The 65,885-nt window shown below is 53.2% G+C and overlaps 2 protein-coding genes and 2 long non-coding RNA genes across 12 annotated transcripts; 3 read left to right on the top strand and 1 right to left on the bottom strand.

Moving 5' to 3' along the window:
* The first annotated feature begins 9,543 nt into the window (after positions 1-9,543).
* On the top strand, positions 9,544-15,465 carry LOC110742568. The gene is made up of 2 exons (XR_002520376.2): positions 9,544-12,919; positions 15,222-15,465. It is a non-coding gene; the product is annotated as an uncharacterized LOC110742568 (long non-coding RNA).
* Positions 15,036-20,251, bottom strand: CISH (cytokine inducible SH2 containing protein). 4 transcript variants are annotated; one of them, XM_003894363.5, is made up of 3 exons: positions 19,965-20,251; positions 16,918-17,138; positions 15,036-16,687 (listed from the first exon to the last, which is right to left on the bottom strand). In XM_003894363.5, the coding sequence occupies exons 1-3, from the start codon at positions 19,982-19,984 to the stop codon at positions 16,152-16,154; spliced, it is 777 nt and encodes a 258-aa protein (XP_003894412.1). In that variant the 5' UTR covers positions 19,985-20,251; the 3' UTR covers positions 15,036-16,151. The 4 variants fall into 4 exon arrangements, with proteins under 4 accessions (XP_003894412.1, XP_009198963.1, XP_021790058.1 ...); XM_009200699.3 differs by lacking the exon at positions 19,965-20,251 and adding an exon at positions 18,925-19,957; XM_021934366.2 differs by lacking the exon at positions 19,965-20,251 and adding an exon at positions 19,353-19,954.
* A 230-nt stretch (positions 20,252-20,481) lies between these two features.
* LOC103882065 lies at positions 20,482-22,734 on the top strand. The gene is made up of 3 exons (XR_643738.4): positions 20,482-20,998; positions 21,142-21,236; positions 22,079-22,734. It is a non-coding gene; the product is annotated as an uncharacterized LOC103882065 (long non-coding RNA).
* Positions 22,735-25,395: 2,661 nt separating this feature from the next.
* Positions 25,396-58,740, top strand: MAPKAPK3 (MAPK activated protein kinase 3). 6 transcript variants are annotated; one of them, XM_003894362.5, is made up of 11 exons: positions 25,396-25,504; positions 25,806-26,076; positions 49,496-49,635; positions 50,888-50,952; positions 51,442-51,521; positions 53,852-53,975; positions 55,142-55,217; positions 55,571-55,695; positions 56,172-56,257; positions 56,555-56,635; positions 57,331-58,740. In XM_003894362.5, the coding sequence occupies exons 2-11, from the start codon at positions 25,858-25,860 to the stop codon at positions 57,481-57,483; spliced, it is 1,149 nt and encodes a 382-aa protein (XP_003894411.1). In that variant the 5' UTR covers positions 25,396-25,504; positions 25,806-25,857; the 3' UTR covers positions 57,484-58,740. The 6 variants fall into 6 exon arrangements, with proteins under 6 accessions (XP_003894411.1, XP_021790056.1, XP_021790057.1 ...); XM_009200693.4 differs by having other exon boundaries at positions 25,403-25,534; XM_009200694.4 differs by having other exon boundaries at positions 25,405-25,519; positions 57,331-58,690.
* Positions 58,741-65,885: the final 7,145 nt, after the last annotated feature.

Genomic DNA, 65,885 nt, shown 5'->3' with positions numbered 1-65,885 from the left:
CCAAGCCACATCGCATGTACATAGCACAGAGACTCACACGCCCCTGCACAGGCAGCCACATGTACATGTATGTTCATGGGCGTGGGCCTTGAGCACTGGGTCCCGTGAGCCACTGCACCTGGCCAACTGGGTCCATGTCCATAATCACAGGTGTCCACGCAGGGCCTCCCTTGGATCGGGGAGCTCCAGGCTCTGGAAACGAGGTCAGGGCTGCATGCACACACACGTGTGTGTGTGTGTGTGTGTGGTGTCGTGTCACTCTGCCTCAGAGGCCCAACCACTGCCTCCAAGTCATGGGAGTGCAGAGCCCATGTGAGCTCAAACACTGCCCCATGTCATAGAAAACAGGGCCAAAGCTCAGAGAGGGCCCATGACTTGCCCAGTGTCACACAGCAAGGTGGGGCAGGTCTGGGAGGGAAATGAACCAGACCTTATCCACATCCCTGACCTTTTTGCTTCATGCTTGGAGCTTGGCACCCCCTGCGAACCACACTCCATTGACCTCTGGGAAATGGAGACTGGTGATTCTCCCAGCAAACCCGCCTGGGAACTAACCACAGGCTCCTCCCAACCTTCACTAACCAACCCCAGGATTTCCAACACCAGTGCTTTGCTTAGCTGTGCTGGGCACCTGAAACTCATTCTCCCTGCCACCCTCCCTCCCTGATTCCTTGAATAAAATTCAGCCTTCTAAATTTTACTCAAATGCTTCTACTTTCTCTGACCCCCTGGAACTTTCCCCTGTCGCCAGCCTCCCTCCAGCATCTGTCCCCTCATTCTTACCTCCTGTTTACTTCCCCACAAAGGCCAAAAATTGACCCCTAGAGCCCGAGACTCTGGGTGGAGGATCTTCTTAGCTGGGACCACACCCAGAACAGCCCAGCCCTTCAGACTCTGCCAGTCACAGTGGGGTGGGCCCTGGAGCTGGAAGAGGAAACAGCCTCCACCAGAGTCACCACCTGCCCTCAACCCTGCTTCTCCTCCGAAGGCCCAACAAGGTCCTGTGTGCCCTCCAAGGGCAGAGGAGGCTGCTGGCTGTGGGAGGAGACCTGGAGCACTGGGCCCGAGGCAAAGCTGGCCCTGTGGAGTTTGCTATTCCAGCTTTTATTTACTCCTCTGTACCCTGAGCACCATTAACTGGGTGTCAGGCCTGTGCCTGTATTTGGCAGGGTGAGGGGCGGGGGCCAGACAAATTGTAGAGAAGCCTCAGGTCTTTGGGGTGTTGCCCCTCCACTACATGGCCCCAGACCAAGTTCTCTGCCAGTTTGCAGAGCTTTTCCCTTCCACTTGGTCTTGAGGAGAGGCCGGAGAGGCTGCCTTTACCCCATGAGCTCTGAACCCTCTCACTATCTGGCTGTCCCCTCATTCTCTCACTACCCACTCCCACTCCCGATGGGAGCCTCAGGCCCGGCTTAGGAACCCTGCCCATAGCTGTACTGATGTCCTTGGCTTTGCTATAGGGAAAGAACATAGCCACTCCACACTCTAGGACAGCCAGCTTGCGTCCAGTCCCTAGTGCAGGGGGGCTAGTTTAGGGAAGGACATTAGGAACCTGCTCGTGCACCTGACTCAGGGGCCCCAGAGAAGATTTGGTGGGCTAAGGGTGGGCAGGAGAATACAACTCACAGCCAAGCAGAAGGTGGCTTTCAGCTCCCCGCTTCTCATTTCTTTTTAACCTGGCTGCACCAGGGCCATGCCCCTCATGGAAGGTTCGCTTTCCTGCTTATCTAGTCTCAGGTGTTACAGTTTTTCTTGTTATGTATTGCACAAAGAGATGGCCTAACTGGTTCTTGCTGCTGCAAGGTCAAGTCATTAATTTACAGGGGTTTATCTTATAACTGGACACCTTTTTGGTTTCTCTTACAAGATGTGCTGGTTGTTGCTTCTCTTGGATTTTCTACATTGACATTTTACCACTGAAAATAATGACAAATTTGTCTTTTCCTTTCTTTTTTTTTTTTTTGAGACGGATTCCCACTCTGTTGCCCAGACTGGAGTGCAGTGGTGTGATCTCCACGCATTGCAACCTCCGACTCCCAGGTTCAAGCGATTCTCTTGGCTCAGCCTCCCGAGTAACTGGGGTTACAGGCGTCCATCACCATGCCAGGCTAATTTATTTTTTGTATTTTTAGTAGAGATGGGGTTTTGCCGTGTTGGCCAGGCTGGTCTCGAACTCCTGACCTCAAGTGATCTGCCCACCTCGGCCTCCCAAAGTGCTGGGATTACAGGCGTGAGCCACCATATCTGGCCTGTCTTTTCCTTTCTAATACTTATGGCTCTTATTTATTTTTCTTGTTTAATAGCTTGGCTGAGACCTTCAATACAATGTTGAAAAACAGTAACAACTAGAGCATTTGTATATTGTTTCTCACTTGGGGTGCCTCTGGTCCCTCCCTGTTGAGTGCATTTGCTATTGATTTTGGATAGACGGCCCTTTTCTACTTAATGGTTCAGTCTAGTTCTGGCTGACTCTGATTTTTGTTTATTTTAGAGGCTTTTTTTTTTTTTTTTTCATCTTTCATTCATGCAACAGACCTTCAGTGAGCTGATTGCCAGGACTACACTGTCATACTGTGGTACCAAAGAAAAATTGACATGGTCCCTACTCAAAAGGAGTTCGTGGCCTGGTGGAGGATAGATAGAGGCAGGCAAATAGATCCTTATCCTTAGGCCATGGGGCGTGCATTCAATCACCATCTGCTGGCACTGTGCCAGGCACCAGGAATGGGCACTATTCAGACAGGCCCCCATCACAGTCTGATGGGGTCTAAGCAGCTCACATCCCCTCTCACTCAAGTTCCCACAGAGTAGTTGTAATGGTGAGCTGAGGTTTTCTCTGCTGCAGAGGCCAGGTGGGTAAGTAAACAAAAGTGCCCAAGAGCTAATCCCCCAGAGCAGCCTGAAACCAAGGAAGAGAGAGAGTTGGTAGACACATGCCCAGCTCCCTCACCCCTTGCATGGGACAACCATGGCTTGTTTTCTGCCAGCTCTCAACTGAAGACTGAGCCTCAGTTGCCTACAGAAGGAACCCACTCATTAACCCACCTATCTCCTTTGACTGCCTTTCCTTCCCTGTCTCACCCCTCTCCCGTTTTACATCAGTAAGTGTGAAGGCTGAGATTTTATCCAACTTTCTTTTTTTTTGAGACAGAGTCTCACTCTGTTGCCAGGCTGGAGTGCAACCTCTGCCTCCCGGGTTCAAGCGATTCTCCTGCCTCAGTCTCCCCAGTACTGGAACTACAGGCACAGGCCACCACGCCCAGCTATTTTGTTTTGTTTTTTTTTTTTTTTTTTGAGACAGAGTCTCACTCTGTCGCCCAGGCTGGAGTGCAGTGGCGCTATCTTGACTCACTGCAAGCTCTGCCTCCCGCGTTCACGCCATTCTCCTGCCTCAGCCTCCCGTGTAACTGGGACTACAGGCACCCACCACCGCGCCCGGCTAATTTTTTGTATTATTAGTAGAGATGGGGTTTCACCGTGTTAGCCAGGATGGTCTCGATCTCCTGACCTTGTGATCCATCTGCCTCGGCCTCCCAAAGTGCTGGGATTACAGGCATGAGCCACCGCACCAGGCTTATCCGACTTTCAAGCAAACAAGTTAGTCTGTCGTATTCTCAAGGATCATGGTAGAAGGCACAGAACTCCTGGTTCAGAAACAGACAACAGATTATTGTTTACAGTAATGGCAGTAGACAGAGTAAAACCATTTTCTTGCACCACTTCCTTGAACCTCAGTTCCCACAGAGTGATGTGTTGATGGCCTGGTGATGCCTGCATATGCATTGGGTTGCATTACAGTGGAGAAACTGTGCTGAATTTAGGGGACCCACATCTTGTATAATAAGCTGCAAGCAAACCTGCCCAGGTGGGAGATGTTATCTTTAGTATATGGGATAATAAACAAATCTGCCTTTTGCCCTGGAGGGAGATACTACCTCTATCTTCTAACACTACTCACTATAATAAGCACCCTTGTAAAGATAGTTTAGAACAAGGGCAACCAGTGCCTCTACTGGCAAATGTGCAGAAATAGGAGAGAACCATGGGGAACTGTCTCTCAATACCTTACTGGTGCTTCTTGGCATTACTTCCCAAATAATCTATTTGCATTTGGATGCTTGTCTCAGAGTCGTTTCTGGGGGGAAAAACCCAAGATGGAGAGATAACACTATATAGGCATCGGTGTATTTCTGGGGTGACTCTCTTTCCTCCAGACCTGTCCTGCAAACATCACAGGGGAGCTATACAAAGGAAGAGGTTTCCACACCTAGGATTGATACTGCTGGGACTTCAGGGCAGGTGCTCTAAAGGACTCTTAGAATTTCATTTTTAACGTTTAATGTTTGGTCCATCTAGAATTTATGGTGGAAAGTGTGAGGTAGACATTGCACTTTTTTTCCCTCCAAGTTGCTCCAGTATCACTGACTGGAAATTGTGCTTAGTCTCTTGCCACTTTCTTCTAATCCGCCTGTGGCCTGTTCCTTAGAGTGTATCACAAACATACAAGTGATCAATTTCAAATAAATTGATTAAAGAATTCATGTGCATTCCCATCACTGGGATTTGACACTCAGTGCTGGTGCAGTGTGAGACAAACCCAAACACCCACACTCATGATAACATGCGTTCTAGGGCAACGCATGGAGGTTGTGCTTTGGCTAACTGCAGAGCAAACACTACTTCAGCCTTCACAGAGAATTTGACTGAATACTGAAGATTTCTTTTCTTCTCTCTCTTTCTTTTTGAGAAGAGTTTTGCTCTGTCACCCAGGCTGGAGTGTAGTGGTATAATCATGGCTCACTGCAGCCTCGAAATCCTGGGCTCAAGTGATCCTTTGGCCTCAGCCTCCCAAGTAGCTGAACTGCAGACATGCCCTGCCATGTTTGGCTAATTTTAAAAATATTTTTTGGAGAGAAAAGGTCTCACTATGTTGTCCAGGTTGGTCTTGGACTCATGGACTCAAGCGATCCTCCTGCTTTGGCCTCCCAAAGTGCTGGGATTACAAGTGTGAGCCACTGCACTCTGCTAAGGTTTCTTTTTATAAAAACATTTAGCAATATTCAATAACAATTTCAAAAAGTTAAGTAAAATTTTAGTTTGAAATCTTCTTAATTTAAATTTTAATACAATTATAACTTATAGTTTGTTTTGCCTCAATTTTACTAGGTGATTTTGATTATTTAAAAAATAACTTTTTAGGCTGGGTGTGGTGGCTAACGCCTGTAATCTCAGCACTTTGGGAGGCTGAAGTGGGTGGATCGCTTGAGCTCAGGAGTTCAAGACCAGCCTGAGCAATGTGGTGAAACCCTGTCTCTATACAAAAATTAGCCAGGCGGGTGCCTGTAGTCTCAGCTACTCAGGGAGGCCGAGGTGGGAGGACCCCTTGAGCCCAGGAGTTTGAGGTGTCAGTGAGCTATGATCACACTACTGTGCTCCAGCCTGGGTGACAGAGCAAGACCACCCCCTCAAAAAATAATTACAATTAAGGCCAGGCGTAGTGGCTTATGTCTGAAGTCCCAAAGCTTTGGGAGGCCGAGGCGGGAGAATCCCTTGAGCCCAGGAGTTTGAGAGTAGTCCTGGGAAACGTGGCAAAACTCCATCTGTACAAAAAATACAAAAAAATTAGCAGGATTTGGTGGCACACACCTGTAGTACCAGCTACTTGGGAGGCTAAGGTGGGTGGATCACTTAAGCCTAGGAGGTCAAGGCTGCAGTGAGCCAAGATTGCACCACTGCACTCCAGCCTGGGCAAAAGAGTGAGACCCTGTCTCAAAAAATAATGATAATAATTAAATTAATTTTAAAATAAAAATAACTTTTTGGACTATAACATATTTTGAAATTTTGCTATATCTCATTTAACTTTATGTTATTTGAATGTAATATTTTATTTCATTATTTTATTTATTTATTTATTTGAGATGGAGTTTCACTCTTGTCACCCAGGCTGGAGTGCAGTGGTGCAGTCTCGGCTCACTGCAGCCTCTGCCTCCTGGGTTCAAGAAATTCTCCTGCCTCAGCCTCCCAAGTAGCTGGGATTACAGGTGTGCACCACCACGCCTGGCTAATTTTTGTATTTTTTAGTAGAGATGAGGTTTTACCATGTTGGCCAGGCTGGTCTTGAACTCCTGACCTCAGGTGATCCACCCACCTTGGACTCCCAAAGTGCTGGGATTACAGGTGTGAGCCACTACATCTGGCCAATATTTTATTTTAGTCTTTTTAAAAATTATTATTATTTTTTTGTAGACAGAGTCTTGCTCTGTTGCCTAGTCTGGAGTGCAGTAGTATAGTCATAGCTCACTATAAACTTGGCTGGCCTCAAGCAATCCTGTCACTTGGTTTCTCAAAGCACTGGGATTACATGTGTGAGCCACCATGTCCAGCCTTATTCTAATCTTTTGAATCATTACCATGAAAAGAACAGTAATAGTGTAGAAGTCTTGACTGTAATAACATAATCAATCGTTTTACTAGAATAAAGATGAGGAGAATCGATGTTACAGAATAAATACAGAATGTCTTAGGCATTAGGCAAGTCTTCATTCTCTCACTTAAACCTCAGGTCACTGAACACCTGGACATGAGTGATAATTATTAAGTTCCATCATTTTGGATATCTGCTGACTTTCAGACATAAAAACCATAGATTTACAGATGTTTTTACTGCTATGAAAGCTTATTTGTTCAGTAGGAGGATAGAACACATTTTATTAGCAGCTTGATTCATGGTTGTTTAATATTTAGACTCTGGTATATGGGCCTCCATTTGTCCTTTTGCCTGGAGCACTGCAAACATCAAGGCCTGTGCTCCAGTGTGCCCACAGGTACTTCTCGCTGCAAGAGAGACCAGAGGAAGAGCTGTCCTGGGGCTCATGTCTCCATGGGCTCATGGTGAAGCGGGAGCTGGAGGGGTGAGGTGGGATCCAGGGGAAGACTCCGAGGAGAAACAAAAATCACCAAGTCAGGCCGGGCGCGGTGGCTCAAGCCTGTAATCCCAGCACTTTGGGAGGCCGAGACGGGCGGATCACGAGGTCAGGAGATCGAGACCATCCTGGCTAACACAGTGAAACCCCGTCTCTACTAAAAAATAGAAAAAACTAGCTGGGTGAGGTGGCGGGTGCCTGTAGTCCCAGCTATAGGGAGGCTGAGGCAGGAGAATGGCGTGAACCCGGGAGGCGGAGCTTTCAGTGAGCTGAGATCCGGCCACTGCACTCCAGCCTGGGCGACAGTGCGAGACTCCGTCTCAAAAAAAAAAAAAAATCACCAAGTCTATACATTTCCTTCTTACAAAGATTCCATAAGGAATATCACTTGATAACATTGTCCCCAAAACAGAGGTGGAGGCCCGGTGCAGTAGCTCACATCTGTAATCCTAGTGCTTTGGGAGGCTGAGGCAGGAGAATTGCTTGAACCCAGGAGTTCAGACCAGCCTGGGCAACACGGTGAAACTAGATCTGTACAAAAAATTAGTGGTGTGTGGTGGCACACACCTGTAGTCCCAGCTACTTGGGAGACTGAGGTAGGAGGATTGGTTGAGCTCAGGTAGTAGAGGCTGCAGTGAGCCAAGATTGTGCCACTGGACTCCAGCCTGGGCAAGAGGGTGAGACCCTGTCTCAAAACCAAACCAAACAAAACAAAACACCAAAAACAGAGTGAGAAACTGAGGCTCAGAGTGGGTTCATGACTTGCTCAAGTCACGACGCAGGATACCTAGTTCTAGAACCACGTGCAGCAGGGCACCGGAGTCCTCTGCAAACCCATAGCTCTTTTCACTCAGGTCAGATGGTCCCCAGGTCAATTTCATCCACAGCAGGTTCTTTCCAGCCACAGCCAGCCTGACCTGGGTGCAGGCACCAAGGCCTCTAAGTGACAGAGAATGCAGCATTCCCGCCCACTGCCAGCTGCCCCAGGTAGCCTCTGAGAACTGGCCACTGCAAAGTACAAGCACAGCAATGACCTGTGTCCTTGGGTTGCCCCACTGCCCTCCTACAGGGGTGGGAGGACCTCTCTGCCATAGCCCCACCTCACAGCTGCCACCCACCCACTGGGTCCTAGCCCTTCTTAACCCCAGCATCGTCCCTGCCTTCTCTGTGACATTGGGGTGGGTGGGTAGCAAGCTTGGCACTGTGTTCAGTGAGGGCCAAAGAGTGACCTGAGGGTGGGAGGGGAGAGGCAAGTTCTTGCTAGCACCCCTGTCCAGCCTTGGCCAGGGGAGGTTCTCCATTCTGAAGGTAAATGGGTCACGAGTGGTTAAAAGGTTGTCCTAGTGCCTCCCAGCTATGCAACCCTAACCTGCTCATTCAGCACCCTCAGCCAGACTTCCAGTCCGCTGCTCTGACAATTCTGCCCTTGGGATCCTGTGATGGGAACACTCATGGCCATTCCCTTGAAATGTGGCCAGACTTCAACCCAGTCCCAAACAGGTGTCAGTGCCCACCCACTGCAGCCTCTCCTCCGCATTCTCCAGGCCATTCTCCAACAGGCTGGATGCATATCCTGGGTGGCTTGATGCTGACGCTGGGGCCTAGCTGTGGGACAGGGAACTGTGGGTGAGACAAGGTTGGCCTGGAGTGACTAGAGCCAGAGGCTGCCTGCCCACCAGCAAAGAGGGCTCAGTGAGCAGGGCCTGGCACTGCTGACCCCACCTTGCTTTCCCTCCTACTCTCCCTTGGAACTTCACACCCCCGGCTGCCCACTGGCCTAGGCAGGACACTCCTGTCTAACCTCCTGCTTTCACTGTGGACCCACACCCACATGCTACCTCCACAGGTACACATGCCCTTTTTTTCTCTGCTAACACCTGTTTCTCGTCATCCACTCTGCCAGGCTGGACACTGGGCACTTCAGAGGTCATGCCAGATCCAGCACAGACATGGAGGAGTCTAAGGAGGCACCTGCAGTCAGGGAGGGCTTCCTGGAGGCAGAGACTCAAGCTAAGGGCTCAGCACCCTCTCCCCCTACTTACCCCAGGTCATTGGCTGTCCTCTGAGCCTCACTCCCTGGAAGGGCCAGCAGGTTCCAGGAAGTGTACCCTCGCCCTGCAGTGCTGGTTCCAAGAACTGCAGCTCTTGGCAGCATTTGCTTAGGATCCTTTCCTAGAACTCAAGGCTTGCTCTGCCCAGACTGCTGGGGTCTCAGAGGGCAGCCAGTGGGGGTAGTGGGGGAAGGGGGTGCCCTGGGACATGTCTCTGCAGGGAGAACATCCCATGGACCAGACACTGGGAGGTGGACCTAGGCTGTCAGCCAGGAGTGGTTGGCCACACTAGGGTGGGAGACAGGAGGTTGGTGAAATGCGGGTGCTTTGACTCCAGTCAACCATGGGATGTGGGCCCATGAGTTCTCCCTGCACAAAAAGGAGGCTCACTCCCTAGGTCCAGAACTTCCACCAGCTTGCCACATGTCACCCTCCACGCCCCCATCTCTCCTCCCCCCGCTAGCCTGGTACCAGGGTCCCATACAGAATCAGCACATGTCTTACCCTCAGAATAGGCTCTCATCAGATAACCTCCAGAGGACAGGCCAGGGTGCAGGACAGGCAGGTTCTGAGCAGGGAAGGGGGATGGGATCGTCAGTCTTGGGGCCCTTGGAAGGCCATGACAATTGTGTTATTAATCCTGTTATGGTTTTACCTTGCCTGGTTAGAACTGCGTAAATCACCCCAGCTCACACCCCCCAGCAAGCTGGGTCAGGTGAATGGGGGACAGGCCCTGATAAGTGGTCAAGGACAGGCCCCAACTTCCCTCAAGGTCACTGGGCCTTCCTCTGGGGTGTGTCCTCCACCCGCCACCTCTGAGCTGGCACCAGGCCTGCCCAGCTGCCTGGGACCTGCCAGATCACGTTGAGCAACCAGTTCCTGAGAAGCGTTGAAGGCAGTGTGGTTTAAAATTAACTCCCCCGCTTCCCCTCCCGCCTGCGGCCTCCTCTGAGTTCTTGGAAGAGGCGCTCTGCTCTTCCTGGGAAGAGGCCTCCAGCCGCAGCTGCTGCAATTCTGGCGAAAACACCTCACCCAGGCTGGGGGTGGGGGGTGCCCACGCCAGGCCTTCTCTGCCCTCCGCAAGGCCCAGGGATCCTCTGGAAGCTAGCTTCCACCCCAGTTACTCACTGAGACTCAGAAGAGAAAGGGAGTGATTGTCAAGGTGCTGGGAGGGGCTGCTCCTGCCCCCAAAGTCCACAGCTCCCAACCAGGCGCCTCTGGGCAGGGGAGAGAGTGAACTGATCCCACAACAGCAAACCCAGGACCCTGGCCTACTCTGAGCCATATATGTCCCGGCAAGATGCAGCAACTTGCCTAGGGCCACCCAGGTTTGGCTGCCCTTATAAGGTCAGCCTGCCCACTAGGTGCCAGGCTGATGGTGCTGATCTGGCAAGGATGCCCGGGAGCATGCCCCCGCAGGCACTCACACACCAGGGTTAACAGTGATCTCTGCCAGGGGTCTCTCCTTGTCTCTCACCCACACCCCTCGAACTGCCCTTGGAACACCTCTCCTTCTGGTTAAGCCTCATTTTCTCATGTCTCGTGGGCTCCGTGTCTCTGGGGCTTTGGGGGAAATGTTTCCTGAGAACCTACTCTCCTAGTAGCTTCTCCTCCCACAGCCATCCACTTGAAGGAGCTGAGAAAAACAAAGGCATGTTGGCCAAGTGGAAAGGTCAGCACACGCATGCACGCGCGCGTGCGCACATACACACACACACATGTGATGTCGCTGACATGAGGCTGGTAGGGGTGGGAGCAGTGAAGTGCTTCCTGGGAGGAGGCTGAGGGTTGGGAGGTACTTTGAAGAACAGAGCTTTGGCCCAGTCTGGACTATGAGTGCAACCCCCACCTCAGGTGGAGGAGCCCAGCTCTGGTGACAGGAAGGGCTCCATCTGGCTCATGGGTGCTGGGTGTGGGGAGAGTCCCTGTAGCAGGACTCTGCCCTGAGGAGCATTTGCCGGATACCACCCTCCCACCAAGCATGCCATCAGGGCATCATCGGTGCCAGCACAAGCATCTCACTAGTAGGGTCTGTGTGGGTGAGACAGTCCTGGAGGGCTGCCTGGAGGAGTCATGGCAGTCCTAGGTTCCTGTAGCCCTCAGAGGCCCTGCCTGCTTTAATGAGGCCCGGGTCATGGAAGCAACTGTCTTTCCACTGAGCAGGAAGCTTTGACCACATCACAAAAGCTCCCCTGCCCTGGGCCTGCTGTGTCTCCTCCTGCTCAGAGCATCAGTTTCCATTCACTCTCCATTCTCCAGCATCGAGGCCCAGCCACTCTCCAACCACTCTGAGGTCTGCATTCTGACCAAAATTAAACCTCCAGGGACCTCCTCTAGCTTGAGTCTCAGATGTGGGAACTCCAGCCTGCTGCCCCAGAGTGACTCTTGGAGTGACCCCTTGGGTGTTCCACGTGAGCCAGGGAGGGGTAGGGAGGACGCATCCACCATGAGAGGCTGTTGAATTTCTGGCAAAGCTCAAGCCTACTTTATATTAAAACTGGTCTAGCAGGTTGGTGTCAAAGGCTGCCCAGGCTTGCACAGGGCCTACTTCTCCTGGAGGAAGAGGGCCTTTATGAGAGCCCAGGAAGTCGGGGATGTCCTGTGCACAGACCTTGAGTCTTCCTGCCTTCATAGTCAGGCCTCTAGGCCTTTAGGCCCCCGGCCCCTCACCTTCCACTTCACTGTGGGCAACCGTGCAGGATGGAAGGGTCCCCATCTGAGAGTGAGGTGGGCCTAGTCATGGCCCCCAGCCCCACTCAGATGTGTGTTCAGACTTGGCCAGGAGAGATTTGCTCAGTCAGTAGATTAAAAGTCCAGCCTAGGTGTAGGTGCAGGGACCTAGTGAGATGTATACACTGGTACCAATGATACCCCAGTGGCGTGGCTTGAAGGGGGCTGGTATCCAGCAAATACTCCTTGGGGGCAACAAGAAATACCTGGATGGCTTAGTAGCATCTCTGTCCCAAGGTCATTCCAGAGGGAGGCTTGTGAATCCAGGGAGGGACACCACACAGAATCAATCTCCAAACCCATTTCCCACCTGGAGACAGAATCCTCTAGGGCCCAGCCCCTAGACCAACTCTTCTAGAAAGCCCTCCTGAATCTCCCCACCCTTCTGCATGCCTTCTGAACCTGTGGGTGCCTAGGCTTTAGCAAGCCAGCCCCTTGGAGGCAGAATAGAGCAGTGGTTACATAAACAAGGTCTGGAATCAGGATGTGAACTCTGGCTCTGCCTCTCACCATCCCTCTCTGAGCCTTCCCTCTCCAGCTGTAGATGAGGACAGCCTCTGCTAGTGGAGCAGGAACCCCATCCAGAGTCACAGAATTGCTGCCCTCACCTCTTCCTGCCCCTGCTCCCACACTCTACCCTCCAGATCCTTCTTTCTGACCTCCTGCCTCCAGGCCCTCATGAGTACAGATACCTCCCTTAGAAATGAGGTTCAGATCACAGCACTCTCCTGCTAGGCTCTGAAGAGGTGCTTCGCCATCCTCAAATAAAATCCACCTGCTTCCTTTGCCCTTCCCGCCCCTTCTGGGCAGCCATTCTGGGCTCTAGGTTTCTGCCTCAGGGCCACTGCACTTGTAGTTCCTTTCACCTGGGACATCTCTTCTGCACGTTGTCTGCATGACCAGCTCCTGCTCTTTGCTTGCGTCTCCAGGCTCAGTGCCACCCAAAGTTGCAGAGCTATCCCCAACGCCCTCCCAGCTGTAGGGTGTCCCTGTACCCAAAGTTACTCTCCCCGCACCCCCCTGCTTTTCTGTCTTTACACTCTCAAAGCTTGTCCTGTGCACCCATTTGTTCACTAGTTCACTCTCTGTCTCTCCCACTAGCCCATGAGGGTGGGGACCGTGTCTGTCTTGTTCCCTGCTGTCCCCAGGACCTAGATGGAGTCTGGCCCAGTTGGTGCCTTTGGAGCACGTGTGCTGGTGGAGGACTTAACGGTAAAGTGTGACCTTCGTTACTGTTTGTATGTTGTGCAGGGTCCTTGCACCCACCAGAAAGCTCATCCCTTTGTTCCTGGCTAGTGTCAACATGTGTGCCCCTTTTCCTAGGCCAGGACCACCCAGTGGTGATCATGTTGGCCAGCGGATCTTCAGTATCTGTTAGGCTGAATCTCTGATTGGGGTCTGGGCAGGCATCATTCGCTACCCTGGTAGAGAAACAAGAAAAGATGGAACCTGGAACATGTTGGGAGTCAGAAGTAGCTGGCAGCCCCTCCCCAGATAGGAGCTGGGCCCTGGCTTGAGCTGAGGCCAGGGTGAAGAGAACAGGACCTTGGTGGCCAGGCCAGTGGCCAAGAGCTCTCAGCAGGCAGGGAGACCAGGAGATAGAAAACAGCATCCAAGAGCAACTTGCCTGGAAGCCGCCATCCCTGTTCTCCCTATCTCATGTAGTAATCCAGAGGACAAAAGGTCAGTCAGGACCCCCCAGGGTTGGCTCTGCTCTGAGCCCCACTTGCTGAGTGGCCTTGGTCAGCCCCTTCCCCGCTGTGTGCCTCGGTTTCCTCATCTGTGGAGCGTGGGTAATATTTGGACTTGACTCCCACAGTTGTGGTGAGTGCTGTATGAGGTGTAAGCCCTTGGCCCATGCCCAGCACCTGGCAGGCACCTTGAGGCTTTTCTCTCTGTGGACAAAGCAGTTTTCTGTGCTTCCTCTCACCACAGCAGCTTTCTGTCCAGGCTGCAGCACCAGGTGAGGAAGAGCTTGACACTGGCCCCTCTGTGTCCACTACCCGTCCACTAGGTGACAAATCTGGGGTGAAGCAGACAGAGGGGTTACCTCAGGTATTCTGGAAGCAATGAAGCAGCTGAAATTCAGACTGAAGGAATGAGGAACTGCAAATACCCCTGGCTGGGTCATGGTGACCTGAAGGAAGTGTGCCATCTGGCCCTACAGACAGCCAAGTGCCCAGGCCGCCGCCAGCAACAGGGAAGGCACGTGGCTGGCCACCTGGGTCTGGGCGCCACATCCAGGAAAGACAGCCCTCCCTCCATCACCCACCTCTTGCCCACTCTCACCAAACGTCAGGCCTGTTCTTTGCCATGACAGCCTCCATGTCCCCAGGGTCCTGTGTGAACTCCATGGTTCTTGCTGTCTATCCTCGTCCTCACCCCTCCCTGTCATCAGCCTGTCACTCCTCACCCCTTCTTGCTCTCAACTTGCCAACAAGTGTCTCTTCTACTCTAAGACTTCTAATTGCTTGAGGGCTGAGACGACAGGAAGGTTAGGATTGTTTCCAGAATAAAGGTTAGAAAGCTTTAGAGAAGCTTTCCTGTGGGGCCCTCAAGCAAAGGTGCAGAAAACTTCAGGACACAGAGAGATTGCAACAGCTAGTGTTCCAAAGTCAGACTGTCTGGTAAAGGAGGGTGTTTTCATTGTAATTGCTCTTCCACACACTTCTGGTGTGCTGAACCCTGAGAGAGAAGAAAGGATGCCCCAATTCCAACCAGCGTGGACCAGAATCCAGACACCCCCGCCCCAGGCCAGACACCGCCAGCTCACTGGCCCCTACCCCGATTCAGTTGCCCTGCCCCACTGCAGAGCAAGCCCTCCTCAGGTCTCTGTGTCAGGAACACGGGCCTCCCAGTCATGCCTCGGTGCCTTTGCACTCACTGTACCTTCTTCTGGGAGAACCAGCCCTAATCTGACTACTGGCTTCCTCATCTCAAGACACTGACCCAGGAGTGGTCCACAGCTCTCTCCCCCTGGATATTCTCCACTTGTGATTTGGAGTTGGCATTTCTTGTTTACACATCTCTCAGGGCTGGTGCCCCTCTGCCAACCTCCCCCCAGCCCCCGCCTGGTAGTGGCCAGGACAATCACCCTGCAGGCAGTCTAACTGGCCTTCGTCTCCTAGCTCCCATTTCCCAAGGGGACCCAGGGGAGACGACATAAGAGGCTGCTCCCTGTCTCTTCCACTCCTCAGTGAGTCCCCAGCAGGGACTGCTCAGCCACATAGGGTTTCCGGGCCTCTCCACTAGCCCAGATATCAAATGAGGGCTAATGATAACAAGATCAAAGGGGACACATTGTGTACACAACTCAAAAGTGGCCCCATTGAAGGCTTCATACATGAAAGGTATCATTTTATTATAGAGGTAATAAAATAAAGAGGTAATAAAGGTATAATGTCATTACAGAAATATCAGTGGAAAAGAAAAGACCACCAAGCTGTTCTTTGTTATAATTATTATTTCATGAAGTCTTATCAGATGTGTATTTCTCTCCTTCTCTCATGTGCAGGCACCTTCCTGGGCAGGAAGCAGACCCAGCAGAACTGCAGCGGCGGCCCTCAAACCAGCACCCCCTCTTCCTGACAGCACAGGCATTTCCCCAGGGCCTGTGCCACAGTGAGACCAGCTCTATGCAGACACAGCTCTGTCCTGTGAGGGGGTGAGACACAGGCTCTGCTGGGGACTGAGGCTCTGGCTGCATTTTCTTATCTATTGTAGTTGTCCATCCTCCCCAAGTATGGCTGGGGGCAGAAGAGAGTGAACACATTCACAGACAGGTGGGTCAGTGCCAGGACATCCAGGATTGCCTTGGTTCCAGCAACATGTCTCAGGGAAGAACCAGAGAAGCCAGGGCAGAGTTAGGGTCTCTGGACTACCAGGGCTCAGGGCATAGAGGTGGGCTTGGTTCACCCCTGACACCAACCCCAAGGAGAATAAATAAATAAATAGTATATAATTGTGCAGTCCCCTAGCCTGGCTTACCCCTCAACAAGGGGTCACTAGTCATGGTTGACCTCAGTTCCTCTGCCTGTCATCCTCCCAGAAATGGAGGCTGGCTGCCGGTAGGAGTCCTACCCGACCCTGGGGATTGAAAAACTAGGTCTGAGAGTGCCCATACAGTTCAGGTGGCCAGGGCAGGCAAGCGAGTGGAGGTCTGGGCCCAGCCCACAGGTGAGACAAGGTCCTGCCTGTCTCCCCATCCTCTGACACATGGCTCAGTGTAATGAAGCCACATGGGGCCTGGGGGCATTTACCTCCAGGTTGTGTGACACCTCCCCTCTCCCATGCTTTGTTCTTGCTGGCTCTTCCTGGGCCAGCTGCCAGAGGTATGCAGGCACCAGGATGCCTGGAGGAGGGACAGTGGGAGCCCAAGTCCAGCTGGGGCTGATGTCCCCTCCAGGGTGCGACTGGGTGAGGCTGGGCAGGGTGCCCGGCCCAGTCAGAGCTGGAAGGGGTACTGTCGGAGGTAGTCGGCCATGCGCCGGGGCAGTGGCAGGCAGTCCACGTCGGTCACCAGACGGTTGATGACAAGGCGGCACAGGTGTTGCAGGCTGCGGGCACTGCTTCTGCGTACAAAGGGCTGCACCAATTTTAGGTGTACAGCAGTGGCTGGTGGAGGAGCAGGCAGTGCTGGATCATTAGGCGCATCTTCCTTAGGCATAGGCAGGGCCGGGGTGGGAGCAGGATCGGGGCTGTCGCTTCGGGTGTCAGCAGCGCAGGAGGCCACATAGTGCTGCACAAGGCTGACCACATCCGGAAAGGCCAGGATGCGTGGCCTGGACAAGCAGTTGGAGTCCAGACGGAAGCTGGAGTCAGCATACTCAATGCGCACATTGGTGGGGCCACGAGCAGTTTTCACTGACAGCGTGAACAGGTAGCTGGGGTGGGTGCTGTCACGTACTAGGAACGTGCCCTCTGGCATCTTCTGCAGGTGTTGCCGGGCCTCGCTGGCCGTAATGGAACCCCAATACCAGCCTAGGCAAGTGCAGAGGGGGACAAGGGACATAGTGGAAATTAGCTGGGGGTACCAATCCAGGGTAAATCAAGGCAGTGCCTCTCGCTTCACACTTCCCTGGAGAGGGCTGTGCCTCTCCCATCAGACTCTCCTGGGCAGGGCTATGCATCGCAAATCAGACTCAATGGCAGAACTCAGCTTCTTCCACCAGACCACCCAGGAAAAGGCCTGCCTCCCCCCTCAGACTCACCAGATTCCCGAAGGTAGGAGAAGGTCTTGGCTATGCACAGCAGATCCTCCTCAGGGTCCAACACCTTTGGCTCACTCTCTATCTGGGCTGGGGTCCCCTCTGCCACCTCCTCCAGGAAGGCCCCAGCAGGCAAGGGCTGCATGACTGTCTCGAGCAGTTCCAGGGACTGGGCCCACAGGGGCCGCTGCCCAGTCCGCTCCACAGCCAGCAAAGGACGAGGTCTAGAAAGCAGTGGATGAGCAGTGAGTGGAGGACCCATGCTTCTCCCATCTCCAGAGACCCCCCCTATGCCCCAGACTAGTTGCATGACCTCTGGCTGGCCCATCTCACTGTAAGCCTCAGCTTCCCCTCTACCCAGCCATGGGCTCAGTTAGTCCAGTATCTCATTCCCCACTTGTCATCACAAAAGCCCCCTTGTTTCCATGTGGGGATCCTCTTTTGAAAGATTCTTTTCCACTGCCCTGCATTTACTAAACAGTAATTAATCGCTCTCTATTTTACATCAACCAAAAACACAGATCATTCCCTATAGGCATTTCTAATGTTCTTGCCACACTGATAGGATTCAGTGCAAAGTAGCTTCATGTTTGTGCCCTCCTGGCTGAGGTGGGCTGACTAAGTGGCCCACTGATGAACAATCCTAGTTGAGCGATAGATCTACGATAGACAGGTAGATTTGTCCTACAATAGATCTATGTGGGGTCCTCCAGAGAAGTCCCAGGATTATGGTAGGCTGCCTGAGGTCACATGCTACCTCCCCATGGATAGGAGTGTCTCTCAGACGGACCTAGGTCCACACTGGCCAGGACATAGAGACTGAAATAATCCCCTACCCATACAAGTCAGCCTATCCTGGCCTCTGCTTCTCCCAGTGGAGGGTCTGGGGTGGACAGTGGCCTCTAAAGACACTGGCAAGTCTCACCTCCTGTCAGTATGAGCTTCCACCAAATAGCAGGGACCTAGCCCACACTCCAGATCCCACCCTGGCAAGCCAGCCCTATCAGGCTCTATGATCTTGTACAAAGCTTGCTCTTCACTGGGCTTCAGTTTCTCTTTCACAAATAAAGGGTCCCACGAACCCATACACTGAGAGGGTCAGTAACACCATATTCTTGGATGGCTGGGGTTGAGGGAACTAAACCGACCAAATTCTGAGTAAGGGGATTTCTCCTAGGGGAAGCCCACCCAGCATGGTGATACTAGGGCTTCCTCCTTGGGAAAGCAGCAGGGACTGGCTCTACTTCCCCAAGAAGACTGCTGCTCTTCCCTCACTCCTTGCAAAATACATCTCCAAGCCTCAGTTCTGGGTCTAGTCCCTGGCTGGGCCTCAGGACACTGAGATAATGAAACCATGGCCTTGCCCTCAAGGACAACCAGACTGGCTGGGGAAGATGGCACTAAGAGTAATTATAATGCAAAGTCATAAAACTGCAGGTGTCGTGGGGGAGTCAGGGTCTGCTTGCTCCTGAGCTGAGTCTTCCAGGACAAAGGAAGGAGCTGGGGGAAGGTACCCCAGGCAGAGAGGACAGCATGGGCAAACAGTGCCAGTATTGCTTGTGAGGCAGGGAGGGGTAGGCAGGAGCTGGTAGCAGGAGCCAGACCTGACTCCTGTGTAGGTTATAGGTGACCCTCTAGGTTCTAATAAATCATGGCCCTATGACCACTCACAGTGAGAAAGGCCACACAACTCTGGCACACCACAGACTGCTAAAAACTGTTCCACACCTACCCTGGCTGTACTGTGGGAGCTCGGAAATCCCTCTTGGAGAACTGGAGGCCAAATTTTGAGATCACCTGCCTGCTGGGGCCCAGAGCTACCTTCCCAGGGGCATGGTTGGTGGCTAGCCAGTCAGGCTGGAACTTCTGTGGGTGGCCATGTCCAGATAGCTTAGCTGGTCCTCAGACAGATTCCACCTGTGGGTGTGGGCACCTCTGGGGCTGACGTGGTAGCTGGGTGTATGAATAGCTGTGTTGATCACCACAAGCTCCTGGTGAGTGACTGTGTACCTGGGCAGGGGTGTGTCCATGGCTGTGTCATCATGGTGGGGACAGTGGCTGGTGTATTCTAGGTACATGTGTGTGCCTGCTTTGGAGCCCAGCAGTCTGTTAAAAACTTTGTTCCCCGACACCCAACACTGGCCCTGAGCTTACAAGGGGGTGCTTAGCTAGGGTAAAAAGTGAAAGAGCCTATGGGACCCCAGAATGCAGGGGGAGGCTCCTGGGGAGGAAGGTAGTGGTGGGGCAGGTGTTCAGGAGTCCCCGAATGCAGACAGGAGGAAGGAACTTGCTGGAGACAGCAAGGGAGAAGTAGTCTTCCCAGCACCTTCATGTCCTCTTCCCTGGCCTCACCTTCCACCCTCCCTCACTTGGCACCAGGCCAGTCGTGATAAGCACAGCCACCCAGTTCTCCCTGAGTGCAGAACACCCATTTATACCTTCTTCTTCTCTCCTTGGAGCTCCCTGAGCTCCTGTCAGATCACCATGGCCAGCATCAGACCCTTTGGTTGAAAGGGTTGCTCCCAAGAGTTGCTGACCATCAGGTGCCAGCCTGAGGAAAGGCAAGGATCTCGGGCTGTCTTCCCAAAAAAGAAAAAAGAGCCTATTTGCTAGCCTGGGGCAGGAGAGGGGACACCAGGACAGAGGGGGCCAGGGGCTGGTCCAAGGTTACTAGCAGGCAGGGCAGCCGGCAGGCTAGTGTAGAGTGCTCTGGGCCCAGAAGATCTGGGATTGTTGGCCACATCTTGGTGGACGCCCTGCCGTTGGTGTCCATCTGCTCCAGTGAGAACCCAGGCTGAGCCCACCCCGTAAGTTCCTCCTGTAGCCAGCCAGCCCCCGGTTTCCCAATCCACAGTGGGAATTGAGGTGAGTGTGTGGGGGTGGGGAGCAGGAGTGTCACAGCCCCACACAGAGCCTCGCTCCCGAGGTCTGTCCGCGCTCAGTCACCTCTGGCCCGTCAAGCCCTCCCAATGCCCGGCAGCTAGCACATGGCCCCTGTTCTCCCGTGCGCCCCTCTTGGTGGCCAGGCGGGGGCAGAGAGCCGCGCTTACCCCTGAACGCAGAGGACCATGTCCCCGCGGCAGCGGCGACTCCGGAGTAGGGACTCGGCTGGACGGCGGCGGCGGGAGGGAACCAGTGGGCGCGGAGCGCGTGCAGGGTAGGCTCCCGGGGCGCGCGGGCGCAGGGCAGGGACTGAGAGGCAGTGGCGCGGACCGCCTGCGAGGGCAAGGTGGGGCGGGCCGGACGAGCGGGGCGGGGCGAGCTGCTGCCTAATCCTTTGTCTGCCGCGTCCCAGCCCTTCCCGGAAGCGGCGTCTTCCTAGAACCGCAGGCTGAGCGGTGGGGCCCGGGCGGGGTGCGCGGGCGCAGTCGCCGGGTCTGGGGCCCTGGGCAGTGAAAGGAAATACTTTGACAGATTTCCAAGAACTTTCCAGGAAAACGGGGCGGGGCCCTGCGAGCCGACCAATCGCGACGCTGAAGGTGGAGCCGAGCGGTCGGGGAGGGCCAATAGCAGCGCGTGGACCCCGGGCTGACGCTACCCAGCGGGGTAGGACGGAGAGATCAGTAGGGAAAGACCGGGTGGGGAAAGTTAAGGAGGGGCCCCGGCTCAGCAACCCGCGCCCAGATTGCCTTCTGGCATTCTGCGTCGTTGGGGAACGGCCCTCTTATCTCGCCGTGGAACTCCTGGTAGGGCGGGGGGCGGAGTCCCGGCCTCGTCCTCCCTGCTAGCGAGTCCTCCAAGGAGGTCTGTCGGCGTGGGCAAACGCCCGGTGTTGGGACGGCCGCTCCTGGACCCTAGGACTCTGTGTGTCGGGTGTCGGATTGGGTGGCATGGGGTGAGGTCTGGAGCGGGACTTAGGGCAGGGTGGGGTGCAGAGGACGGTTCCAGAAATGAGTAGGTCCACTGGGGTCAAGCTGGCGGTCACCACAGCTAGAAAGATCCAGACAAGAACGTTTTCTTTGAGAGTTGAAGGAGAAAGCACATCCCAACTTTTCAAATTCTGGCCGGCCCGGCCAGTCAGGGGAGAAGAGACTACAGATTGAAGGAAGCAAGCAGAGACAGCTCCAGATGGCCCGGACTCTGGGTTGGTGCCCCCCCCCCCCCAAAAAAAAATGCTGAGAGAGAGAGTCCTGCAGCTCAAAACATTGGGAGATAATCTGGGAGCAGGGTAGTAGAGGTTTGGGCAGGGTGGTGGGGCAGAGTAGTAACACTCGCTCTTATCTACAGGGAGTACTTGCTGCATTTGATCCTCTATAACTGGTGTTGCTCCCGTTATGCAGACGGAAGACAGCCCCAGGGAACAAACGCTAGGAAATGGCAGGGTAAGAGCTTGATCCCAGCTCTGAATCAGAAGCCCACACTCCTACCAGGACCCTCTCCACCTGTTTCAGTTCACTGGATTCACTGTGGAGCATCTATGTGGGGTCTGTGTGACTCTCCTCCAAATCCTTGGGCCAGAAGAACTGTGGGATTTGGAGAGGTCGCAGGTCCACTCCCTACCCCCCACCCCCTCCCAGTGTGTGCACCCAGGGTCCTCAGAAAGGAGGCTAGCTTTGAGATCCTGGGCAGGGATGACAGACCCCTGGCTGTGTTGAAGGGCCTGAACGATAGTGTCCAGGGAAGACAGAGCTCAGCTTGCTCTGCCCAGCATGGCAGAAGGCAAGAGACCTGAAAGCAAAACCCTATGAAACTGGGGGAAAAATGGTTTAAGTTTCAGACTTCAGGGCAGTAACTTCTCTGCAGCTTTCCTAAAGGGAAGCCAGGCTTCATCAGTGCAACTCTGCCAGCCCCCTCCTGAGTTGGTCAGAAGCCAGTTTCTTGGAATGGGGGTAGAGGGGATGGATACCTTATAACCCACCTTGAGGGGTGGGATACCTGGATAGCCTGGTATGGGGCCCCTGTGTGGACCACTGACTTGGCAGTAGGAACTGTCCACTGTCTCATTACTATGAAGACAAAAGGACTTTGCAGCTGCCAGGCAACAGAGTTACAATTTTGAACTTGGGTCTCTTATGGGGCCAAATCCCAGGCTCTCTACCAAAACTATACTTCTTACCCCTCACCATGACTATTCAACTGAACACTTACTATGTGCCAAGCACTCTCAGCAATTTGCAGCCTCATGTCATTGTCACAACTACCACATATTGTCTCCTCTTTACAGGTGTGGAAACTGAGGCATGGAGAGGTTACAATATACCCTAGATCTCCCAACTGGCAAGTAATGGTTGAAGTCAGGAGCCTACACACTTCCTCCTACTTCCTCTGTGGGTGCTGGTGATCTGCCGACTCCTAGACATCCAGCTTTAAGGTCCTCAGTGAAGCTTCTCTGCCCCCAGGCCTGTCAATGTGAGAGCACCATGGGTGTCCCTTTGAAAGCATCTCCTACAGAGGTCAGTGATTATGTGGTCTATGTGTAAACCAAAGGGTCCCAAAGGTTTTGGCCTTCCAACTAGTTTTGTGCGTGCGTGACTATGACAGCACTGCGCACCTCACCTGCATGCTGGGAATAGTGATGTGCCCCTATTCTGCCCCAAGTGCCTGCCTCAGGCATTGTGGGTCCCTCTGGCCAACTTAGTACTTAATTCTCCTGCCCTGGCTGCTCCCTAGAAGCCCTGGCTCTGATTGCTGGGCCCACACTGCCACCTAGCGGTGCCACCTCTCATGCCCTCACTAGCCAAATCTCCATGGATTCCTCCCTTCTAGGATACCCTCCCCTGCACTCCAGGGATTGACCTTACTGCAAGATTCCCCTGCCCCTCCCTACCCAGAACAATCACAAAATGAGTCACAAGAATACACAGCAGTGCCTTCCCCAAAGTCTCCCTCATTTGTCCTCTATCCTTTCATCATGTGCAGCTTCCCCTCTCCAGGAAGGACATTGTGTGTGTGTGTGTGTGTGTGTGTGTGTGTGTGTGTGTGTGTGTGTGTGTGTGTAGGATTTAGCCACCTTCACTTTAAGCTATTCCAAAGTCTCTGTCCCCTTGGACACACAGCTATATGAAGGGCTATGTGGCAGAGTCTGCCACCATGAACCCACTCCTGACCAGGCCTAGCCATCCCGCATGCCAAATCCTCCCATCATAGTGGAGGGGATGTGGCAGGTGGTTGCTGGAACGTGAGCACTAAGGGAAAACCACATATTCTGACTTTCCTGGGCTAAGTGAGTAGTTGCAAGTCATCTCTCTGATGGACCCATGTGGGGAATGCGTGTGCCTATGGAAACTGGTTATAGGGACTGGGAGGGGAGAAGCAGCACCTTTGCTTACTTTTCATACTTCTGTATAATTTGAATTAATGACAATGAGCAAGTTTTACTTATGCAATTTAAAATTTTAATAAAAAGAGACAAGCTTAAAAATACAATTATAAAATTTTTAGAGCAATTATACTCTAACTCCATTTTAAAGAAATGAGACATCTTCACATAACATTCAGTGAGATGCCTTTGGCTGAGGCAAGGAGCCAGCCTCCACCCTCAGCTGCCTAGCCTTCTACTCATCCAGAATGACATCTTGCTCAGCCTCAGGTTCACCAGGCTCAAACTAGTTGCCTTTACAGAGCAGAGCCTTCTTCGGTGCCCCCAGCAGTAGAAGCTTCCAGATCATAGGGCTTTCTAAGAGGCTCTGAGATCTTGAATCAGATTCTTAGGTTGGGCTCAGGGACATCAGTCCTGGGTCCAGCTGGGCATAAATGCGTGTGTGTGTGCACATGTGCATGTGTATCTGTGTGCATGTGTGTTATATGAATATGTATTTACACATGTATATTATATGCATGTGTATGCACATGTGTAAAGGTGTGACTGCATGTGTACATGTGTGAGAGTATGTTTGTACATGTGGGTGTGCGAGGAGCCAGAAAGGACTAGGAGAGGAGGCCATGGTTTGAGGATAAGAGCCCAGCCCTGAGGTTGTGCTTTGGAGTTGGAATGGGGGCTCTGTCATGACAGCTGCTGACCTCAGACAGGTCACCTAACCTCTCTGGGCTTTTCTGTCCTGTGTGTCTGTAGTGTGGGCAGAAGGGATAGTGTGACGTCCTCCAGTCTCTGTAAGGTCAGGGGGTTCCAGGGAGAGCACCTACCCAGCATCTGGTCTACAAGAAGTGTTCACTATGGCCAGCTGAGGCTATTGTCTGGAGCCTCCTGCTTCACTGAATACTGCTAGCCTGAAGGTCGCCTGAAAGAAATAGGGGCAGAGCCCCCAAACCCGTCTCCACTCAACATCTGCACACAGTGGGCACCCACGAATAAGTTGTAGCATCCTTTCAGTCACTCATTCACTCATTCATTCAGAGGACGAGCATCTTTCCAAGAGCTACTTCTCTGATGAGGCTGGACATGCAGCCCAGGGGTCCGTGAGTGTGTGTGTGTTAACCAGTGGGGCTGAGGGGAAGGCGCTCACTAGGCCTAAATTCCGACGCCAGGAGTAGGATGGCTGGGAGATGCCTCTGAGTGGGACCGAGGTCCTGGTACCTGCAGTCCTGTAGATGGCCTGTAGATGACAGCAGAGGCCCACGCAGAGCCCCTGCCCTGAGCCGCAACCTTCCCAGTCCCAAGTGAACCAGCTCGCTCAGGTCCCTCAGCTTCCGGATTGGGGGAGTGATGTGCTGTGCGCGAGTAGCTCAGATCTGTCCCAGGAGACAGCCACAGCCACCCTCCCTATGGCTCTAGACAAGTTGTTTTCTCCCCAGGGGCCCCAGTTTCCTCATCTGTGAAATGAGAGCTGTTTAACAGCCGGTGTTGGGAAAACTGGCTCAAAATACATAATGTGGTCTAAGATGGGCTTAACAGAGACTTAAATGTGCAAGGCAAAACTAGAAAGCTAATGGAGAATATCTGTCACTCGGATGGGGGGCAGAGACTTTGTAAACACGACGCCAAAAGCCCAAACCATAAAGTGAAAGGTTGGCGGATCTGACTAAATGGCAACTCGGGATTTCTGGTCCCCAGGACGCTGTATATACCAAAGGGAAGCAACGAGTCAAGCGGGAGCTGCACAAAAGGGGGCAGTCGCCAGTGCTGGAGACGCCCAGAGCCACCAGAGGCTAAAGAGTGGCGAATTCAACAACGACGAGATGCCACTTCCCTCGGCATGTTGGCAAAAATTAAAAAGTTGAGTACTCTGAGGGTTGGCCACCACTAGGCAAGTCGGAAGCCTAGCAAGCCATACTGGAGGGCCACTTGGCAGCGTGCAGAGCAAACACCTGACTCAAGGAGAGCTTTCAAGAGAAAGAAGACGTCCTGCGCTGTCACGTTCTAGGTCGCGAATAAAACCCGGGACCCGCACAGTAGCGGACTGCCAGTGCAGGAGCCTCCCTGGGTATCCCTGGAAACCGAGGAAGTTACCGCCCCCTCGGGAAGCCACGCCTCCTATTTTGTTCCGGCTCGGGGGCGGGACCCAGTCGAGGCCCGCCTGGCCCTTTAAGGCTGACCTAGCGGGGCCCCAAGTTGGGATGACGCGCAAGGAGCTGGGGGTGGAGGGCGGGGGAGGTCACGTGGGCGCCGGCAGCGCGACTCTCGGCCCTGGGCGCTCTGCGGCCGCCAGCTCCCGCGACCGCCGCCCCTGCCCCTCGCTGGTGCCTCAGCAAGGTGCGTTGCCGCCAGGTACGCCCTCGCCAGGTACGCCTTCCTGGGTCCCCTCTGCGGCTTCCTCCGGGGACCTCGCGGCCATTAGGCGCCCGGCCCCTTCCCTTCTTAACACGTGCCCGGGCGGCGCTCGCTTGTACCCGGCCGCGCGACCACCGCCCCCTGCGGCAAGTCTGTACTCTCTGGCCGTTCGTCCCTCACTCCCAGCTTGCCCCGGGCTAGCAGCCCAGCCCAGTTCAGAGGCTCCAAAGCTGGGGTGTGTTGGAAAAGTCTGGGCTGGACTCACTCTTCCCCTTTCCCCCAGGTGCCACTAGAAGCGCCAGGCTGGGGCCGCCTCTGAGCGCCCCGCGGGGGCCATGGATGGTGAAACAGCAGATGAGCAGGGGGGCCCTGTGCCCCCGTCAGTTGCACCCGGCGGACCCGGCTTGGGCGGTGCTCCGGGGGGGCGGCGGGAGCCCAAGAAGTACGCAGTGACCGACGACTACCAGTTGTCCAAGCAGGTGCTGGGCCTGGGTGTGAACGGCAAGGTGCTGGAGTGCTTCCATCGGCGCACTGGGCAGAAGTGTGCCCTGAAGGTCAGTGAGCCCTCACTGAGGCCTGGGCTATCCTGGAGGGTCCACAGCGGAAGCCTGTGGGTGAAGCTATGTCTAGCGCCCCTGCTAAGCTTCCTATGCTCAGCAACATGTTTCATCCTCATACTCTCCTGTAAGGTCAGGCTCGTGGTCCTCCCTACTTTACAGATGGGGAAACTGAGGCGTAGTCTAGCTAAGCTTTGGGTGTCCCAGTGAGCAAGGGGTGGAGTCAGTATGGCTAGAGCTGCTGTACCCGGAAGCAGGGAAGGGGTGACTCCTGACTCTGGGGTTCTGGCTGGATCCATGTGTTCAGGCCCAAAGGGGGTCTCTTGTTCAACTTGGCTGCCCCTTCCATGTGAAACTCCTTTGACTGGAATGGATCTGTTTCCCTTTGCTGGAAGCTGAGCCCTCACCAAGGCTTGGGTGGGGCTGCTTCTTCCCTGTGGCCCCTGCCTGTCTGGGCTGGAGTGGTGTGAGCCTCCCAGGGCTGGCCAGAAGACAAGGCTGATGCCCACTGCACCTGTGGAGCCTCAGGAGGCTGCTGATGGACTCCTCTCGAGTCACTGGTCCCCTGTTGAAAGGGACAGGCCCTGGTCCAACCCACCCCTGGTTCCTGGGCAGAGGGCGGGCCAGCCATCTAACTACCTCAGACTATAGGCTCCCTGGAGACCTGGCATGCTGATATAGGTGGCATGGTGGGGATCAGGGGGATGCGGGGGTTGGGTACCTAGTTCTAGCTTAAGCCATACATCTGGGCCTTGGGCCACACCCCATACCCAGAATTCCTTGAATCTGTCATCTCTGGGGTCTTTACTCATCTGTAACTTGTGCCAATGGATAGGTAGAGCATGGCAGGGATAGTGACTCCTGGAGGCTAGAAGTACAGCAAAGGCCCTTCTCAATTTTTTTTTTTTTTTTTTTTTTTGAGACAGAGTCTCGCTCTGTTGCCCAAGCTGGAGTGCAGTGGCGCAATCTTGGCTCACTGCAAGCTCCGCCTCCCGGGTTCACGCCATTCTCCTGCCTCAGCCTCCTGAGTAGCTGGGACTACAGGCACCCGCCACAGCGCCCGGCTAATTTTTTGTATTTTTAATAGAGACGGGGTTTCACCATGGTCTCAATCTCCTGACCTTGTGATCCGCCCGCCTCGGCCTCCCAAAGTGCTGGGATTACAGGCTGAGCCACCATGCCCGGCCAGCCCTTCTCATTTTACAAAAGATTTTTTTTTTGTTGTTTTTTTTGAGACTCCGTCTCTCTCTGGAGCTCCGTCTCCGGCTCTGTTGCCAGGCTAGAGTGCAGTGGCACGATCTCGGCTCACTGCAACCTCCACCTCCCAGGTTCAAGTGATTTTCCTGCCTCAGCCTCCCAAGTAGCTAGGACTGCAGGTGTGTGCCACCATGCCCAGCTAATTTTTTGTATTTTTAATAGAGACAGGGTTTCACCATATTGGCCAGAATGGTCTCGATCTCTTGACCTCGTGATCCGCCTGCCTCGGCCTCCCAAAGTGCTGGGATTATAGGCGTGAGCCACTGCACCTGGCCTTTACACAACTTTTAATTATGAGTCCAAGTGCAGAGTCCTCTAGATATGGCTAATAGGTATCCTGTGTTTGCCAGTTTCATGACCTTGGATGATATCCCAGACTCTTGAAGCCAGGTTTCTGCATCTATTCATGGGGAAAGATAAGGAGTTGTTGTGAAGATGAAATGAGATTATACGTTTAAAGCACTTGGTACAGGACCTGATACAGGTCTGGAGAGGTTACAGGACTTATTTAAAGCACAGGATCTTAAAGCATCTGAGCAGAGAGCTGGGCCCAGCTCTCTGTGTCTTTCCCAGGACCACTAGGGCCAACAGAGAAGGTTGTCTCCGAGACTGCCTTGGAGGGGATCATGCAGATGGTTCTAGGAGAGGATCAGGGTTGGGCTGGTGGGGCTGGGCCCCAGGTATAGCTTCTTTGCCCACTAACCCAGCAGTCGAATGGGGTGCGGGAGATTTTCAGAGTCTCAGGAATGGGATTCTCTGAGTCTTTTAGGGAAAAAGTGACTCTTCTGAGGGCAGACTGGGATTCTGAGGGCAGACGGGGATAAGGGGATGAGGAATGAGAGTTTTCATCCCCCTCTGGGCACCATTTAGCCCTTCCACCTGTGCTATGATTGAGGGCAGTCTGGGTGGTGAGGGATTGAGGCCAGAGACCCACTTCTTAATACCAAGGCTTTGGCCCTGTGGGCCAAGACTGAGCTCTGACCAGCCCCTGTGGTGTCCAGATGCTGTGGGTGAGTCAGGGATGGGGTGGGAGATGAGAATTTGTAGGCCCACACAGTGCCAGTTATAAGTAAGGCTGGACTTAACCCCTTCCCCATAGATGCTATGTCTGATGAGTGACTTGGGGTAACTTCTGACTGCAAGAACTTCCATAGCACCTCATCAGTGCTCTTCTTGTTCTGGACTGGGAATTGGGTCAGGCCTGGAGTGGGTTTCCCTCTGTACCCCTTTATGGGTGAGCATGGCTGGGGCTACTAGCGTGGGACCTTCAGGATCTGGCCCTAAATTGGCAGTCAAAGGGGACATGGATTAGATGTGGCTCCCACTCCAGGACCTTCCTGTTCTTGGTATCCCTAGTGACCAAGCCTAGAAGTCACTACCCAGCTAAGTAGGCATTTACTATCTCCCAATATTGGGCTAAGCACAACCTCTGGTACAGTCATTTTACCTGTCTTGTGAGTGGTAGCTGTGGCCATGAGGAGGAAGGTGGCACTTCCCCACTTATAGCTTCTGCCCATTGCCCAGGAGGGCCAGGACCTGGGGACCTCAGTGCATGGGCAGGCCTGGGCCCAGGGAGCTTAGCCAGCTCATGATGGATCACAGTCCTTTCCTTACATCTGCCTAGCCCTCTCCCCCCAGTTGCCCCAGCTCAGCGTAGGCAACAGTTATGGGCTCTGTGTCTTTCTGCCTCCCTGGTGATGTGCCCCAGGTTACCAGGCTGGCCTGTCCTTGTTTTATAACCTGAACTTGTTCAGGCCATCTCTGCCCATTTGTCTCATGCTCATTCTCTTGACTCTGTTGCAGCAAGATGGCAGATAGTGCTTAACAGGAAGCCTGAAACTCAGCAAATACTCATGAAACAGGAAGAGCTGTGGCCACTGTCCCTGTAACTGTTGCTATTCTGTGGAGGCCCTAGAGGAACAGGTCCCTCCCTCCCAGGGAGCTGGGCCTCTTCTGCTTTCCCTTAGCCCCTGACCACCTGCTAGGTTCATCTTGGCCTCAGTCATACTCAGTGGCTCCCTCCTAAGGCTACCTTCTGCTGCCAGTGCAGCCATTCTTCTCCATTCTACTCCGAGCACTCATTGCTGTCCTCTTGGCAGGAACTGGAGGACTGCCTTTCTTGGAGAGGGTGTATGGGCCAGGCAGTCCTCCAGTGTCTGTTCCTCCTGACCTCTTGCTTGTGCCCTCTCCCAGGCTTAACTAGTTAATTAGTACCCTTCAGCTTTCCCTTTAACTGGGCACAGCCCTGCAGATTTATCACAAATCAGTTACCCCACCACATCCAAGACCCAGTCCCTCAAACTTTATCGTATATGTGAAAATTGGGACCCAAAGTGAGTCACATGGCTTGAAGTGGGGGGTGTAGCAGAGGCCATAATTTTCTCCCTTCCTGATTTCCTGCCCAGCCCTCTTGTGGTTTTTGGCCTCTTGGCAGGCAGAAGTGACCATGGCACTTAGTATCTCTAAATGAAAGCAATAGGCTGGGTGCAGTGGCTCGTGCCTATAATCCCAGCACTTTGGGAGGCTGAGGCAGGAGAATTACTTGAGTCCAGGAGTTTAAGACCAGTCCTGGCAACATAGTAAGACCCCTATCTCTATACAAAATTAAAAAATTAGGGCTGGGTATGATGGCTTATGCCTGTAATCCCAGCACTTTGGGAGGCCAAGGTGGGAGGATCACTTGAAGTCCGGAGTTCGAGACCAGCCTGGCCAACCTGGCGAAACCGTGTCTCTACTAAAAATACAAAAATTAGCTGAACACAGTGACTAGCGCCTGTAATCCCAGCTGCTGGGGAGGCTGAGGCAGGAGAATCGCTTGAACCCGGGAGGCGTAGGTTGCCGTGAGCCGAGATCACGCCACTGCACTCTAGCCTAGGTGAGAGAGTGAGACTGTGTCTCAGAAAAAAAAAAAAAAATTAGCCAGGTGTGGTGGCACACACCTGCAGTCCCAGCTACTCAAGAGGCTGAGGTGGGAAGATTGCTTGAGCCTAGGGGTTTGAGGCTGCAGTGAGCTGTGGTCATGCCACTGTACTCCAGTCCGGGTGACAGAGTGAGACCTGTCTCAAAAATTGAAAGAAAGAAAAGCAATAAAAGGCCTTACGGAGACATAATGGTGGGGTCTTCTTTCCTGCCCCTGTGTTCTGGACTGTGGGGCTGGGAGCTCTTCCCCTCTGACCCCTAAAACATGTTGGAAGCTCTTCTGGGCTCCCAGTGCCCTCTTCTCTTCTTTGTTAAGGAGAGTAGAGTGGTGGGGTGGTGGATCCACATGTCCAGGAGACCCCTGCAGAGTCCTCTGGGTCAAGTCTCTGTAGCAGGCATCTTCCTTCTGGTTCCCAGGATCTGGGAGGTTGCTGGAGCTGCCTTCTCTGGGATAGTTTCCTTCCCCTTGATGCCAGTTGGCTTCCGTGAGCCAGGCTGCTCTGCATGTGGGATCTCAGTGATGCCCCAAAGCACAACACAGAAGAGGGCATATTTCTCCTGACAGATAGGAAACTAAGCTCTGGAAACCAGGAGGAGATCTCACAGGGATTTGAGATTACACAGGGATTTGGGGACTTGGCTGTATATGTTCTGAGCCTCTAATTGTGGCATTCAAAGCCTCTGCAGTCCAACCCACCTCCCTTTTCTACCTTAGGTGACATCTTTCCTTCTCCAGCACTGAAGACTTTCTTCCCATCTGTCAAGATTCAGCCCCAGTGCCACCTCTTCCAGGAAGCTGCCCAGAGTTCCTGGCTTTGGGGCAATGGAACCTTCTTTGTTTGACCCCTAAAGCCATAATACTCCCCTTTGACTCAAAGCACCTTTATAGCACCTGGGCCCAAGGCCTGGCATGTATCAGGGACTCATGAGTGCTTATGAAAATAACCAGGCTCTGGCCCCTCTGAGCTTTGGAAGGAGCATCAGGAGCTGGACTTTTTCCAGGTTACACCTTCTCCACAGGAGAGGGGTTCTTGGATTGCAGCTCAGAGATAAGCCACAGAGAAATGTTATTTCTCCTCTCCTAAAGTCTGAGAATTCACATTGTTATTGGAATCTAACAGTTCCACTGCCTCAACAGACCTCATGGGGAATTCCTGGGAGAAAGGAAATGCCCATTCATGAGGCCGTTTCTGCCCACTGCCTGCTGTCCAGGCTGCACCTCTGAGTAGACAGAGGGTATAACCAGAATGCCGAAAGGAAGATAGAACATGATGGATGCAGAGACTGGGAAGCAGTGGATCCAGAGCCCAGTACCCTGGATGCCTCACTCTCCCTGGGGGGATGGTGCCCACTGCTCCATGGGTGAGGCTGGCCTGTTGGGGCTAGTGCTGTTGAGCTGGATTTGAAGCCAGGTGAAGCTGCCAGGTAAGCCAGGCCCTTCTTCATTTGGCAGCCACCAACCCCTCACCTACCATCTCCAGACCGGTCAGATCAGCCTCTGCAGGGCCACCCATTAGAGTCAACAAATCAGGAGGCACATGGAGGGCCTGGCAGCCCTGTACAACAGAGTCCCTTAAAATAGTTTCACTGCCCCCTGCGTTCTCCCAACGCTGCTCCTTACCTGGAAGGAAAGAATCTGAGGAGCCAGAGTGTTAACTGCCAGGGATGGGCAATTTGCTTTTTCATGAAGATCCTGGGGAGGGCATCAAACCCTACAAAATGCAAATAGTGGAATTTTAGGCAGAGGTTGATTGTTCTGAGATGGTTCATACCGTGCCTGGCTGGCCTTGCTTACTGTTTTCGAAGCTGTGCTACCGGCCTACTCTGAGGATCACCTCTGCTGGGGCTTCTAGGATCTTTCCCCATCCCATCTAGGAGCCGATGCCAGCTCTCCAGGATTCAGGCCTTGGTGCTGTGGATTCTGATACCCCTGTAAACGGCTAACAGTTTTTCACAGCATTCTGCCCAGCAGGTCCTGTCCACAGTGCACAACGATGCACAGCATGAGTTATCTTACCTAACTCTTATCATTCCCATTATATGGATGAGGTTCAGAGGTCAGCAACTTGCCCAAAGTGCACAACTAGTGGGTAGCAGGGCTGAGCTGTGAGCCTAGGCAGTTTGATGCCAGAGTCCTACCATCTAAGTCATCTCACTCCTCATGCAAGTCTGTGGGAACACGGGAGGGTCTCTGAGACTTGGCCCTTGGAGGGATGCTGGCATTGTCCTCTCTGCTCCACTGGGATCCCTGGCAGCCCCAGCTGGGCCCTGAGTGTTGCTGCCAGTGTCTGCCTACATCTGCCCAGTCCTCCTCACTGTATGGAACTCTATGCCAGTGATTGGACAGGTGGCAGTCCCATGAGGCCAGCACACAAGGACCATGATGACTGTGGAGGCCACCTCAGAAAGGTCATGTGCCTTTTCCCAGGCCTTGTGAGTCTCAGACAAGCGGAGCTGAGCAGAGCCCAGAGCACCACGGGCAGGAAGTCAGACTGGTGAGTGGGCGAGTGGAAACTGTATCTGGGCTGGGCCAGCTAGGAGAGGCTTCCTGGAAGAGGTTGCCAGTTTAATCCAGACCTCTGGTTTGAGAAGGATGTGGATGACAGAGGAAGGCACAGGGTGTACGTGTGTGCCTGTGTGCGTGTGTGCGCATGTGGGTGGGTGTGTGTGTATGTGTATGTGTGTGTGCGTGTGTGTCACAACATGCCTGGTTTAGACATTCAGTACCTGCTGTGGAGTACCAGTTTCCCACTCGCAGACCTGTGTTCTGGCAGGATGTGGTTGACCTCAGCAGGCCGGTGTCAAAGTCCTGACAAAGCCTGGGAAGCTGAGGGAGGACCAGAGGAATCTGTGGAGGAAGAGGCATTTGTGTAGGGCTTTAAAGGGTAGAGCACCATTGCTGAGGGTGCTGCAGGGACTCCTGGATCACCTGGGCTGTTGTTCAGACTATGTGGGAAGGACTCAGTTTTCATTACAACAGAGGTCTGTTATATCTCTTCTGAGCTTCACACCTGGGGAAGTGGAGTTAGATCCCTCATCTTTCTCTACTGGGGACATTATCATGGAAGACCCCTGGGTGGAGGCAGCGGTTAGAACATCTGGCTCTGTAAGCCCGCAGCCTCCCTTGGCTCCAGGCTGCCATGTCTAATAGTGAAGGCCCACAGGCAAGAGCTGAGGACATCCCTAGGTGAGAGTCATTCCAAGCATACCTGTGCTGTGAGAGTGTGCACCAAGCGCTTTCCGGAGAGCTGGCTCTGCTGCTCTCAGGGCAGTTGAGACCATGGCTCCTGTGAGCGCTGGTGTTTTCCCTGGAGAACATTAGTTCTACTGCTCTCCCTCCATCTGTTGGACATCTTGTGTGGTCCCAGATGAAAGGCCCCACCTGGGGTTGAGAGAGGAACAGTGCTCTCAGCTTAAAATGTTTTCTGCGACATTCTCTCTAAGTGACTTTGGACTAAACGCGGTTTCATAATCTTTTGCAAAACCGTCATTTTGTGGTGCAGTTGAACCCTGGGTTTGAATATGTGGTGGGGAATAGGATCCAGTCTCGGTGACTGTTACTATCCCTGCATTCATGCTATGAGACAACATAGGCCAGCAGACACTCTCAGAAGGCAGGGCTTTCATTTGGGGTGGCCTGGGTGCATTTGCTGGTGAAACATTATTGGTTTTTATGAGGGTTCACCCTGCATCTGGGGAAGCCAGCTCCTTGAGGGACAGGAAAGAATGGTGTGAAGGGAGCTCTGGATCCTGGTCTCTTCCCCACCCTCCTGCCCTTTTGGAACTAAGTGGATTAGGCCCTGTGCAATTGTGATTAAAATCCTGCTGTGTGGGAACCATGGAGGTTTTGCTTAGAGCAGGAACACGAGGCTCCTGTTTGGGGAACAAGGAGCCTCAGGAGGCCCTTTCAGCACTAGACAGGCCAGGGATGCGGAAAGATTGCTTTTGTTTTTGAGGCGAGTTTGGGATTAGGGTTGCCTTTTTCTTTGGATAGGACTTTGTCTTTGCTGCCTTCTCATGGCACTAGCGATATTTCTGTCCTCTGCCTCCTCATCCCTCTCATTTCTCCTTTTCCACCTGTTTCTCCTGCTATTGCTCTGTCCCCACTCTCCCGGGCCTTGCCAGTTTGCCTGTCTCATGTGTTTCAGGCCTGATGGCCTCTTTTCTGCAGCCCAGCAGGCTGAGGGCAGGCGGAGGACAGAGCAGGGCCAGGTCAGGTGCTGAGAACTCATCCTGGTCAACAGGCAGCTCACTCCCCCACGCCCACCCCAGGGGAGGGTGGGGGTGGGGAAGGAAGGAGTGACTGCTGTACCCATGCCACTCACAGTGTCCCCTCCTGCTACCCGCCTTGACCAGGTGTCAGCAGCCTTGGCAGTCAGAACAGTGGAGTCAGGAGTTCTTGGGCTGAGCTGTAACCTGAGGAGGTCCCCCGCCACCCCCCCATGGCTTGTGTGAAGTCAGCTTCAGCTGCAGTCTCTACTGTTGGGTCTCCTTTTACAGCCCAATGGTCTGAGACTTCTGCTTGGGACAATTGTGTGGGACTAGGCACAGTACGACCCCCAAGGGTTCCCTGGCCACAGTCAGGTGTAGATGGGGCTGAGATCTGACCTGAGTCAGAGCCTTAGAGCCAGCCAGAGGAGCTGGTGGGAGTCTGGGAGGGCTCAAGGTGTGAGGTACAACCTGCTTCCATTTTTACAGAGGGCATAACTGAGTGTGAGCTACACCTGCACTAGCTGGGGTGAACACTCAAGAATCTCTAGCTGGCACCCTGCACCTGACCGCCCTCGCCCTGCTAAGGCTCAGAGGCTACATTCAGGGGCCTGTGGGACCAGGACCTTGAGCTGCTACACTCATTGCCCCATTCTTAAGGGTTCAGCCTCCACAAGAGACCCATAGCTCATCCAAAGATGCTCACTCAACATTAACAGCCCCCTTCTCAGGATGTGGCAGAAGAATTGGCCTCTCCGTGCTTTCTGGCAGGCAGTGGCACAGGGGGCTGGGGGATGGCAATAAGGGTGCCCACTTGCTGAGTGTCTCCTACATGCCAGGCGCAAACATGGCAGAATCAGAATGGATTATCACCCCCATGCCATGGATGCAGAAGGTTCAGAAAAGCAGAGTAACTCACCCAGGGTCACGTAGTATGGACATGGCCCTGTGCTGGAACCCAGGCCTGGCTCTCAGCCATTCCTCCCTGCGTGTGTGCTCCTCTGGGAATCGGGAACCACAGTCTGTTCATCTGCAAAATGAGAGCCTGGGCCGGGTGCGCTGGCTTACGCCTGTAATCCAAGCACTTTGGGAGGCTGAGGCGGGTGGATCACCTGAAGTCAGGAGTTCGAGATCAGCCTGGTGAAACCCCGTCTCTACTAAAAATAGAAAAATTAGCTGGATGAGGTGGCATATGCCTTTAATACCAGCTACTTGAGAGACTGAGGCAGGAGAATCACCTGAACCTGGGAGGTGGAGGTTGCAGTGAGCTGAGATTGTGCCATGGGTGCTCTAGCTTGGGCGACAAGAGCGAAACTCCATTTTGGTTGTGAAGACATGTTAGGTGGGCAATGATTATCGGCAGTACCAGGGAAGCAGGCAGGTCAGGGGGGCCTGCCTTGCCCACTGCTGGGGCTGATCTTGCAAGTAGATAGACAGCATAGAGACTGGTCAGAGAGTGCCCCAGGATGCCTCTCCCACACCAGTCAGCAAATGGTGTTGTCAGGGGGAACATTTGTCTATGGTGATGCCACCAGCAAGGGCTATATTCTGCCAGGCTCAGGAACTCTGGGGGTTATGACTCAGGTTTGGGGACCCCTTCTGCTGTACTTCATGGCCTAATTAAGTGCTTGAGTCAGGCTGAGCCAGTACCAGGGTGTGTCCTTACCCTAGGCAGGCCCAGGAGAGGGGGAGTGAGTCACTGCCACCTAGTCTCATGGCAGGAACAGGCAGTGTCCCTCAGAGCTGCCAGGCCACCACTCTGGTCCCCTAGAGGGCAGGGCCTCCCCCTCTTCCTCGTAGCTATGGCTCCATGGTGTGATCAGAGACTAGGAAAGCCTCCTGGGAGCCGGCTGGGTGTCAGTGCCTTGGGAGTCCTCTGGTTGAGCATGAGCAGGAGGGGAGAGGGGCCAGGGACCAAGGGAGACTGGAAGCCTGGATGGCCAGTGCTCCTGCTACCCCTGGGAGGAGCCTGAGGAGAGCGATGGCTGCCTGTGCTCACCCAGGCCTGTGTGGTGAGCTGCAGAGACGTGAATGAAGCCAAAGGATGAGGGAGACATGCTGAGCAGATATGAGATAGAAGGTCAGTGTCGGGGGTGGGGATGGAAGGTTCCCTAGGGCCTCTGTGCCATGCCTCTGGGGGTGAGCCAGTGCATCTCCTCACGCCCACTTCTGATTCCTTTGTCATCTCTGTGACATCTCCTCCGGGTGAGGGAGACCAGCTGTCATTCTTCTGAAAGCTGGAGGGTGTTGGGTCCCCTCTCTCCAGAGCTGACCAGAGGCCTGACCTGCTGAGTGCTTCAGCAGGGGTCACCTAGGCATGACCTCACTTGCCCTGGCCACCCCTGTTAGGGTGGGTTCTATGGCCATTTGTAACCCTGTGGCAGCTATGTGGGCATCACTGTCACACAACTGGCCAGTTGGGGGCACATATTTCATAGCTGCTGTGGAGTGTCTTCATGAAGAGAGACCGCTGATGGGACATTGTTTCTGAGATTGCAACAAAACACTTGTGTTTGCTAAAATGTTCCAGTCTTATGATGAAAATGTCCTATTTTTACACTGTCATAGAAGAAATAGAACCAGGGTAAAGTTTCACAGATTATGTAGCTGATTTTGATAGAAAAATCCCCTTTTCCTCTTTGAAGTTAAAGGAAGATACCAGAACCTAGATCTTCTGAGTATGTACTCAGGGGGCTCACAAGTGGTCTCTGTGGCCTCCCCCAGCCCTCTGTGGGAAGGCCGTGGGCAGAATGCTGGGATCTCACACCCGTCAAGGGCAGAGGGAGTTCTGATCCTGCCACTTTCTCACTGTAGAACCTCTGGGGGAGGGGAGGAGGCCATAGCTGTCTCTGGGTCTCTCCCCACCTGTAACACAGGTGCCATGTGGGAGGAGAGTGGGTACCCAGTTCACAGATGCAAGCTGGGGCTTAGGAAGGTAAAAGGACTGGCCATGGTCACATACTTTGCAGGAGGGACATTGTTCAAAAGGATGCGAGGAGTTATCGAGGGGTGTAAAGGTGTCTGCTACCTGGGAGAGTAGGGGGCTTCCACAAAGAAGTGAAGATGGGCCCCCTCCTGTAGTTGACCAAGCTTGAAAGCTGGGTGAGTTCCCTGTTGTGGGTCTCCGTCCTTTCAGTCTTGGTTCCCATTCCCCAGGGTCCCTCCCCTGAGATCAGCCACCCTCTCCACCCTGGAGGGTCTTCCCCTTTCTTATTGAGCCTTTCACAGCTAAACAGGATTCATGGACTCAAGGTTCTTGGTCCATCTTTGAAGAGCCCAGTCTGGCCGTGCACCTCTGAGGATATGAGACCATTTCCTGTGACCTGCTGGATTGGAGGGGTTCTGCCTCCCCCGGGTCCCCAAGGCTGCACCTCGCTTTCCCTGAGTTCTGGGAAACAAGGAGGGGAGGAGTGTAAGGCCATTTCAGGAAGACCCAGGGGAATCCTGAAGCCAGGAGTCCCTAAGCAAACCCGGAAACTGTTTTCACCTGTACCATCATGGCCCCTCAATTCCTTCAGTGTACACCCGACACCGAGTTCATCTGAGCTCTTTGCGTGTGCTCTCATTCCCTCCTCCTGGCTCCCTGGGAACAGGAGTATTAGCACCATCTCCACTTTCCAGATTGGGCCCGTGAGGCTCAGAGAGGCTGAATGGCCTGCTTAAGGCCACAGGGGAGTTGGGGACAGACCTGGACCCCTGTGGCTGCAGCTAGTCCTGCTGTGCATGGTCCCTGGTCTGGGGCACTGGGACCCCCTAGCACTCACATTCCCACTGTTCTTCCCTCTTCTTTCCCGGGAGCCTCCCTCAGGTCCCTCTTTCTAGAAGCATTTCCCTCCACTCTTCCCATCCCCCAGACTTAGCATTTCAGCCTTTGTTTCCAGGTTGTCTGGGGCTGGTGGGAAGCAGACCAACTGAGGCCATCAAAATTTAGTAAATTGGAGGAATCTTGTCTTCCTAAGACTTGAGGATTTCTTTTTTTTTTTTTTAATGTGAGATGGAGTCTCGCTTTGTCGCCCAGGCTGGAGTGCAGTGGTGCGATCTCCACTCACTGCAAGCTCCACCTCCCGGCTTCACACTATTCTCCTGCCTCAGCCTCCCAAGTAGCTGGGACTACAGGCACCCGCCACCACCATGCCTGGCTAATTTTTTTGTATTTTTGGTAGAGACAGGGTTTCACTGTGTTGGCCAGGATGATCTCAATCTCCTGACCTCGTGATCCGCCCGCCTCAGCCTCCCAAAGTGCTGGGATTACAGGCGTGAGCCACCGCGCCCAGCCTAAGACTTGATGATTTCAAAATTTGTGTTGGCTGTCCTGTCAGCAGAGCTTCCTGGGAAGACACTAGGTTTGGAACCTCAGCTACTCCCTCTCCCCCCAAGAACTCTAGTGGGAAGTGGTCAGGTGGAGGTTCCCAGCCTGTCAAGCTGCCCCCTGCCCCCATCAGGTGTCCTGGCCTTGGCCTAGAAGGGGAGTGGTTGTTCAGGCATCTTCCTTTCTTGTGAGTTCCCTCAGGAGAGGCTGGCCTTCCCCATCTCGCCTGTTCTGCCAGGTTCTGGTTCTGGAAAGAAAGGAGAAGGGAAGGGAAGGAGCCAGGACCAGTTTCCCAGCTGTACATGTCATCATCAAGCATCCCAATTGGCAGTGACTCATCCATAGACCCCTAAATCCTTGAGGACAGAGTGCCCATGGCAGCATTCCCAGTCCCAGTCCACCTAGCCCCCAGACAGGTCCAGTACATGTTTGCAGGAATTGGGAGGGGATCTGTACATGGGCAGGCCTCCTTGGGGATGAAAGTTGAATCCTGCTTCCCAAAGAACTCTGACTCAGAGGTGGCCATGTGCAAACCATGTGACCCAGAGAATCTACAAAGCCTCCCTGACCCTCAGTTTCCTCATCTGAAAATGGTGGCTAACAATGGAGTTGTTGAAGGGCAAGAGCTAATGGGTGTGACATGCCTGGTACAGGGCAGGGCTCTGTGAACATCTGCCATTATTGTAACAACCACCAAGCAGCAGGGCCTGGTCCAGACCAGGGGCGTGGGCCAAGCTCTCGGAAGGAGTGGCAGGGCCTTCTCTGTTTGTTTTCCCCAGGCTGGTGTTGTAGGGATGAGTGCCTGCTCCAAGCCTTGAAGCTGCATGGAAAAGGGGTGAAGCAGCTGTACATGGTTCCCAGTGCAGGGGACAGGTCCAGGTTCAAGTCTTGACTCTCACTGCCCAGCTGTGTGACTTTGGGCAAGTCACTTAACCTTCTAGAGGGACATTTCCCTACAGGTAGAAGGGCACTGCTGATGCTCGTTGGGTTATGGTGAGCACTGTATGAGGTGGCCTCAGCACAGTACTGGCCCAGCACCAGGGACAGACTGTTGTCATGTAGCGAGAGCTAATCCTACCTGACTCCATCATTCCCTCAGCACCCACCTGGGGCCTGGACGTTTGGGGTCAGTAGTATCACGTGAGCCACCCTCCTTGGAACTGAGTCTCTGAGGAGGAGAGGTCAATGGGCAGGGTGAGACAGAGGACAGGATGTGGTCAGAACTTAATGAAGCGAGGTCTCATCTGTCAGGAGGCCAACTTATCCATAGCTGCAAAATTGGTTCCATTAGCTCCTTTAATGAGATACAAAAGCTGGGAAAATGAGTGTGTGACAGAATAATGGCACGGGTCTGCAGCTCTGTTTTGAAACTGTGGCTAAAAAGTTAGATATTACACTACTTCCAGCTCTCCAAATAGCACCGGTGCCCTTGGTGGGAGGGAGAAGGAGGACACGGGGGGCAGGAGCGGGGCTCTGGCATTATAAGGAAGATGCTGAAGCCTTAAGAAGGAAAAACCTGCTTCTGAACTCTAAATTCAGGGTCAGTCCCATCCTGATGTCTTCCCCACAGAGCAGAGGCTGAGGCTGTGACCCATTCTCTGAGTGGGCAAAGCAGCCCGCAAGGGTCACACTGGCTGGCAGGGCCGAGTGTGTTAATTGCCTGCACAGGTGCCAGCACTGCTGGCAGGGGTTTCAACAACTGGCTGTAAAATGAATTCTGCTATTCCAGTGGTATCTCTTACATCATTTGAGATGTGATCCCCATGGGAAACAATCACAAATAATCATACAACTGGGAGCTGGGAGAGATCTTAGAGATGGCTGAGTCGAAGACTTGTCAAGGAGGAAGTATGGTAGGTTCAAAGTGCTTTGTCTTGGCCGGGCGCGGTGGCTCAAGCCTGTAATCCCAGCACTTTGGGAGGCCGAGACGGGCGGATCACGAGGTCAGGAGATCGAGACCATCCTGGCTAACACGGTGAAACCCCGTCTCTACTAAAAAATACAAAAAACTAGCCGGGCGAGGTGGCGGGCGCCTGCAGTCCCAGCTACTCGGGAGGCTGAGGCAGGAGAATGGCATGAACCCGGGAGGCGGAGCTTGCAGTGAGCTGAGATCCGGCCACTGCACTCCAGCCTGGGCGACAGAGCGAGACTCCGTCTCAAAAAAAAAAAAAAAAAAAAAAAACAAAGTGCTTTGTCTTATTCATGGCTTGTCTCTGTAAGAATAGGGGTTCCCAACAATGAAACCTAAATTTCCCTACAACATTCTCCACAGTTTTGCTGCCTGAGATTTAGTGTTGAGCACGTGCGCTGAGATTTAATCTTCAGCATCCTGGCCTGCCTTTGCCTGAGGCTGGGACGAGACCCTTAGGTGGGACAGAAGGTGTTGGAGGCCATGATGGTCCCTGCTGCTCCTCTCCTCTCTGCCCTCTGGCAGAAAACAAAGCTGGAATCCCAAGAAAATGAAGGTCTGGTGATGTTATCTCAGCACTCCTGGCCCACATGCCAGGCAATAGCTGAGGCCCATGTGCTGGCGTCAGTCTTCATGGGGGAATCCATATTAGAGATGTTCATTTGAGTCTGTATCTTTTGCAAAATTGCTGTTGAAGGTGTTGTCCGAAGGTTTTCTCCCATATAAGGTTTGATTTGAAATCCTTTTTAGAATTTTGTCTTAGAAAATGTTCAGTGAATGTCTGTGCTCCTCTTCATGGGGTAATAAAAGCAGCAGAGCCTAACTGGTTTCCTTCTTTGCCAAGACTTCCAGGAAGCTCAGAATTAAAATTTGTCCTCATTTATAGTTTTGAACTTGCATGGGTTTCTGGTGCATTTTATCTTTTTCTTCATTCTAAAGAAAATCTGCTGTTTTTGTTTGGTTTGGCTTTTGCCTTGTTTTAGAATTATAAAATGTCTGAAATACTGTTGTTAATAAGCAGGTCTTGCAGAAATAATGGGGCTTGGAGGGCCTCAAGGGGTGGTGAGAGGAACTAGAACCCTGGCCTCCAGGAGGAAGTTCCCTTTGCTGTAGGGCTGATGTCTCTCATATTGTGAGTTGTCACAAAATCCATAGCTTCAGCTTCTTAATTTATTACTGCCTTGTTGATGGGAGAGATAAGTCAGCTCTCTTCCCCCGGAAAGAGTGGGTGTTCTGGCAGAGACCATACATATAGCAGCCTGGCCGGGGCTGCAGGTTAATTGGCCAGGGGTATGGAGGTTGGGGTGTGGCTGCAGGGGGTGTTGGGGAAACTGCTTTTCCAAGCTGGTAGCCTGGGCGCTTCCTGTATGTGAGAGATGGAGATACTGTGGGCACTTTTACTTGAGAAGAGCCCAGCACTGGGGTGAGCTGGATGGGGATACCCATGTGTGGTGGGTGGACCTGGATAGGGGGCCCTTCCTGGGAAAGGAGGTGGCTGGAGGAGGGTGTTGGGGACTGGTTCCCAAGAGTCACTGCAGACATCCCAGCTTTGTTCGATCTCTAAGAAGACAGACAGAGTGCTTTTCTAGTTCTGGGCAAAAAGAAGTGTTAGGCCCTGCCATGGAGATGGGGTCCCAGTGGGAGAGGAGGTCTGAATGCTGAATAATGGAGGCATCTGGGCTTGGTCACCTTCTTTTTTTTTTTTTTTTTTGAGACGGAATCTTGCTCTGTCGCCCAGGCTAGAGTGCAGTGGTGTGATCTCCCCTTCACTGCAAGCTCCGCTTCCTGGGTTCACGCCATTCTCCTGCCTCAGCCTCCTGTGTAGCTGGGACTACAGGCGCCTGCCACCTCGCCCGGCTAATTTTTTTTTTTTTTTTTGTATTTTTAGTAGAGATGGGGTTTCACTGTGTTAGCCAGGATGGTCTTGATCTCCTGACCTCGTGATCCGCCTATCTCTTGGTCACCTTCTTGCACAGGCTGTCCTAGGTTGAGTTGTAGCAATAAGACCCCCCAATGTTTCTTGGGCACCTCTCTGTGGCCAGTTCTCTGCTAGGTACTTTGGAGAGGTAGAAAATACTAGATGAACAAATGAACAGATGGATAAATCCTGTTCTCTGCGAGTTCAAAGTCAACATTGCAGAGACTGGAGACACACATATGCCCATGGGCCCACACACCCACTCCCATATGCCCCACACACCCATGCACACACCCCTACACATGGATGTACACATGCATGTACACACTCATGTTCCCACACACACACATGCCCCCACATACCCTCCTCATACCCCTACATATGCACACACCCACTCACTGATGCACACATTTATTTCAGAACAAGCTTCCCCAGTCTTGTGCAAGCTGTGGATTTGACCAGTGCCTCTCCAACTTGGGGCCACCCCCTCCTCTCATCTCCCCTCAGGGAGGGGTTGTCTGGGTGCTCTCTCAAAAGTCCTGTTCTCCTTCCTTCTCCAGCCTTGCCATCCTGTAGCCAGGTGGCCACAGGGCAATGACTTCATCCTCCTGAGCCTGTGTTTCCTCAATTTGTAAATTGGGGCTAATGGTTCCCACCCTGCTTGCCTCACAGGGTGGCGCCAAGGATTCCCATGAGATAAGGGACAGCAGAGTGTTTTGTAAACTGCAAATTGTTTTCCTAACAGGCAAATGGTGCTGTAGTTTTCCCAGCTATGGAACTCAAGAATTCCTCCACCCACAAGTAAACCGTGTCCTTGCAAGGGTGGGAAGGGACATAGTAGGGTGATAGTGAGGGGCCTGGCCTGTTTTGAGGCCCCCACATTCCACCTGGTGATGCTAGAGGGGCACTGGCCCTTCTGCTCTCAAATTTTGCTGGGACTCACTAGCTGGTGAAGTCAGTAGGGGTCTTGGCCTCTGGCTGCTGGCTCTGGGGGCAAGAAAGAGAATCTGGCAAAGGTGGATGAGGGGAGAAGGGGGAAGTGAAAACCAGTACATCAAAGCCTGAGGCCTGCGGTCACTCGCTAAAGGAAATGTCATCTCAAATTCAATGCTCATTGAGCTTCAGTGGGGACCCACACCTCAGGTGCATGGCCAGGAATCCCCTTCTTCAGGAAGAAGCGCAGTTTCCACCTCACAGGGGTGTATGTGTGTGTATGTCTGTGTGTGTGTGGTGAGTGTGTGTGTCTGTGTGTACCTACTGGGCACTAGCTAGAGCTGTGGAGCTGCCCAAGTGCCATCACAGACCCTCCAGTTCTGATGGACCGCTGGGGAGCTCAGGGAACATAGGAGAGGAGTGAGGCAAGGGTAGGGGCCTGTTGGGTTGTCAGAAGTCCCCTCCTATCTTCTTCTTCTTTTTTTTTTTTTTTTTTTGAGACGAAGTCTCATTCTCTCGCCCAGGCTGGAGTGCAATGGTGCAATCTCGGCTCACTGCAATCTCTACCTCCCAGGTTCAAGCCGTTCTCCTGCCTCAGCCTTCCAAGTAGCTGGGATTACAGGTGTGTGCCACCACACCTGGCTAATGTTTTGTATTTTAGTAAGATGGGGTTTCACCATGTTGGCCAGGCTGGTCTCAAACTTCCGACCTCAGGTGATCCTCCCGCCTCGGCCTCCCAAAGTGTTGGGATTACAGGCGTGATCCACCGTGCTTAGCCCCCTCCTATCTTCTTGTCTTCCCAGCTGTGACTGGGAACCATGACATCATTGCCCATTCCAGGTAGCCCCCAGTGGGCTCAGGCATGTGGTGTGGAGGCCACGGGGACCCAGAGGCTGCTCCATGGGGGCAATGATGTGGGAGTGGTACTATGGTAGGTACTTTGCAAGGAACCCCTGTCTAGAAGTCCGCCTTGTTACCCACTTCTCTCCCCCACCCTATGTAGCCCAAGCCCTACAACTTAACACTGGGGAAACAGAGGCCCAGAGAGGAAAAGGGATTGGCCTAAGGTCATACTGAGAATAGTGATAAAACCTGGGCCTCCTGTGTCCTGGCTCTGTGCTCATTCTCATACCTGGGAAGATGGAGCTCTTGCTTTGGGACATGTTTTGTGAAGAGTAGTGTGGAGTCATGTACCTATGTGAAGGAGGTCAACTTGCAGCAATGCCTTGTGGAATGGAGCAGTCATGATGGGCTCCCTGGGCTCCCTGGAAGAGGAGGTAAAGCCTGGTTCAACAGAGCGGGTAGGTGAGGTACAGGCTGCCCTTGGGCAGCAGGGAGAAAGTTTGGCCAGGTTGTGATGTCTCCCATTTATTGAGCCTCACTGGGGCCTCCTCAATTTAATCTTTTTTTTTTTTTTTTTGAGACGGAGTCTCAATCTGTCGTCTAGGCTGGAGTGCAGTGGCGTGATCTCAGCTCACTGCAACCTCCGCCTCCCAGGTTCAAGTGATTCTCCTGCCTCAGCCTCCTGAGTAGCTGGGGTTACAGGTGCACATCACCACACTGGCTAATTTTTGTATTTTTTAGTAGAGACGGAGTTTCGCCATGTTGGTCAGGCTGGTCTCGAACTCCTGACCTCGTGATCCACCTGCCTCGGCCTCCCAAAATGGTGGGATTACAGGTGTCAGCCACCACGCGCAGCCAATTTAATCTTATCTTATCCTCATGATAGGTTGTGAGAGGTTTTTCCCCTCATCCTTACTCTATAGATTTATTAAATCTACCAATATTAACAGGTGCAGTGGCTCATGCCTGTAATCTCATTGCTTCGGAAGCCAAGGCAGGAGGATCACTTGAGCCTAGGAGTTCGAGACCAGCCTGGGCAACATGATAAAACCCCGTCTCTACAAAAAAAAAAAAAAAAAAAAAAAAAATTAGCCATGTGTGGTAGCATATACCTGTGGTCCCAGCTACTTGGGAGGCTGAGGTTGGAGAATCATTGAGCCCAGGAGATCGAGGCTGCAGTGAGCTATGATTGTGTCACTGCACTCCAGCCTGGATGACAGAGCAAGATTCTGTCTCAAAAAGAAATCTACAACTATTACCTGAGTTAGTGCTCTGTGTCAGGCCCTGTATCCCAGTACTGGGACCTAGAGGTGGCCAGGCAGACTGACCCTGCCCTGTGGGCCCACAGTCTGATGAGGGATCAGCCATGTGATTTGGGGCCAATTACTTTCTCTCTCTGTGCCTCAATTTCTCATCCAAAAAGTGGCGATAATGAAGTCCTTTCCTCCTAATGTTTATAAAATACCCCAAACAGAGCCAGGCACATTGAAAGTACAATATCTGTATGTGTGTGTTTGCTTAAAGAGTTATCAAAGGAACAAGCTAATTGCAGGTTGTGAGCAAGTGCTGCACAGGAAGTAAAAAGGGCAATGATGTGAGAGCTTTCTGGGGAGCTAGGAATGTTTTCCATCTTGATGGAAGTTTGGGTCCCAAGGGTGTGTGCAATCGTCAAAACTCATTGAATTGGACCCTTGAGACCTGTGCATTCTACTATATGTCAATTACACCTCAATAAACGAAGCATATATTGAAAGAAAGAAAAACAAAGGATGAAGAGGGAGGGCTTCTGAGATGAGATGACATTGAGGTGTACCACATTGAGGGGAGACCTGGAGGAAGAGAAGGCTCTGGCTAAGGGGAAGGAAGATGAGAAAACTGAGGCTCTAGGAGGTTTTGGGCTATGCTCATGTTCAACTCAAGGGGTCAGGAGAGATAGCTTAGGAGATTTCTTGGCAGCTGGACCTGGGCCCAGGCTGAGGGGTCTGTCTCCTGTGATGTGCTCTGTAGAGAGGCCAGTGGGGCATTTATTATATTTTCCGGAAACAGCCCTCTCCCCTGCCCCTGTGCCTATTTTCAGGGCTTTGGCACTTGTAGAAGGACTATTTTAATCCATGTGGGAAATGGGTTCCTAAATATGGACGCAGTGGGGCAGGAAGCCTCGAGAGGCTCCAGCTCAGGGCAGCTCCACCTGCTCCTCTACCTCAGCAAAGCACAGGCTACAGGCCCAGGCTGGAAGGCTCTCTGGCGGCTCCTTGGCCATCGATCGCCCTCCCTCTCTCCCTCTCTCCCTCCAGTCCTGGGCCCATCCTCCCATCCTTTGTTTGCTCAGGAGCCCAGTGTTTCCTGCCAGGCCCCAGCCAGGGACCCCCAGCTGAATTTGACCTGCCTCTGTCCTCAAGCTGCTCCCAGGCTGATAGGAGGAACAGAGGCAAAACCAGTAAGAAAGGTACTGGGAGGATTTTCCACAGAGAGAGAGAGAGAGAGAGATTGATTGATCGATCTGAATTGAGCCCTGAAGATTCCTCAAAAAGAGGGAGTTGACCCAACAGAGAAGATGAGGCAAGAATGCACATGACAGAGACCAGCACAGGCCTAGACGCAGAGGCCTGGGGGAGTAAGGCCTGTTTGGGAACAGCACATGTATTTTTCTGGCCAGAACAAAGTGGTTTTGGCCCAGAGGTAGCAGGAAGTGAGGTGGGAAAGGAAGGTAAGCCCTGCGTGCTGGGGGAGGACATTTATCTGGAAGACGTGAGGAAGTGTCTGTGGCCACAGGTGGATTACAGTCATAAAGGGAGAGGCAGGGCTGAGAACCCTACTGAAAGCATTCCAGCTGTGAGCTCGGGCTTTTAAGAGAGAAGAGGAGGATTCTGATGTGGGAGTGAGATGCCACAAGATGGGGAGTGAGGAGGGAGTGTGGGAGCCAGCCTGCTAGGCCTGAGAGGAGATGGTTAGGTCAGGCTGGGGAGGAGGGGATCAGGCAGGGGGAAGGGGAGGAGGCAAAGAAGGAACCAGGTGCAGGGAGGGAGGATGGTGCCTCTTGGCTCCTATGGCTGAGGATTGGGGTACCCCCAGCTAGAGCCACCCCAGGACATGGTGGAGGCGAGTTGGGGGCACTGAGCTTTCTGGTCCCAGCACTGAGGAAGAAGCTGGTGATTGGGAATTGTGCGGACACCAACCTGAGGGGTGTTCTGGAAGGCAAGGGCAGCATAAGCAATGATCCACAGTGTCCAGGCAGGAGCATCTGCCCACAGCAGCCTTGACACATACCCCCAGCCTGCTCTGGGTAATGGAACAGGGGCACAGAGCTGCTGGAGGGCTTGTCCAGACCCTGGCTCTCTATATTCCTTGCACTGCCTGTATTCCCAGGCTAGAGTTGACGGGAGCAGCTCCAGAAAAGGAGGGACAGCCAAAGGGCAGCAGGCTCGAGAAACCATTGCCTGCCTCTCCCCTCTCTGGGACACTGCCCTGCCCCAGTTTGTCTTTACCTAGAGAGGGTGTGTGGTCCCAGAGCCTGCCCCAACAGTGCCCTGTGTAAAGTGGCCTGGCTGTCCGCATCCTGCAGAGGAGGAAATTAAGGCTGGGGCAGCCCAGGGTCCTACGGATGCTGAGCAGTGCTGATCTGAGCCCCAGTCTTGAGCATCAGCCCTGGTCCCCAGCCCTCCTCCATTAGGAAACACAGTGTCATGGCTGGTCCTTGAGTGAGCAACCCTTTTGGGGAGTGGCTTGTCCCTGCTGTCCCTATTCTGGGCCATCTCCTCATGCATGCTGACTTCTTCTCCCCCTACAGCAGGGCCACTGTGAGACCTTGTTCATTTGTGGTGCTGGTTGGCAGCCACAGTCCAGGGCTGAGTTAACCCAAGCAAGGATCCTGATGCCCGCCCACTGGATGCTTGCCTTGCTGGGATGCACCCTGTGGGAATGACTCTGCTATTACTCCATTTTACAGAGTTGTGGGCTGCAGCTTGGAGCTGTGAATGTTTGCCTGAGGTCACACCGAGTCATTGGAGGAATTCAATCCCAAACCCACATCTCACTCCACTCAGCTGTCATCTCCTTCAACTAGGGTCCTCCCTGCCCCCAGTCTCTACCTCTGGGTCCTCACCGGAGATCTGTAAGCATGGGATGAGGGTGGAGGCTAGGCAGCTAGGTCACCTTGAGATGGCCCCACCTCTCTCACAGCGGGATGCCATTGTTGCCCTGGTATTGTATAGCAGCTCCCAGGCAGGCTACAAAGTTACCTTGGGAGCTGGGGACTGACTGGGCGGTCATGACCAAGCAACTCATTTTAGAAGCACTTTACTTGGTAGTGACAGTTTTGTTCTCGCTCCCACTCCTGGAGAATTTGAAGTCTTAATTACTTTTACCCCTACAGGAGTGTGGCCTTGTCTCCCTCCACTCTGGGCCAGTTTCTTTGTGGGAGATAGATTGACAGACACAGGCCTCAACCTCTCCTGCAGGAAGTCTTCCTTCCCACTCCAGCACTCTCCTGATCATGCTGCGGCCTGTAGGGCAGATTTGTGTGTTAGTGCACCCTCTCCCCTCCCCAGCCTTTCCCCAGCACCTTCTACATCTACACTTATATTTCTCATAGATGTGCTGGGTGAGAATCACAAGGGAGGCACCAAGGGCCTACTATGTGCCAGGTGCTATCCTGTTCAATTTACATGTACAATTTCCAACCCTAGCCTAGGAAATAGAACAACTGTGTCATCCTCATTGTAAAAATGAGGCTCAAGGGATGTGTGGCCCCTGGCTTGAGGTCCCATGGCTGCTGTGTGATTAGAGTGGGGTTATAAAACCCACTCAATTTCCATCTTATTTGCAGTCCCTGAGAAGGGAGGCAAGGGCTTCTTTGGCCTCTGAGCCCCTCGAAGCAGTCAGCCACCTCCCAGAGACTCCTTGAACTACCTGCCAAGCTGCTTGAGCCCAGGACTGACCCTCAAGTCCAGAGGCTCATTGGACCACAAGTCAGAGAAACCTGGATTCAAATTCTCATTCTGCTCCTTATAAGCTGTGTGACCTGGGGCAGGTCACAGGCCTCTGAGCTTATATGTTTTTGTCTGCAAAGTGATGGTAGAGGGCTCTGAGCCTGATGCTTTCTACGCCCACCCACCCACAGCTCCTATATGACAGCCCCAAGGCCCGGCAGGAGGTAGACCATCACTGGCAGGCTTCTGGCGGCCCCCACATTGTCCGCATCCTGGATGTGTATGAGAACATGCACCATGGCAAGCGCTGTCTCCTCATCATCATGGAATGGTATGCTGGCCTGCCCTGTCTCCATACCCCCTCGGCATCCCTGTGGCCCCCAGGCTCCCTGCCATGCTTCTAGAGACTTTCTTTGTTTTCCAGGTAGCAGATCTGGATGCCACTGTAGCCCCTGAGGGGCAATGGAGCAGGCAGCCACAGGCCCTGCCTGTGGATCTATGGAGTTGGCCATAAGGACATTCCCTCAAGGGTGGACAAGAAACCATAGGGGTTAATATGGCCTTCCTGAGTGTGATTTCTACTCTGTGAGGAGGCCTAGAAGAGCTGTCAGAGAAGCCTCCCAATCCCTGAATATGGGGGATGGGGGATGTGGGGAAGAACAGGACCCACACAGTTCCCTCAACTTTCTCTCCTTTTGACCTGGATATGTGCTCCCATGGTCCCACCAGGAATTGGGTGCTTGGGGCCTAGAACCAGGAGCCAGAAGGCTGCTCCACCCTGGGCTTCTTTCTGTAACACCGTGGCTCAGCACCAGCTGTCCTTGGACTCTGGGTCCCCAGCTCCTCCCTGTCTGCCTTTCAAGTCCCCCCTTCCTGTACCGGTTAGCCAGTTCTTCAGATTTGGGGTTCAGATCCTGCCTCTGCTACCCACTAGCTGTGTGACCATGGGCAGCTCTTAACCTCTCTGAATCTCTGTAACTCAGATGTAAAATGTGGGGAAGATCTTAATGTAGCATTTACCCTGTGATTGACTCCATTCTACGTGGCCCATGTGTATTGCATATTCAATCTGCATGACTATGGGGTTGGTGTTGTCATGCCTATTATACAAAAGAGACAGCTGAGGCACAGAGAGGTGAAAGAACCAGCCCAGGATCACACAACAGCACTCATGAAATGTGGATCCCAGGGCATGGCACATAGTAGGTGCCCAGAGAACAGTGGTCATATGATGATAATTAACATCTCATCTCACATTTAGGGAAACAGAGACTTGAATAGGGTTGGGAGTACCCAAGCCCTCACAGTCAGGTAGGGGCCGTGCCACTGGGAACACACAGGATTCTTGGCAGGGATCAGAGCCCACCACCCTCTTCTAGTTCCAAGAGTTCAGTTCAACCCACCCAAGCTGACAACCCACCATGCACCAGGTTCTGCAAGGGACAGGGAGGGTGACAGTGGCTGTTCAGTAGGGGAGGAGCAGAGTGGTAGGGCTTGAAGCCTGGTCCTGTGATTTGGGGCAGGGGCAAGGGTACGATGATGTGCAGTTTCCCCCTCTCTGCTTATAGTCACCTCTTTTACAGCATGGAAGGTGGTGAGTTGTTCAGCAGGATTCAGGAGCGTGGCGACCAGGCTTTCACGGAGAGAGGTATGTGCATGTAGCTGGACCAGCAGGAGGATTCAGGGTGAGAGGTATGGACCAGAGAGTTGTGTGTGATGCTGGGCAAGACCCTGTTCCTCTCTGTGCCTCAGTCTTCCCATCTGAATAAGAAAGGGTGGGACTCAGTGTCCAACCCCACAAGGGACTCTCTGAGTCTGAGACACTTTGTCGAAGATGGACTCTCTATGGCTTTGGGATGGAGGCCTCAAAGCCTCTTGGTGCTGCCTTGTAGTTGAACTGGGAAGAGGTAGTTCAGGACTGAGGAAAGAAGTTTAGATGGGTTGGGGGTATCCTCGGAGGAAACTGGGGTATCTGGGGTGGGGTAGACATCCCGGGATAGGGAACCTGGATAGCAGGAGTGCTGTCACTGTCTTCTTGTCTTGTGCTGGCCAGCTAGACTGTGTCCAGGAGGGATGATAGGGTGGGAGCTTGACCTTTGACTGGCATCACTGACCCCCTCCTCTTCTGTTTCTGCAGAAGCTGCAGAGATAATGCGGGATATCGGCACTGCCATCCAGTTTCTGCATAGCCATAACATCGCCCACCGAGATGTCAAGGTGAGGCTCTAGGATTCAGGTTGGGGACCCAGGGAAGAGGATATTGTCACACTCCACAATCCCTGATGGCATCCAGGACCCACTGGGTGGAGGCCATATTCCATAGTCACATTCAAAGCATCCGCTCTGTGTCCCAGACTGCTCTTCTCAGCCTCTTCTCTGGTTTCAGCATACTCATTCTGTTCTCACCAGATGGGTCCCCTTGTTTCTTTCAAACACTGAGTAATCCCAATAGTAATAAGAATAACCAAGTGCCTGCCTGAAGCTAGCAGGCCCTGACAAGCAATCTCATTTCATTCTCACCCAGCCTTGTGAGACAAGTGCCATTACCCATTTTACAGATGAGGAAAACAAGGCTCAGAGAAAGATTAAGTGACATGCCCAGGGCTGTGTAGTTGCTGCACTGGGATTCATTCATTCATTTGTTCACTTGTTCAGCAAGAAATTTTGTGTGCATGCAACCTCAGGAAGGGGCTGCCTGATGCTGTTGGGGTTTTTTGTTTTGTTTTGTTCTGTTTTTTTGAGACAGAGTCTCACTCTGTCACCTAGGCTGGAGTGCAGTGGCACGATCTCGGCTCACTGCAGCTTCTGCCTCCCAGGTTCAAGCGATTCTCCTGCCTCAGCCTCCCAAGTAGCTGGGACTACAGGCACCCGCCACCACACCTGGCTAATTTTTGTATTTTTCGTAGAGACAGGGTTTCACCATGTTGGCCAGGCTGGTCTTGAACTCCTGACCTCAGGTGATCCACCTGCCTTGGCCTCACAAAGTGCTGGGATTACAGGTATGAGCCACTGCACCTGGCCCTGTTGGGGCTTTTGTGAAGTCACAGCCATAGCTTTGATAGATCAGGCCCTCTGATACCAGCATTTTAAGGGAAAGAAGCCATTTGCTGAGCACTGGAGGAAGGAATAGAGATAGTGCCAGTTGTTGGGCCACCTTCCAGTCTTGAGGCTGGAAGGTCAGCTCTCCAAATTTCCTATCCTGGGAGAACTGGGTCTTAGAGGTCATCTGGATCAGATGGATGAAATAAAAACCAAGGCACTCTGCATGTACAGCACACACATGCACGTGCACACATAAGCATGTGTGAGCACTATCAGAGCAGAGTCTGCTTCTCCTGGACTCTCTGCCCCAAGCCTAGAACATTACCTTCCTTGGTTTAGTTCCTCCTCAGACTGGGCAGAGGCGAGCTGAGGTTCTAGTTGCTGCATCAGGTCCTCCCTCTGGCTGAGCACCACAACCTGTAAATCCTTGCTTTACTTGGACCCTGGCTTCTTTTTTTTCCCAAAGAGAGAAAAGCCTTCTGCAGAGGAGATTCCCTTGAATAGACTAAAACTGCTTTTCTGTTTTTATCACAATTTTTATCACAATTGAGAAGGTCAGATCTTCTCAAACAGAACCTGAGAAATAGCATCCATTGGTTCTAAACCACCACCCCATCCTTCTAACAACACCCCATCCTTCTACCCCAGCTCTGCTTGGGGGTCTCTTCTGCTCCTCTCCATGGGCCTATATCCTACCCATTCATTAAAAACCAGTTTCAGGGACAGACCTCCCCACTGCCCTCATCTGCCAGGCCCCTGGCTACTCCTGGGACACAGGAAGATTGCCCCTGTGCAGCTCCTGGGGTCTGAGCAACCAGGGCCTTCTCCCCTAAGCAACCTCAGTTGGGGCTGTCCTTCTAGCCCTGTAGGATTCACTCTGGGCTGGGTATGGGACATGTGCTTGGCAACACTGACTTATGAGCAGCCTGCCTTCCCCTAGCACCCTTGCTGTAGCATTTCATGGCAATGTCACCAACTCAGGATCAGAAGTTCCTGCCCCGAGACTTTCTTTTTTTTTTTTTTTTTTTAGACGGAGTCTCGCTCTGTCGCCCAGGCTGGAGTGCAGTGGCCGGATCTCAGTTCACTGCAAGCTCCGCCTCCCGGGTTTACGCCATTCTCCTGCCTCAGCCTCCCGAGTAGCTGGGACTACAGGCGCCCGCCACCTCGCCCGGCTAGTTTTTTGTATTTTTTTTTTTTTAGTAGAGACGGGGTTTCACCGGGTTAGCCAGGGTGAAGAAGTTCCTGCCCCGAGACTTTCTATGGCACTTGGTCATTCACAGCCTTGGCTGAACACCTGCCTTGCTTCCCCTTTTGTGAATGCAGGTAGCACCTTGGGTTTCTCTGTATTTGACCCATGTTGGTGGGCAAGGCCCAGGTCTTTTTATAAATGGACCTGGCTCCTTCTGCACTGGGATGGAGTTGGGGAGTCTGGCTGAAGATCACCTTGGGGCTCTGCTCCTGCCTGGTTCCTAACTCCAAACCAATGTTTTCTCTTTCTGGCCCAGCCTGAAAACCTGCTCTACACATCTAAGGAGAAAGACGCAGTGCTTAAGCTCACCGATTTTGGCTTTGCTAAGGAGACCACCCAAAATGCCCTGCAGACACCCTGCTATACTCCCTATTATGTGGGTGAGTCCTTGGGACATGATTTGTAACTCCTCACCCCAACTTATACAGCTGTATTGTAGGGTAGCCGGTGGGTTGCAGAAAACAAAGGGTTAAAGCCCAGCAAGGAGGGAGGGGGAGAATTCTGTCTGCATGGAGGCGGGTGACGTGGGGGGCCGGAGGCTGCAAAAATATTCTCCCAAACTTCAGCTTCTGCTTTTGAAAATAGATCCAGGAAAATTCTGGCTGTGGCCTGTGAGCTGAATGACATCACAGCAGCTCTAAATATATATGTGATAAAAGGCTGCCATCAGCTCGGGACGGAGCCCAACCGCGGTTGTTTTTCTCTAGTTTTTGTCTTCCTGGGATTCATATTCAGAAAGCGGGCAGGCATTTCCTCCTAACCTGGAGGGACAAAGGGTACCAGTCACCTGCCTTGTGGGAGAGAGTCACTAAAGCCAGGGCTTGGAGGTGTGCACATACTCATGTTTCCTGGAAAAGTTCCTTGCCCTTCTGCAAGTGGGCAACCCCCAGATCTGAAAATGCTCCTTGCCAAAACTGCCCCCTAACCTGAGAGTGGGTTGATGACAGAGGGCTTTTCTTCCTCAGAAGAGGTCTTCCTGGAGGGCTGCTGAAGGGGTGGGAAGCTCCCTGAGATAGTTGAAATGGCAATTTGTTAACTAGGATGTGTTTTGCAGTATTTTAACTTAGAAATCTTCTAGCCTACCCACCTCATTGCACAGGGAAGACAGGCCCCATGGATTGGTAGCCAAGCTGATGATGGAATGCAGAGCCTTGCCCCTGGTTCCTCCTTGCCTGTGACCTAGGCTCTGCATTCTGGGAGGCAAGGGACACAGGACAGCTGGCAGGCCAAGACCCTCTCACCTACGGCAGTTTCCCACCAAGCCCCAGACTGGCCTTCTCTTATTTCACCAAGGTTAAGACTGGCAGAGGGGCCCAGGCCCAAGGGAGCTAGGGGTATGTCTGAAAGTGGTTGATTTTTTTCCGGGAGCTTTCTCCTCCCCCAGCTTCACACACGTGCTGCCTTTCCAAAAGGTGCCAGACGCCAGTCTGCTCTGCCCTACCTCCCAGCCCAGGTACCTGCTCCCCACCTCGCCCAGGCTTCAGGCTTCTGCCTGGGCTCTAAGACCCTTGGGTCTGAGAGCCCTGATGTCCCTCTGCCCTGGCAGCCCCTGAGGTCCTGGGTCCAGAGAAGTATGACAAGTCATGTGACATGTGGTCCCTGGGTGTCATCATGTACATCCTGTGAGTACCTTCCCCACCTCCTGCCTCCATCTTCTGCCCTCACCCCCACTGTGAGCCCTCAGGACCACTTCTGTCCCCCTACCCCATGTCCTTGGTGAGGGGCTTGTGTGTGTCACTCCTCATAAAGGCTGCCCTTCCCTTTTGGTCATGGGACACCACTCCTTCAGGTACCTGAGGGTCTCCCCATGCCAAGGGCTGATGGCATTCCTGGGATATGCCTGGGAGTCTGGAGGGCTGGTATTATTGCCATGGTGTCTGGTTGCCTGTCTCCCCAGTCAGGGACTTTTGAGGGGAAATGGGTCAACCCTGGCACTGGTCCCACCCTATGCCAAACGACTTACCCCTTCCCCCAGCCTTTGTGGCTTCCCACCCTTCTACTCCAACACGGGCCAGGCCATCTCCCCAGGGATGAAGAGAAGGATCCGCCTGGGCCAGTATGGCTTCCCCAATCCTGAGTGGTCAGAGGTCTCTGAGGATGGTGAGTGAACCTCTCTGTCCCAGCCTGGCCCCTGCAGCTTTCATTCTGGGAAACATCACTTTGGTGTCAAACTGACCTGTGTTCAAATCTTGGCTCCCCCTCTTCCCAGCTATGGGATCCTAGGCAAGTCCTCTAACCTTCTTGAGCCTCAGTTTCTACATCTGTCAAACAGGCTCAAAACTTACTTCCTCAAAACTCCCTCTAACTCCTATTCCTCATTCATATTTTCCCTTCTGAGGACCACAAATAAGGCTGCCCTGTATGAGTTATCTACTGCTGCTTAACCAGTTATCCTGGACACTTAGTGCTTCAAAACAAGAAATAGTTGTTAGCTCACTCTTTCTGTGGGTTGGGAATTTGGGAGCACATGCAGCCCCTGCCTCAGCAGAGCTTGTGGTCTATGGGGAAGGGTGGAGGGGCTGGCTCTGAGGAACTCTGCAACCTCACCTCTCCCCTCTCTTCCCTGGCCTCCCTAGCCAAGCAGCTGATCCGCCTCCTGTTGAAGACGGACCCCACAGAGAGGCTGACTATCACTCAGTTTATGAACCACCCCTGGATCAACGTGAGCCCCTCCTCCTCCCATGGCAGGCAGGGTGTCCAGCCGGAGTGGGACTGCCGGGCAGGAGGGTGGTGGCTCTGCTTTGAGGCCCCAGTACAGGGCTGGAATGGGCCCATGCGCACAGGTAGATAGTAGGGCCTCACCTACAACCTGGCTTTGCCACTGCCCCATTGAGGCTCCTTCCCCACCCCAAGCCTTAGTTTTCCCATCTGAGACTCGGAGAAGGGGATGGAGTTGGGGGAACCAGTGCTGTCCCAGGTGCCTCCAGTTTCTAATCCATGGGCATGGGGCTCCTTCCAGCAATCGATGGTGGTGCCACAGACCCCACTCCACACGGCCCGAGTGCTGCAGGAAGACAAAGACCACTGGGACGAAGTCAAGGTGGGTGGGCTCTGCCTCAGTCTCACTACAGGTGCCAGGATTTGGGCAAAAGGGACTTCAGGGGGGTGGCTACCCAGAGTCTGGGGTCTTTGGCCCCTTTCTATGCCTGGAGGACAGGATGTCAGTGACTGTCACAGTGGTCCAACCATGGCACTCCAAGGATTGGGCCTCACTACCCTATTCAGTGTGGTGCTCCTGGCGTACTTTCTCAATGAAACAGGGCTTTGGTACCAAGCTTGGATGATGACCTGTCTTATAACCAACAACATTTGGGAGGGTGGTCAGCCTGGTTTAGACCCAGCAGAGGCCACATTTGAATATATGGGGTAGCAGCTCCAGTGGCACAAACTCCACGCCCCAGTGTGCTGGTTGCCCAGCGAGATGGCATTCTCTGAAGGTCTTGTGGTTCTGTGGTGGAAGTGGTTTAGTTCACTATCCCACTTACCCTTGGTGTGGTCCCAGGGAATAACTCTCCTTTTGTGCCTTTGTGAAGAAGCTCAGTGTCTGCCACAGAGGACTGTAGTGAGGTCCCTCATGTGATGCAAAGGGCTTGGCCCAGTGCTGGGCACACAGTGGGCACAGAAGCAGCACAGGCTGTCACTGACACTGTTAAGGGGCTGCCCAGGCAGGGGGTGATAGTTCCTAACGTCAGTACATCCTGACCTCTTAGTGCCCCCCATCCTGTCTGTCCCCAGGAGGAGATGACCAGTGCCTTAGCCACTATGCGGGTGGACTACGATCAGGTGAAGATCAAGGACCTGAAGACCTCTAACAACCGGCTCCTCAACAAGAGGAGAAAAAAGCAGGCAGGCAGCTCCTCTGCCTCTCAGGGCTGCAACAACCAGTAGCTCATGGGACCTTGGAGGAGCCTGGCCTCTCAGCCTGCATGACAGACTGGAATGTGCTGAGGCCCTGGCCAGGAGGGCCCAGGGTCATTCTTTTAACAAAAGGATTATTTTGTTGTGTTTTAATTTGTCACTTGGAACTTCAGGATGGAGGACCCTGACCCTAAACCTCTTTCAGATCTCTGGCCCAGGCTCAAGCCCTAGAGACGGGCAGGGCCTAGGGGCTGGGAGCTGCCTGCTGCCATAGCAGCACCTTTAGCCAGGATGGCCTGAGTGAGGCCTCTGTGCTGTCCTGCCCTGGTCCATGGCCTTAGCTTTCTAGGCCACTGGGAGTTGTGGCTGGGCTTCCCATCTTCCATGTCTTCCACAGAGACATCCCCCTGTGGGGTGGGCAGATGGGCCTGGCCTTGAGAAAGGCATTGGCCACTGGTTGCCATGGTGACCAGGGACCACATTGCTGCCTGTGAATGCTGAGTGAGCGAGTAAGGGAGGAGGGGCAACTAAGGGTTCACCTCTGTCTTCTTGGGGAGGCTGATTTCTCGCACACTGGCTGGCCCTCTCAGTCTCACTCCTCCTTGGGCTCCCTGAGGCTGCTGGATCCGGTCTGCCTGCCTCCCTGTGCAGTCCAGCCCTGCCTTGCTGCAGCCCAGCCCAGAGGGAACACAGCACTCTCCCCTGAGGGAGTCCCTGGGCCTAGCTATCCCCTCACTACTCCCTACCCAAATGGTGGCTTTTCATCTGAACTTAAGGTGGGGGATATTTTTAACCTTTTTCCACTTTGGAAAATGTCACTGTGAGAAAAGCCAGTATACTTTCCCTGCACCCATCTGCTCACCAGATCTCAGGCAGGAAAGCCCCTCTCTGTTGATGGGAGGGGCTATCTTTTGGTGTACTTATGTGAAAGTGGCTGGTTGGGAGCAGGGCCAAGAGGCTTCCCATTAACCTGAGGTCTCTTTCTTTACTCTGGGTCAGACCTGAGGTTGGGGAAGGCGACCGAGCCATGCTCAGAACATCTGGTCCTGGCTTGGGCCTGAGTGGGGCAGAGAGGGCCTTTCCTGGCTGATCAGGACTTACCAGCCCCACCCCACCATGGTAGCCTCAGGGTGCCGAGTGCCTGGTGCTGCCTGACAAGTGCCTGACACCCAGCCTAGTTCCTTCCTGGCCCCTCTCTCACTGGCTGGAAAACCCTAGACCATGTCAGATAGGACAACACTGCTGGGTTTTACATCCAGATAGTAATAAACACCATTTCATCATTTACTCCTGGCTCCTAGGTTTACTTTTTGTCTACAGGGGTGGACAAAAGTGGCCCAAGGGCAGCTTCTCAGACCCACTAGTGATTTCACCCCAGCTGGAGGGGGTGCCTCAGGCCTGGTAAGCATGCCATGCTAACTCCAAGGCCACTGAGTCCTCGCTAGGCGTAGAAAGGTCAGAAGAGCTGAGGGATGGCAGCTGCCACATGCCCCCAGCTCTGTGCCGGCCCTGTGCAGTGTGTGTGACACCTACCCCCGGTCCTGTGTGTGCCAGTGTCTGCCCACAGTGGCCACCCCCAGCTGCGTGCCAGCCTGCTGAAGGGCGGGCAGAGTGCCTGCTGCAGCGCTGAGCTATTTTCAGAAACTGCCAGATTTCATTTGGCAGTGAGAATATCGAGGAGGGGAGGGGGCGGCATGCTGCAAGACTGTCTTTTGACTACTGCAGTAACAGAGCACTCTTACCCCTCAGGAGCCCTTGCGGGCAGCCTCAAGGAGGGCTCTAACTGTGGCATTTCTCTCCCAGCTCCTATCTTGAAACTCCCAGTTTTCCAAGAGCTCATCTGCTGCCTGCAGCGCTCGCTCCTCCACCCCGCTTCCTTCAGGGCGTGGGGGAGGGTGCAGAGCTGCTGGAAAGCAGGGGACAGGCAAACACGCCTGAGATGTTCTGCTGCTTCCCAGCCTGGTGACCTTGGGCAGCTTTCTTGGCCTCAGTTTCCTCAGCTGTGTCCTGGTGATGATAGTGCCCATCTCATGGAGTTGTGTGGGGGATTTGAGCAGATGATGTGTGTGAAGTACTTAGTGAGGTGCCAGGTGCGTGGCTTATGCCCCACAGTCATTAGCTACTTTAACATCCTTAGTCATCAGGAAGGAAGGAAGGATCTAGAGTTACATCTAGAGTATCTAGAAGTCTCTAGAAGAAAAAGCAGCCCCAAATCTACCTCAGGAAGGAGAGAATATCTAGAGTTATATCTAGAGTATCTAGAAGTCTCTAGACTTCTACTTCAGGAAATTTCTATCCAGACAATCAGGCCTTCCTCACCCATGGGGTTTTATTTCCAGAGCAGCATCATGTGGGCCTCCTGGGCCTTGGTTCCAGTACTGGGCTTCCAGGAGGGTGGCCAGGTAAGTTCAAGAGACCCCATGGAGCCTGTGGTTCAGCCCAGCCTTCCTAGTGTACTCTACATCTGGAGGAATGCTGGCCAGATGCAAAGGTAGACGTAGTCCATCTAGTCACAAAGCTGTGGAGGCACAGATGGCCTCCCTCGCTTGGCTGCCAAGCATCCAGTGTACCTGAGATGCTGTGCTGGGTACAAGGAAGGCTGCAGTGAGAACTTCAGACAGGGGGCTCACCTCAAGGTGTTTACATTCATGTGGGAGAAGGTGAAAACATCACATGTTGAAAATGTTAAATTGGCCGGGCGTGGTGACTCACGCCTATAATCCCAGCACTTTGGGAGGCCAAGGCAGGCAGATCATGGAGTCAGGAGATCAAGACCATCCTGGCCAATGTGGTGAAACCCTGTCTCTACTAAAATACAAAAAGTTAGCCAGGCGTTGTGGCAGGTGCCTGTAATCCCAGCTACTTGGGAGGCTGAGGCACGAGAAACACTTGAACCCGGGAGGCACAGGTTGTGGTGAGCCGAGGTCACACCACTGCACTCCAACCTGGGGACAGAGCAAGAGTCCATTTCAAAAAAAAAAAAAAAAAAGTTTAATCAAGGTCTTGATATGGTCTGTGATGGAAGAACATGGCTCCAGGAGAAGGAGGTGTCATGGGACAGTTTGAGCCAAAGAGAGAATGTATGCATCCCAGTGCTGGGAAAGGTACCTAGGTGCCTGATAGGATACAGGGTTACAGGCAGAAGTGCAGGGACCAGGGCCTCAGGGACAGAGGGACTCCCTGCTCTAGGACTTCTGTCTGCCACTCCTCTCTGCCAGTCTGTGCTTCTCCCTGGGGCTGGCCTTGATCCTCTGCCTGCACTAGTGGTTTGTTTTGTTTTGTTTTTTGTTTTTTGTTTTTTGAGACAGAGTCTCGCCCTGTCGCCCAGGAATGCAGTGGTGCCATCTTGGTTCACTGCAACCTCCGCCTCCCGGGTTCAAGCGATTCTGCTGCCCCAGCCTCCCAAGTAGCTGGGATTACAGGTGCGCGCCACTACACCCAGCTAATTTTTGTATTTTTAGTAGAGATGGGGTTTCACTATATTGGTCAGGCTGGTCTCGAACTCTTGACCTCGTGATCTGCCCGCCTCGGCCTCCCAAAGTGCTGGGATTACAGGCGTGAGCCACCGCGCCCAGCCATTTTTTTTTTTTTTTTTTAAACCTCCACAGCTCTGGCAAAACCAGAGCTGCAGAAGTCCTAGCTGGGGAGGTCATCTGCTCAGGTGTCCACATGTCAGTTTCAGGGGAGGGTTCTTATTGGTCACATTTGGCCCCTTGCTGTTGTTGGGGAGAGGGTAGGGCCCCTCCTGTAACTAGGTGGGGAGGGGTGCCCTAGAGGCAGTTAGCAGAGGAGCAGATGGAAGGGTTGCCTCATTATCTCCCACATCTTTTTGGCCACTTCCAAGAGCCCATGAGGAGCCTGATCCAGCCGCTAGCCCAGCCCAGGGCCTGGCTCCGTGATCTCCAGCATCAGGTGTTGCTCTTACAAGCCAGGACCGGGAGGCTGGATGCCTGGCCAAGTCACACTCCTTTTTGGGCCTCAGTGTGGCTGTCCATGAAATGGGTGCAAATCTCTGACAATCAGCTAGTATTAGGTGAGCTAAGAAGCCAAGTGGCCACTTGTTCTCATCAGCGAGTCCAGACGCACAGGCATTTGCATGGGCTCTATGATAGCTTCCCTGGCAGCTTTCGGTAAGGAATTCCATAAGAAGCTACTTGGGAGGCTGAGGCAGGAGGATAGCTTGAACCCAGGAGCTTGAAGTTATAGTGAGCCATGATTGTACCACTGCATTCCAGCCTGGGCAACAGAGCGAGACTCTGTCTCTCAAAAAAAAAAAAAAAATGGCAGCACGCAGTGGCTCATGCCTGTAATCCCAGCACTTTGGGAGGCCGAGGCGGGTGGATCACGAGGTCAGGAGATTGAGACCATCCTGGCTAACATGGTGAAACCCCGTCTCTACTAAAAATACGAAAAATTAGCCGGGTGTGGTGGCGGGCGCCTGTAGTCCCAGCTACTCGGGAGGCTGAGGCAGGAGAACAGTGTGAACCTGGGAGGCGGAGCTTATAGTGAGCCGAGATCCCGCCACTGCACTCCAGCCTGGGCAACAGAGCCAGACTCTGTCTCAAAAAAAAAAAAAAAAAAGCCATAAGCTATATACACACGTGTGCACGTGCATGCGTGCGTGTGTAACATCTCTTCCCAGTGATGTTTCCCCTGACCTGGCCAACCGCCCTGATTCTGTCCTCCAAACCTGATGCTGGCTGGCTTCCAATAGCCTGGCTCATTGCTATTCTACACCAGCCCCTCTCTGCCCTCAATTCAGCCCCTTCACTGCAGTGTCAGAATTGAGCCTCAAAATGCAGCCTGCTACAGCATCTGCAGGGGTCTCCATGCTTCCAAGCCTGCTTGAAACTTTCTTTCTGGCCGGCATGGGGAAGAGGGGAGGGCAGGCTGTGTGTGGCTGTCACCAGACCTGGCCGCCTTGGGCCTGGCTGCTTTGGGCCGAGCCTTTGCATCCGTCGTGGGTCCTCATGGCTGCCCACAAACCCAGCAGGGTAAAATTCTTCATTTTGTCATACTGAGCAGCCAGCATGCTTAACCAGCAGGCAGGGAAGGGTCTGGCAAGCCCGCCTCCCCTGCTGTGTGTGGGATGGAGTGGGGTTGTCTAGAGCCAGGAGACATGAGCTTTGGTTTACATGAGGCCTTGAGCAAGGCAGTTCTTATTTTTGAGGTTGTCCATCAGTAAAGTGAGAGACTGAATTAACAGGACCAGATTATTCCAGCACCCTTGACAGACATATCACTACCAGTTGATGGATTGTGAGGAATGTTCTATGTTCAAGCAGATCATGCATTTTTCCAAGCCTCAGTTTTCTTATCTGTTAGCATAATTCTCACAAGGATGGGGCAGGGCTGCAATGAAGACAGGGAGAGGGAAGGCTCAGCCCAAAGGCCTTGGTCACCAGCATAGCCCAAGCGTCTGCTAGGTGATGCACTAAGCTGCCCAGCACTCTGCCAGTTCTACCCTCTCTGTGTCCCCTGACCAGGAGAAGGCAGCTGTTGACTCAAGGGAACAAGTTCTCTGGGGCTCAGAGGAGCTGGTAGAGAGGTTAATTGGGGTGTGGGGCCACCTGCTGGTCACCTGGATAAGCATTCAGTGGGCACCTACTGTGTGCCACAGCCTGAAGGAGCTGTGGGGCAGGGGAGAGACCACAGCACCATAATGAATAGCTGACATTTATTGAGTGCTTACTGTGTGCCAGGACTGTACTAAAGCTTTACATGGATCATCTCAGTCCTCACATTCTCATCTTACAAATAGAGAAACTGAGTCCCAAGCTCTTAGCTGCTGCTCTCTGTGCTAGAGGAGGTCAAAGGAAGGAAATGCTATTTTTGGCTAGGGGCAATCACAGAAGACTTCCAAAAGGTGGTGACAATATGAACTCAAAGGGAAAGCCAGATTTGGATAGACAAACATTTAGGGACTTAGCTGGCAGGTACACGGGGAGGCAAGGCATTTTGTGTGAAGAATGGAGAACAAGTCTATTTACTGGGTGAGAGGTGGCCGTGGCACAGGGGTCTCTCATTTCTTTGTCCCACCTCCTGTAGGAAGTCAGAATGGGGTGCTCAGGGATAAGACAATGGGCCCCTGGTAACAGCTCCTCTTTCTTAGAGCCCCCAGGGTTCTCCCATGGGTGGTGCATTCCCCCTCCACATGTGCACCTCTGGCTCCTCTGGAGATAGACCCAGCCAATGTGTGAGACAATCTATCCATCCCCTCTTACTGCTCTAGCATTTCTGGTTGATTTCAGAGTTGGCTGTTAGAGTTGGGGCCAGATCTTTTCACATTGGACTCCCTGAACTCCCCAGGATTTGGTGAAGGAGTCCTAGGGCCCTCCACTTTTCCTTCCAACACAGCTATTTCATAGATTGGTGTCCTGAGATATAATTTGAACAAGTTTACACGTGTTAAAAAAGTTTATGGAACACTGAACTAGACATTAACAAAACTGATCTCAAATTTTGCAAGTCAGGCATTAAGATCTCCATTTTACAGATGAGAAACCAAGGCTTGGAGTAACTAAGTGGCTTGCCGAGGTTCATGGCTGGTGAGGACAAGAGGCAGGGCTCTGATGTGGCAAAATGGCTACAAGATTGTCCTTTCTCCCATGGTTCCTGCCCTCAGAGAGTCCATACTTCATGGGCACAGGCACCTGCCGGCATTGTCTGGTGGGGCATCGGTGTTGACAAGGGGAGCAGAGATGACTGGGTGGTCATGGCTGTCTTAGGCAGGCTTGTTTTCCCCTTTCTGGAGAGTTCACTCTGGACAGAGACAGTTGGGGCAGAGAGTGGGTGGTGGGACTGAGGCAGCAGGGGAAGCACTGGGAAGCCTGCCTTAGCCTATAAACCCTGCCCCAGTGTAGAGGCTGTGTAGATAAAGCAAATGACACCCCCATTCCCATTCCTGACCTTGATCTGTGTTCACAGCAAGCTAGGGAGTAATCAACCCTCAAACCTGGCAGAGATGCCCTGTGTGGGAATGAGGCAGGCCCCTCAGCCACCTCTTGAAGCAGTGTCCCCGGTGCAGGGACTCTCCCCACCCCAGCCTCCCTTCCAGGTGACAGTACCTTCACTCATGGGTCATGTTTCCCCCACATGAGCTACTAGGGCTGGATGGAGGGTCTCAGGGCCCCCTGAAAAGGCCCAGGGGGGTGAGGGGCTGGGCTCTTAGCTCTGGGCCTGTTTGAGTCATGCCTTGGAGCTCATGTTTTAGCACATAGTGTGTGCCCGACATATCTCATACTTGACTTTGTTTACTTTTCTGTTCTTCTCGTAGCCCTCCCAGGCAGAGATCATGCCCATTTTGCAGATGAAGTCACGGAAACTTGAATAGTAGCAGAAGAAACTTCCTAGGTTCCTATGAGTGGTGTGTGGCAGGACCAGGGTCTGAAGCTAGGGGCATGGAGCTTCACAATCCCCTTCCTAATGGGAAGGCTATCCCTGCCCAAAGAGTTCCAATGTCATCTGACCCCTTCCCTGATCTGGTCTAGCTGGAGAAGACATCACAAACCCGTTCCTCCTCTGCCTTGACCTCCTATGCCCCTCGATGCCAGAGGAAGAATTCTTGGGGGTGCCCTTCTATGGCCTCTGGTCCCTGAACGTGGGCAAGGAGTGCCTGGCACCTCTCGGGATGCTTTAAAGTCAGAGTGCTTCCCTGCAGAGGAGACAGATGTTGGGTCTGAGTCACACAGCTTGGGATCCCCTTCTGACTCCACTCTGCGACCTTGGACAACTCCCTTAATCTCTCTGAGCCCATTTCCTCATTAGAACATATGGATAGCAATGCCTGCCCCCCAGACTGGGAGACTGGGAGAGGTCAGGCATGACAGTTTGCTGCGCTACCAGCATGTCACAGGTCCTGAAAAAATTCACCTCACATGAGACCGCGTGGGGTGGGACGGTGTTTAAGGAAGTATTGAGTCACAGGTTAAAGCCTTCAGAAAGGAGGCTGACTTCCTGGGAGAAGCTGCAGTCAGAGCTCCTGTCTAACTGAGCCGCCCACCTGCCCTTGAGGTCTCGGTCGGTCTCTCTCTCTCTCTCTCTCGGTTCCTGCCAGGCCAGGCCCTAGTAGGCTGCGCAGTGGGACTGGCCAGGGCTGCTGTGAAATACAGGTGAAGCAGGTGAGGCTCTGCCCAGTGGCATCAGGCAGGTACAGAGAACCCCTCCTTACAAGGTCAGGAAGGGAGTCAGACACTGTGGGGCATCGTACCAGCTAGTGACGGGATGGACTGGCCCAGCGTGCCTCCTTTGGGCAGGTGTCTCTGTGCTGTTGGCTGAGTCAAGTTAAGCAGACAGGACTCCTTCTACAATGATGGAGCCAACAGCCAAACAGTGGAGTGACAGAGAGGGACAGAAGGGTCGGGGGGTGGGGGGTGTCTCTGAGAAGGGGACACTCAGCCAAGGATGAATGACAAGAAGTTGATTATAAGAAA

Source organism: Papio anubis, chromosome 2 (assembly GCF_008728515.1).
Source record: "Papio anubis isolate 15944 chromosome 2, Panubis1.0, whole genome shotgun sequence".
NCBI classification, from domain to species: Eukaryota; Metazoa; Chordata; class Mammalia; order Primates; family Cercopithecidae; genus Papio; species Papio anubis.
Note: the sequence above shows the minus strand (reverse complement) of the source record. Positions and strands in the feature narration are given on the sequence as shown.

Bases quoted from the DNA above. Each gene is read 5' to 3' on its own strand.
- CISH (XM_017955428.2), bottom strand. From the start codon at position 17,242: ATGGGCCAGCCAGAGGTCATGCAACTAGTCTGGGGCATAGGGGGGGTC. The intron at 16,688-16,917 runs GTGAGTCTGAGG...GCACTTGCCTAG, and splicing joins CTCCTACCTTCGGGAATCTG to GCTGGTATTGGGGTTCCATT.
- MAPKAPK3 (XM_003894362.5), top strand. From the start codon at position 25,858: ATGGATGGTGAAACAGCAGATGAGCAGGGGGGCCCTGTGCCCCCGTCA. The intron at 50,953-51,441 runs GTATGTGCATGT...CTGTTTCTGCAG, and splicing joins CCAGGCTTTCACGGAGAGAG to AAGCTGCAGAGATAATGCGG. The intron at 56,258-56,554 runs GTGAGCCCCTCC...GGCTCCTTCCAG, and splicing joins TGAACCACCCCTGGATCAAC to CAATCGATGGTGGTGCCACA.